This window comes from Brachycentrus maculatus, unplaced genomic scaffold, assembly GCF_059751285.1.
Source record: "Brachycentrus maculatus isolate JH-2025_06_01 unplaced genomic scaffold, ASM5975128v1 h1tg000468l, whole genome shotgun sequence".
Lineage (NCBI taxonomy): Eukaryota > Metazoa > Arthropoda > Insecta > Trichoptera > Brachycentridae > Brachycentrus > Brachycentrus maculatus.
This window is the reverse complement of record NW_028281215.1, coordinates 77269-149357: the sequence shown is the minus strand read 5'-3', so window position 1 is coordinate 149357 and position 72089 is coordinate 77269. Positions and strand designations below refer to the sequence as shown.

Genomic DNA, 72089 nt, shown 5'->3' with positions numbered 1-72089 from the left:
GTAAGACAGGGATGCATACTCTCCCCTGACCTGTTTAACATCTATGGAGAATACATTATGGCTCTCTACGAATGGAATGGAGGAGTGTCCATTGGTGGCGTAAAGCTGTCCAATATACGATATGCGGACGACACAACACTTTTGGCCAAAGACCCAAAAGAGATGGTAGATCTCCTTAAACGAGTAGAAATTGAGAGCAAGGCACTGGGACTAGAGATTAACCAGAGCAAGACCAAGATCATGATCATAGATCGATCTAAGAAGTTTGGTTATCTCGGGAACTCGCTCGAAGGTTTAGAGATAATAAACGAGTTCCAGTTCCTTGGATCTCAAATCAGCAATGAAGGAACTTGTGAAGGAGAGATTAGACGTAGTATTGCCATCGCCAAAAGTGCCATGCTAAGCTAGACAAAATCTGGAAAGACCGGGGTGTGAGTAACAACACCAAATGAAGCTTGTCAGGAGCTTGGTCCACTCCATTTTTCTCTACGCTGCTGAAACATGGACCATAAAAGCAGCAGAAAGGAGAAAAATTGATGCCTTCGATGTGTGGTGGAGGCGCATGCTCCGAATTCCATGGACAGCTAGACGCACCAATGAGTCCATTCGCCAGGAACTACGCTTGGACGGCTTGACTCTGGCCAATATCTGTACCCGACGGATTCTCCAGTTCTTTGGACACGTTGCGCGTGGCAACGAGGATAGCCTGGAACGACTAATTGTGATCGGTAGCCTGGAGGGAAAGAGAGGGAGAGGAAGATCCCCACACGATGGACCGATCAAATTAAGGCAGCAGCAGGCACCTCAGTGGTTGGAGCGCTACGTGCAGCGCAGTCAAGGGATAACTGGAGAAGAGTCATTGGTTCTGCAAGGGTCACAACCCTCAGCAATGAGGAATAAGACGGAGAAGAAGATGTATATTCAAGAAAATACGTATTTTTCACAGTTTTTATGCATTAACAAAAAGAATGTTGACAAAGAAAATAAGAGGAATAAATAATATAAATATAAAAATATAATGTTGTTTTATTATTTATAAAGAGTCAGCGGTCTTTAGTCTTTGCACATGACTCACCAGCCACCTGTTGTAGCCATATGCACCAAAATCGGGACATTTCGACGTCCCGAAACTTTACTTGGGGACAACGGGACAGGCTATCTAAAAACAGGACAGTCAGCGGGACGTAGTTTCAGCTATGAAACCCCCGAAAAGCTGTACACGGGTTTTTATCAGCGCAAGAGAACCCCAGAAACCAATAAGGGTTTCGGTAACAAATCAGTCGGCTGGGTCTAAAGGCATCAAAAACCAATAAAGTGTTTCAGATGTGGCAAGTCCGGTCATATTTAAAAAAAATGCAGCGGGCCGGGGACCAGTGCACCTGGAAATTTACACAAATGCCATGGTTGTGGAAAATTCGGCCATACTTTGGCCAAATGTTTGAAGAGAAAACGAGTGGAGAGAGAGGAGGAGCAAGTGCAGGTAATTAGGTCAACTGAGACCAATGCAGCATACAATAAAGATATTACTATTAATGGTTCCCGATTTAAAGGTTATATATGTAGATACCGGAAGCCAGTCCAATATCATCACCTTGCGGATTAAGGAGGCGATAAGTCTCGAGATGGGACAATCTTTTACAGTCCTCAAAGGTTTTGCCGGAAGAGCTGCACCACCTTTGGGAGTAGTATCATTTGTATTGGGAGTTGACAGCCTATTCCTAGTGACTTCAGCATTGGTAACAGACTGTAACATGGGAGATGTTGACATACTTATTGGTCAACCTATTGTTCATCAACTAGGAACAACATTGATAGTACGAGGAGCTACAGTGAGGATTGTCAAGGATAAAGAGGATGATCCTCTCAGCAGCATAGCGATTGAACAATCTGATTATATACAGTCGTGGTCCGTAGGACTTTCAGGCGATGTTGATATTGTACCGGGCACGGTTAAACATGTCAGGGCTTGTGCTTCAGGTGCAACCAGAGAATCACAATGCTTCACTTCAGCTGCTCGCTGTTACGAGCTCGGTAATACCAGTTATATGGTACCTAGTACTCTACTAGGCTTTGAAGAGTCTGAAATCTCTATCCACAATCTCGGTCGAGAGACTCTTAGCTGGAAGAAAGGACAACTTTTAACTAGAGCTTTAGAAAGTGTCAGCCTAATTTTCAACACGTAGGGAGTAACTCACTCTGCTTTAATATCGAGAGTTCGGAGGTGGATGTTGGAGACATCGGATCTCAGGAAAAAGACGAACTATACAAATTATTAAGCAATTTTAGTTCATGTTTTGCGAGTTCGACCAGTGAACTTGGATGTACGAGTTTTGGTCAAATGAAAATAAAGACGGTTAATGATAAACCCGTTTATACCCAGCCAAGGTAAGGTAGTTCAGGGGAAAGTTGAAGATCTTCTTGCTAATGGGATAATTCAAGAGTCGGAGTCTAATTATGCTAGTCCTGTTATCCTAGTTCGTAAAAAGACAGGCGACTAGGCTATGCGTGGACTATAGAGCTCTAAATTTAATTACTGTTAGAGATAGATTTCCTTTACCTCATATTGAAGATCAGATTAGTAAGTTGGCTAATTAAGTTTACTTTACCAGCTTAGACCTGACTCAGGGATACCATCAGATTCCCATGGAGGAGGAATCCATTCCAAAGACCGCATTTATCATACCGGATGGGCAGTATGAGTATTTACGTATGGGATATGGTTTAGCTAACGCACCTTCTGTGTTTATGAGAATAATAAAAAAGCTTTACATATGATACCTAGTGAGAATATATTAATTTATGTGGATGATATTTTAATACCCAGTATAACTTTAACTAAATATAAAAAAATAAAAAAAACTATAACTGAGGGGTTGAATTTATTGAGATCTGTATTTGAGCTTTCAGCGAAGGCAGATCTAAAATTGAACATAAAGAAATGTTCATTCTTAAAGACTCAAATTAATTACCTAGGACATGAGGTAACTGGAAATGGAGAAGCTCCAGGATTCAATAAAATCTCGGCAGTAGAGAAATTCAAAGCTCCATGCAATGTACATGAAATTCGACAATTTATTGGATTGACGAGTTATTTCTGCAAATTCATTCAAAATTTTGCTAGTATAGCACGACTACTTACTGAATTAACCAAAAAGAATGTTTCGTGGATATGGGAGACAACACAACAAAATGCATTTGAAACTTTGAAAGACAAGTTGGCCTCACCACCCGTTCTAGCCTTGTACGACAGCTAGAAACTGAGTTGCATACTGATGCAAGTAAATTGGGTTTGGGGGAATATTAATGCAAGTTCAGAAAAATGGAGAGTTAAATCCCGTGGCATACTTTAGTAGAGTCACTTCTAAGGAGGAAGGATTTTACCATAGTTACGAGTTAGAAACTTTAGCCGTTGTGGAATCCATCAAACGATTCCGTATTTATTTAGTTGGTATTCATTTTAAAGTCGTTACAGATTGCACCGCTGTTAGATCAACCTTTGTGAAAAAGGATATGATACCAAGGATAGCGAGATGGTGGCTGATCATCCAGGAGTATGATCTAGAGATAGAATACCAACTGGACACCGTATGAAACATGTAGACGCATTGAGCCGTAATCCAGACCTGTTAGTTGCGAATATTATAATGAATTATAATGACGATTGGCTGCTATCGTTACAATTACAAGATAGCAGCCAAGCTAATATCTATTGTACAACAACTTGATAGTGGAAACATTAATGCGGACATTGCCACTGATTTTTGTTTACTAGACAATAGATTGTATCGTAAGACTTTGGGTGGTAACCGTTTTGTTGTACCCAATATTGCCAAATGGATGTTAATAAGAAAATATCATGATGATGTAGGACATCCGCGCTTAGACAGATGTGAGAAGCTAATTAAAAGTGAATTTTGGTTTCCAAAGATGAGTCGCTTTATTAGAAAAATGTGTCAGCGTGCATTCATTGTGCATTTGTTAAGAGTCAGTATGGAAAGAAAGAAGGAAAGCTCAATGTGGTTCCTAAACCAGGGAAACCTATGCATATTCTCCATGTCTAAGGGACCATTTCCAAAGAGTAAACTTTGTTTTGTCCGCCTCCGTAGTGTAATGGTCAGCACGCTCGGCTACCGTTCTGGAGGTCCCGGGTTCGATTCCCAAGGGGGGTAAAATAAATATAGTGATTTTTTCACTGTAATATTTATTTCATATTACCCTGGACTGGTACCTGAAGCGGAGGGCTGATCACCTTTCCTTCATGTGTAAACGATCAAGATAACACTGCGTTTATATGACGCAGTGCCCTATGCACCATTGGGGTGCGGATAAGGGTTTTATTATTATTATTATTATTAAACTTTGTAATAATTACATACTTGTACTGACAGATGCGTTTTCAAAATTTGTGTTTGTCTATCCAACTTGTACTATGAGTTTGGTAGAAACTATTACAAAAATTAATGAGTTGATCAGTTCGTTTGGTATACATACTAGAGTAATCTCTGATTGAGGTTTGGCTTTTAATAGTAGGCATTTTAAAGAATTTTCCACGCAAAAGCAGTTCAGACATATTTTAAATGCGATAGTTACACCAAGAGCTAATGGTTAAGTTGAAAGGACAAACCGTACAATACTTGATGCTATGCATACCTCGGGCAGTGATTTTAGATTATAGGATACACATTTTCCAGAAATTCTTTGGGGCATAAACAATACTGTAAATGCTAGTACTAAGTTCACTCCTTATCAGTTAATGTTTGGACATGAAAGTAATATTTTGGGTGATTTAAGTGGTGAAGTGGAAGATGTCGAACCTGTTAATAGGGCGCAACAACTAAAAGCTATTCAGAAAGAGGCCCAGAGTAATATTGAGATAGTGGCTGGTTATAAAAAATTCAGTGCAACAGTAGCAGTTAATGCTTTGAGGCCTTATAAGGGAGCTCCAAAAGACTCAAGTGAGTTAGATACCCAAAGAAGTGAAGTAGATCAAGAAAGCTAGTGCTGTGGAAGCATTTGTATGGGTAGTACAGTGATGATAAACTCATCTACCGAGTTGGGTTTTATTCAAGAACTTATTGAGATTACATTTGTGTAATGTAATGTGTGTCCCGTGTGGACTGAATAAGCGGTGGCTTATTGCGAATACATTTGTGTGATGTAATGTGTGTCCTGTGTGAACTGAATAAGCGGTGGCTTTTTCGTGATTACATTTGTGTAATGTAATGTGTGTCCTGTGTCTACTGAATAAGCGGTGGCTCATTGCGATTACATTTGTGTAATGTAATGTGTGTCCTGTGTGAGGACTGAAAAAGCAGTGAGTTATTGTAATTACATTTGTGTAATGTAATGTGTGTCCGGTGTGCATTGAAAAAGCGGTGACTTATTGTGATTACATTTGTGGAATGTGATGTGTGTCCTGTGTGGACTGAATAAGCGGTGGCTTATTGTGATTACATTTGTGTAATGTAATGTGTGTCCTGTGTGGACTGAAAAAGCAGTGGCTTAAAGAGATTACATTTGTGTAATGCAATGTGTGTCTGAAAAAACGGTGGCTTATTTTGATTATATTTGTGTGATGTGATGTGTGTCCTGTGTGGACTGAAAAAGCAGTGGCTTAATGTGATTACATTTGTGTAATGTGATGTGTGTCCTGTGTGGACTGAATAAGCAGTGGCTTATTGTGATTACATTTGTGTGATGTGATGTGTGTCCTGTGTGGACTGAATAAGCGGTGGCTTAGCGTGATCACATTTGTATTATGTAATGTGTGTCCTGTTTGGACTGAAAAAGCAGTGGCTTATTGTGATTACATTTGTATGATGTAATGTGTGGACTGAAAAAGCGGTGGCTTATTTTGATTACATTTGTGTGATGTGATGTGTGTCCTGTGTGGACTGAAAAAGCAGTGGCTTAATGTGATTACATTTATGTAACGTAATGTGTGTCCTGTGTGAACTGAATAAGCGGTGGCTTATTGTGATTACATTTGTGTAATGTGATGTGAGTCCTGTGTGGACTGAATGAGCGGTGGCTTAGCGTGATCACATTTATATTATGTAATGTGTCTCCTGTTTGGACTGAAAAAGCAGTGGCTTAATGTGATTACATTTGTGTGATGTGATGTATGTCCTGTGTGGACTGAAAAAGCAGTGGCTTATTGTGATTACATTTGTGTGATTTAATGTGTGGACTGAAAAAAAGTGGGTTATTGTGATTACATTTTTGTAATGTAATGTGTATCCTGTGTCGACTGAATAAGCAGTGGATTATTGCAATTACATTTGTGTAATGTAATGTGTGTCATGTGTGGACTGAAAAAGCAATGGCTTTTTTTTATTACGTTTGTGTGATGTGATGTGTGTCCAGTGTGGACTGAAAAAGCAGTGGCTTAATGTGATTACATTTGTGTGATGTTATGTATGTCCTGTGTGGACTGAAAAAGCAGTGGCTTATTGTGATTTTATTTGTGTAATGTAATGTGTGTCGTGTGTGGACTGAATAAGCGGTGGCTTATTGTGATTACATTTGTGTAATGTAATGTGTGTCCTGAAAAAGCGGTGGCATATTGTGATTTCATTTGTGTGATGTGATGTGTGTCCTGTGTGGGCTTAAAAAGCGGTGGCTTAATGTGATTACATTTAAGTAATGTAATGTGTGTCCTATGTAGACAGAAAAAACGGTGGCTTATTTTTATTACATTTGTGTGATGTGATTGTGTCCTGTGTGGACTGAAAAAGCAGTGGCTTATTGTGATTACATTTGTGTGATGTAATGTGTGGACTGAAAAAGCGGTAGCTTATTGTGATTACACTAGTGAAATGTGATGTATGGACTGAATAAGCGGTGGCTTATCGTGATTACATTTGTATTATGTAATGTTTGTCCTGTGTGGACTGAATAAGCAGTGGCTTATTCTGATTACATTTGTGTGATGTGATGTGTGTCCAGTGTGGACTGAAAAAGCAGTGGCTTAATGTGATAACATTTATGTAACGTAATGTGTGTCCTGTGTGGACTGAAAAAGCGGTAGCTTATTGTGATTACATTTGTGTAATGTAATGTGTGGCCTGTGTGGACTGAATAAGCAGTGGCTTATTCTGATTACATTTGTGTGATGTGATGTGTGTCCAGTGTGGACTGAAAAAGCAGTGGCTTAATGTGATAACATTTATGTAACGTAATGTGTGTCCTGTGTGGACTGAAAAAGCGGTGGCTTATTGTGATTACATTTATGTAACGTAATGTGTGTCCTGTGTGGACTGAATAAGCGGTGGCTTAGCGTGATCACATTTGTATTATGTAATGTGCGTCCTGTTTGGACTGAAAAAGCAGTGGCTTATTGTGATTACATTTGTATGATGTAATGTGTGGACTGAAAAAGCGGTGGCTTATTGTGATTACATTTGTGTAATGTGATGTGTGTCCTGTGTGGACTAAATAAGCGGTGGCTTATTGTGATTACATTTGTGTAATGTGATGTGTGTCCTGTGTTGACTGAATAAGCGGTGGCTTAGCGTGATCACATTTGTATTATGTAATGTGTGTCCTGTTTGGACTGGAAAAGCAGTGGCTTAATGTGATTACATTTGTGCAATGTAATGTGTGTCATGTGTGGACCGAAAAAGCGATGTTTTTTTTTATTACGTTTGTGTGATGTGATGTGTGTCCAGTGTGGACTGAAAAAGCAGTGGCTTAATGTGATTACATTTGTGTGATGTTATGTATGTCCTGTGTGGACTGAAAAAGCAGTGGCTTATTGTGATTACATTTGTGTGATGTAATGTGTGGACTGAAAAAGCGGTAGGTTATTGTGATTACATTTGTGTAATGTGATGTGTGTCCTGTGTGGACTGAATAAGCGGTGGCTTATTGTGATTACATTTATGTAATGTGATGTGTGTCCTGTGTTGACTGAATAAGCGGTGGCATAGCGTAATTTTTTTTTTTTTTTTTTTATAAATTTTTTAATCAAAGATACATTGTATGGCAAAATAATTAACATTGTTACATATACATAGTTTTTTTTTTACGTGCTACCTCACTACGAGATTGCTCGTGTTTAGAGAGGGAGTTCGCTTACATTTGTATTATGTAATGTTTGTCCTGTGTGGACTGACTAAGCAGTGGCTTATTGTGATTACATTTGTGTGATGTAATGTATGTCCTGTGTGTACTGAAAAAGCTGTGGCTTATTCTGATTACATTTGTGTGATGTGATGTGTGTGTCCAGTGTGGACTAAAAAAGCAGTGGCTTATTGTGATTACATTTGTGTGATGTAATGTGTGTCCTGTGTGTACTGAATAAGCGGTGGCTTATTGTGATTACATTTGTGTAATGTAATATGTGTCCTGTGTGGACTGAAATAGCAGTGGCTTAATGTGATTACATTTGTGTAATGTAATGTGTGTCCTGTGTGGACTGAATAAGCGGTGGCTTATTGTGATTACATTTGTGTAATGTAATGTGTGTCCTGAAAAAACGGTGGCATATTGTGATTTCATTTGTGTGATGTGATGTGTGTCCTGTGTGGGCTAAAAAAGCGGTGGCTTATGGTGATCACATTTGTGTGTGTAGGGTCAGGATGGTCGAATGTCACATGACAACACACGCCATATTGCTTGGAGCACGTATACTCGTAAACAAACGTTGGCAACCCGCACTTCCTCCCCGTATCGAGACCGATGTAGATCATACATAAAATCGTATTGCGCTTCTGTTGTGAAATAAATCTTCTGTTACAAACCTTAAGTATTTTTACTAAAAAACACGAGGGCTGTTACAATATATAAAAAAATACAAGTGGACAAAACCCGGATTTGTGAAACAAAGATATTGGACACATTAAAAATATTGCAAATACTATAATAGTACGCACATCAATTCTTTTTGATTCTCCGATGACCGATTGTCTTACATTTTTGCCTACATTTTATTTTCCTATACTTACAAAGTCCCGAAAATAAAACGTAGACAACATGAACATCGATAGTGAAAACTCCGAGGACGAGCCAATTTCACATGACCTTGACACATTCTTGTGAATGAAAATCTTGTTTTTTTCTCAGATCGCATTTTTTAAAAATATATATAAATATGTATTCTCTTCTCTGTCTTAGTCTTTATTACTGAGGGTAGTGAGTGACCCTTGTGGAAGCAATGACTCTTCTCCAGTTAACCCTTGACTGCGCTGAACGTAGCGCTCCAACCACCTGAACTCCATCGGTCCATCGTTTGGGGAATCTTCCATATACCAATACCAGAAACAAATACTAAAATCGGTGAAATTAAAAATATTGTTGATGTTGCACAAATTTAATAAAAAGGATCATTTTTCCAAAAAGGTCTTCATACATATGGCGATTTCAGCATACATATAAGAATAAAATCTCAGCACCAAAAAATATATATATTGTACATACATATATTTATTTATATTTATTTATATGTTTGTTAATTTTTTGGCAGGATATGCCGGTAACGTACTAGTAGCCCAGTTTCTAGTTCTACTTGCGGCCGGATTCGAGACCAGCAGCACCGCCATGTCCCTCCTGCTGACAACTCTCGCCAGTTACCCTAAAATCCAAGTAGGTTGACCCGTCAACATTTCTATAAATGTGTCCTAACAATGTGTCCTGATGATGATAATGATGTGACAAGTGTTTTTGTCTTGAATTTTCACTCGTGAATTACATGAAATAAGAGTAAGATCAAACATATGGTACAGATTTAACACTGTACTCATGAAAAATTCAATGAAAACACTGTTATAGTGAATGAGGCAAGTTAAGAATCCTACGCAAAATTTACAGGGAGAAATCCAACTGAAATTTTAAATATTTCACAGTTAACACGTTTCATTATCACTAGCATCCATAATTTTTTAAACTTGTCTTGAAATTCCGAAAATACTGGTTCCACGTATGCATTGTTGAAGGCATTCTTGTGTATGCAAGAAAGGAGATATAGGAAGTGCTGAAGAAACTGCTATGACGCCATATTCTATTATAAGTCTTTTTGGTCCTACGTGAAAAGTAAACGCAACTCCAACGATATCCCATTAAACATGCAATACCAAAGTCAAGTATCTATTAATGCCCATGAAGTCGTTGACAATTTTTCTAAATACTTCAACTCTGTCTATACTCAAAGTGATTCAACTGAAGTATGTGAAATGCATATACCTTTACAACAAACATGTAATTCTTTTGAATCTTCTTTACTATTTCAAGTACTGACATGCTTGAAACATTAGATGTCAACAAGGGTGCTGGTCACGACAAATTACCTCCATTGTTTGTGGTTAAATGCGCTTAACAACTGGCTACTCCTCTCTCAATACAAGAAAGAACACATTTTTCCTGATGATTGAAAAAAAGGCACTAATTGACTATGACATTGGGAAATACTTTCTTAATTCTAAATACATTATGTACGCTGATGATATGAAGGTGTATTCGAATATAAGAAGTCCTCACGATCGTCTAAAAATGCAAGAATACCTCTCGAGACTGTCTGAGTACTGTAAAATTAATACGTTATCTCTAAATTTTTATAAATGTATGAAAATACCATTTAATAGAAAAGTCAACACTATTGATTACACATATAATCTCAATAACAGTAACATCAAGTCTGTACAAACGGTTCGCGATCTAGGCATCCTTCTTGAAAGTAAACTTAATTATACTAAACACATTGAAAGCATCACTGATAAATCATATAAAACACTTGGATTCTTACTTTGAACCTGTAAGCCTTTTCTAAATATTAACTCTTTGAAACTACTTTATTTTTCCTACGTGCGTAGTATTCTAGAATTTTCATCTCCTATTTGGTTACCCTATTATCAAATGCAAAATGAATATTGTACAAGTGTATGCACCGACAGCCGATGCTCCAGATGAAGTTATTGATCTTTTCTATTCTGCTCTCAAAGAAACGCTGGCTCGAATACCCAATAAAGAAATAACAATGGTCATTGGTGATCTCATTGCAAAAGTTGGATCAAACAGTTACCTTGAAGGTGCAGTTGGCCATTATGGAATTGGCACCCAAAATGATAGAGGTGAACGTTTGATCCAATTTGCTATTGAAGAAAAAATGACAATCATGAATACTTGGTTTAAACAGCGCATCAGACGCCCATACACATGGATATCACCGGGTGATAGATGTCGCAACCAGATTGATTACATCATGATAAATAGCCGCTGGAGGTCATCGGTAAGTAATGTTAAAACTTGTCCTGGTGCAGATTGCGGCTCTGATCATAATCTGTGGATTGCACAAATCAGAGCCAAGTTCAAAATTATAAAAAGGGATAAGTTTAAAACTTTAAACCTCAATGAGCTAGCAATTAAAAGTTTTGGCACAGATATCAGGAAATAAGACGCTGATTTCAACGTAAACTCTGAAAATGTCGAACAGCATTGGAACAGTCTCAAGACTGCAATGAAGTATCAAGAGTCGAGAAACAAAAAGAGGAAATCTTGGATATCAGACCCTATATGGGATATGATATCAAAGCAATGAGAGTAAAAGGAACCTCATCTGCAGAAGCGAGACAAGAATACTCTAGGCTCAATAAAGATATACATATAAAGACATTGTCGACGAGACAAAAATAAACAAATTTCGGATATCTGTGCTGAGATAGAAGATAAAGCGAATAGCGTCACTACAAAGGATCTTTTCCAAAAGGTTAAACTCTTGACCCGTGCTTTCAAACCTCACACATGGGCAATAGAGGACCACAATGGAAGCGTTCTGACGGACATTGGTAGCGTCTTGAGAGATGGCGAGGTTACTGCTCCGGACTATATGCCGAGACCTCAACAGCAGGAAGTCCTTCCTTTGAGAATCAAACCATGGAACCCGACATTTTGGAAGAAGAGATTCAAGATGCACTGAGAAAACTAAAATGCAACAAGTCCCCCGGCAATGACTGCATACAGGCCGAGCTTCTAAAAGAACTAGGGGATAAGGGCATAAAAACAGTGCTGGATCTCTGCAACCACATATGGAGAACGGGAACATGGCCTCAGGAATGGGCAGAATTTGTTTTCATTCCTCTTCACAAAAAAGGCTCATCCAAAAAGTGTGAAAACTATAGGACAATAGCACTTATTTCGCACACCAGCAAGATATTGCTATATGTTCTAAAAACACATTTACACAGTTACATTGGATGGCAAATACCAAAGGAACAAGCTGGTTTTGTAAAGGAAGAGGAACAAGAGAGCAGATCTTCAACATCCGCCAAGTGATGGAAAACAGCCGAGAGTTCCTGATGCCAAAAGTTTTATGCTTTATCAATTACAAGAAAGCTTTCGATTGCGTGAAGTGGGAATATCTATGGAAAGTTCTCATGGAGATGGGAGTCCCATCCCATTTGATAAAACTCATCCATGGACTTTATACCCAAAGTAAGGCAATCGTAAGAATCAATGGCATAAACACTGCAAGTTTCCCCACTGAGAAAGGTGTAAGACAGGGATGCATACTCTCCCCTGACCTGTTTAACATCTATGGGGAATACATCATGCGCAGGGCTCTCTACGAATGGAATGAAGGAGTGTCCATTAGTGGCGTAAAGCTGCCCAATATACGATATGCGGACGACACAACACTTTTGGCCAAAGACCCAAAAGAGATGGTAGATCTCCTTAAACGAGTAGAAATTGAGAGCAAGGCACTGGGACTAGAGATTAACCAGAGCAAGACCAAGATCATGATCATAGATCGATCTAAGAAGTTTGGTGATCTCGGAAACTCGCTCGAAGGTTTAGAGATAATAAACGAGTTCCAGTTCTTTGGATCTCAAATCAGCCATGAAGGAACTTGTGAAGGAGAGATTAGACGTCGTATCGCCATCGCCAAAAGTGCCATGCTAAGCTAGACAAAATCTGGAAAGACCGGGGTGTGAGTAACAACACCAAATGAAGCTTGTCAGGAGCTTGGTCCACTCCATTTTTCTCTACGCTGCTGAAACATGGACCATAAAAGCAGCAGAAAGGAGAAAAATTGATTCCTTCGAAATGTGGTGTTGGAGGCGCATGCTCCGAATTTCATGGACAGCTAACCAACAAAATTGATTCCCCTGACCTAGTAGCCTGTATTAATTTTAGAGTTCCTCAAAGACGTATGCGTTCTATTCACCTTCTTCATGTACCAAAGTGCAACACAGTCTTCTTACAAAATTCCACTCTAAACAGAATCATGGACACTTACAAGAAGACATTTAATGACACTGATATTTTTAGAAAAAGCATAGCTACAGTAAAAAAAGAGGTTAGTAGAAAGATGTCATACTCTGTTTACTCTCCACCAATAACATAGTTATGTTATGGGTGGGGGGTGAACGGAGCATTATTTTTTTTTTCTGTATATGTAATGTATATGTATGTATGTATATATATATATATATATATATATATATATATATATATATATATATATATATATATATATATATATATATATACATATATAAATATATATATGTGTATATTTATAAATATATTCTTATTTTTAAACTTCTTACCTAGAAAAAAAATCCTTTAACCACTCTCATTAATTCCTCTCCTTCCTGCAAAATCTATTTTTTTATACCATACCCTTTTTTTTTAAATCTCTGAATGGTTTTTAATAGTTATTAAAACATAAATGTGGAATTGTTTAGTTGGCTTTATTTTTATTAAAGGAACTATTTTTTTGTTAATGTAATGTAATGTTTATTATTGTTAATGTAACTATTGTTTATTATATACTTTTTTATATGTAAAGCTGTACAATTCCCGAACAAATAAAATAAAATAAAATATTGGAAATGCCCTCCTTGGGCATGGCTTATAACCGTAAACATTCTTCTTTTTCTAACTCTTATCCGCACCCAATGGCACTGCAACATATCGATGCAGTGTTCATTTGTTTGTAGGCAGACAAAACAGAACGGCACACTACTCTGTTTTTCCAAATATACTTTACCCCTTCCACATTCATGCACCTCCTCATACATACCCGCCGATTATTCTGACTCCTGAACTGATCAAGCCCATGTATTTAAAATACTTGATCATGACAAGTTTTCCTCGCTCTTACTCAGCTTCTATTTCCAACTGCGTTTGCCTCATCAATTTGTTTGACTGTACTTTCCTCACTCATTGGTTCCACATGCCCAAACCATCTTTCTTAATTTGATAGATAATACTAATATCAGCCTTGTATTGTGTGGTGGAAAAATACAGTTACTAAATAAAAATGTTTAATTTTGCTGAAATTCTCCGCCTCTATCCCACGCTTCCTTTTATTGACAGACTTTGCACCAAGACCGATACCTTTCCGGGAATCGGGAGGGTCATCGAAGGGAACCAAGCTGCACATCTCCCTGAGCGGCCTGCAGAGTGACCCCCGCTCCTGGGACAAGTCAGAGCTCTTCGATCCGTGAGGTTTTCCAGATACAATCTGAGCAAGATCACTCTGTACACCTGTCTTCCGTTTGGGGAGGGACCCAAAGTGCGCATCGGTGAGTCCATCTCCCACCGGACTTGCGAGGGAAGGCACATTCCCCACACATGCTGCACACTTATACCTGATGAGCAATTCGTCTGTTTGTTGCCTTTTGTATGCTGCGCTTCTTGCCGATAGTAGAGAAGACCTGCAGGAGCTGGTGACAAGGGTGTATAGTGTGTGCGAGGAAAGTGACTTGCTGATCAATAGGCAGCAACTCCAAAGTCGTGATATTCGAAAAAGATTAATGTATGTAGATCTGCGTATAAAATAGCAGTAAATGGGGAAACAGGTAGATGGTTTACTTTATCTGTCAATTATAGCAAATAAAACCCTAACAGTGAAAACTAAACTGCCAGTATAGAGCCTAATGTATGGGTATTAACCCTGATGTATGGAAGAAGGATGAAAGTAGACTGAATGCAGTCAAAATGCGATCACCCAGAAGAATGTGAAACAAAACGATGTACGATACATGTTAGAATGGTAAAATAAGGAAAGAATGCAAGGCTGAGGAACACTTGCCCAAACTGATCCTTGCAATGTTCAGCTAATAGTGATCAATAGTTGGGAGATAACGTATTAATATAAGATATGTATCACTCGACAATATGACGAGTGATAATCGTTCTTTGCAGGCGAAGGCATGGGACAAATCCAGTCAAAAGTTGGACTGGCGAGCATACTGAATCGCTTCAAGGTCGTGTCGTCTTCCCCTGTTGCTGTCGGGAAGAGGGTCCGAGTCCAGAGTCGAGGAATCATACTCGCTCCGGCCCGGATGCTCTTCATCCCTGACTAGACGGATCCGGAACATGACTCCGTGAAACTCACACCTTGCACCGCTTGCAAAACTCACACCTCAAATAACATCAACATCTCAACATAGCTGAAGTAGAATATGCAAGTCAGGAAGTCAACGTAGCTGAAGTAGAATATGGAAGTCAGTAACTATTTACAGGGCTTACGACCTCTGTCAAAGGCTGGTTTAAGCGGCCACTTTATACATGCGTAACATTCACTATTCTACTTATACTATTTGAATAAAATAACTGGTTAAATGAAAATTTCAAATCATGTTTTCAGGCGTCTCCTAGTATGTAAAATAATTCAGGCAGAATCTTACATGCATTTTGTGAAGGTCTCTGCTAAACAAATAGCTTTCTAAACTCAACCATAGATGATGCCAAAAACTCAGATGTGAAAGGAGTCAATCAAGGATATATGTACAACTTCCGAAATTTGAGTAGTGCATTTTAACAACCACACCTTTAAAAATGTTTTTGACCCATGATTGACATCATGAGTAGAAGGGTGAATGTTACACATTTATAAAGTGATCACTTAAACCAGCCTGCGATAGGTCGTAAGCCCTGGAAATACCCAGACTTCCATATTCTTCTTCATCTCTGTCGAGATGTTTATTCTCTCTGCTTACTCCTGCGGTAAGCGGAGAGATGGTTAGTTTTTCAATATACAGGTCAAATCTCTTTGTAGCGAATACCGAAGTAACGAAATTTCCAGTATAACGAATTTGCAATTCGTCCCCGCTAAATTTCCATATAAAATGTACTGAACCAAAACTCAATGTAGCGAAGCCGATCTCAGAATAACAAAGTTTTTTTTAATTTTTAAAATGTTACAATTTTACATAAAATTTCTCCGAATTCAGTTTGTTTTTGGCACTTAGTGACTTTGCACGTGTTCATAAGTGACGGCTGGTGAGCGTAACACGTGTCGTGAACGTGATAAATCTCAAATTTTTGTTTTTGTTCTTACGTACCTACTTACCTACTGCTGTATTCACCCTTTGTGTCTCCGGCGAACATGCAATCTGAAGAACTTTAAAAAATCGAAGTGAAAGAAGTCCGCGATATGATTTGTGCTGCATGGTGGTCTGTAAACGAGTCCACAATTTATAAATGTCGGGACAAATCGTCAAGTGATTGAAGGTACCTGCGTGGATACTATCGACGAATCACTGGAGATTGAAAATGAAGCAGAAGAAATTTATAGATCGGTGGTTCCTGTCTCTGCTTCCAAGATTATATCGAAGTAGACAAAAATGTGGTTGTTGCAGGCGAGCTGACGGAAAAGCAGATCGTTGGAAATGAATCTTCAGCGAATGAAGATGAGAATGAGAATGAAACTAATTTTTCCGCTTGAAGCGAAAGATTCCTTAGCGGAAGCATTAAATGGGCTGAAGAATGTCCATTTTTCAAGCCACCAAGGAAAATTCTGTCCAAAAAAAAATTTCTGATTTTTTTTATCAAAAAATAAAAACCTATTTGAGCTTGCTTTTTAATTCACTTTTCTTTTATTGCTTATAATTTAACAATTTTTCCAATAAAGTCTCACAGTTTGAAAATCATAGTTTCATTTCTCTCATGTCCTGTACTAGGTAGGTACCTACAATATATTGTATTGATCACTGGCCAGAAGATCGAGTGTAGTGTAACAGCAATTTAACTTGAGTGGGTATAATATGGCGATAAAATAAATTTAAAATGTGTCAAATACTATACATCCAATATAACGAATTTTCATTTATTTAATTAAACAAATTTCCAACACATTTCATAAACATATATTAAGTACACAAATGCGTCCTTCCCTAACAAATGCGGTCCAATTTTAGGTACTAGTTCTGTGGCATTTGCTTTAGACATTTTTCCATTTTTACAATCGCAAAATTCTATTCAATAAAAATATATATTTTCTTTCTGCACGTAGATGCCCAGAGCACCAGATTGGGGAGAGCTCGACGAGAGATGAGGACATCGGTCTTTGGACGCGGTGTGCGGAGGACAAAGCCGATAAAAAATAAATCAATGTAAAATTTTATATAAAAAAACAAAAAGTTATTTTGACTTGTTACAAAGGAATAATAATTTATTATTGCTGTTAATTATTTTGCCACAGTTAGGATGCTGTTTCATCGAAGCGCAGTAACAGCTCACCCGTGGATCATTGAAGTACAGTAACAGTTCACTCATGGCCTTCGAGGTTTTGACAGAATTCAGCCAGAAAATTTAAAAAAAAGTGTAATTTTTCACTCGTAAATTTTCTACCACCGGCTACTCTTCTGATGGTCGCCGAAAGGTTGTTCAGCGTATCCTGAAAACAAAGATTCAATTCAACAACTACCACTCACACAGTGTTATCTTGATCGTTAACACATGAAGGAAAGGTGTTCAGCCCTGCGGAGGGCTGAGCGGTTCAGGTACCAGTCCAAGGTAATATTGAATAAATATTCAATATTACCTTGGACTATTATATAGTGAAAAAATCACTTATATTTATTTGACCCCCTCCCCTGGGAATCGAACCAGGGATCTACAGAATGGTAGCCGAGCGTGCTGATTATTACACTACGAAGGCGGAAACACTAATGCATTGGAATAATGTTAAATTTGTAACAATATTTTAAATGTAAAATTTTGAATGCATTACCTGCTGCCAATCCTGTCTGTAGACGGCCAGGCACTGCTCCGTGAGACGATCTTCGCTCAGGAAGTTTTCCGCCAGTAAAAAGTTTAAATAATACTGGCAAGAATCCAAAAACCAATAATGCGAGTCCTCAGAGAGAACGAAGCGGGCTTTCTACCAGGCAGGGCGTGCGCTGACCATATACATACATAACTTACGTTGCCTGTTACAGCAAAGTAACGAATGGAACTGCGCCCTTGCCTGCTGTTTTGTAGACTACGAAAAAGCTTTTGACAGCCCGCATAGGTCTTCTCTTTGGAATATCATAGAAGCATATTGAGTTCCTGTCAAAATTGTGGCCATTATCAGGGCGCTTCACACTAACAGCGAATGCTGCGTTAGAATAGATGATGTGTGCAGTAAACCATTTGAGGTCTCTACTGGGGTGAAGCAAGGCTGCGTACTAGCCCCGTTTCTCTTCATCATCATGTTCGACTTCATCCTACGAATGTCAATCCCACCGGATCGAGGAATTGCAGTGAGTCCTGCTCAGAAATTATGCAATTTAGAATATGCCGACGATGCAGTTCTAATAGATACATCGATCGGAGCCCTGCAAGATATAATTGACTCCCTCCAAATAAACTCCGCTCGGTTAGGCCTAAGAGTGAATGCCAAAAAGACCAATGTCATGCGCAACTCAGCCTGTCTGGACCGAGATCAACATCTTACCTGTGAGGGACGAGCGCTCGTTCGAGTCGACACCTTCAGATACCTTGGAACACTCATGGTGGAGGATGGTAGTGTCCAGAAGGAACTGAATGTACGGCTCGGAATGGCAGGAGCTATATTCAATAAAATGCGCAATGTCTGGGACTCACTGCTTTACTCGACAAAAACCAAGTGTCGTCTCTTTAACGCCTGCATCCTAACAGTTTTGCTGTACGGATGTGAGTCGTGGCACCTCACCAAAGCTCAAAGCAAGGAACTAGCAAGTTTTGAAAATAGATGCCTGTGCGAATACTGGGTATAAAGTGGTATGACTTTGTCAGGAATGACGATGTGAGGAGAAGAACTTAACAGCCCCTCATACTGGATGTCCTGAAGAGAAGAAGGTGAACATGGTTGGGACATGTCATTAGAATACCACCTGAGGGCATCAACCCCTCGTGTCTCTTCTTCCAACCCCGAGGATTCCGGCGCCCCGGAAGGCTGCTGACGACCATTCACCGACTATACTCAGCGGAACTTCGAGACGCCGGACTGACCCGGGAGGAAGCCAAGGAGATGGCGCGTGACAGAGTGACTTGGAGACGTCTCGTGTTGGCCATATGCTCCACCTAGGGAGCGAACATGGAAAGAAGAAGAAGAAGAAAAAGTTAAAAAAATTCAGTCAACTTGTCCCAGACGTCCGCTCCCGACTGTCCCAGTTGTACCAGAAGACAAATGTTTCCGGAACAAAGTACGGAATTGAAGAACTCCATGCTCTGTCCCGAATCTTGGTCGTCATTATCTGTAGGCGGGTCGTCGAATCATTGAGGTCTTTAAATTGACAGTCTCGTAACATCAGCTTTGCTAAATCGTCTTTCTCGTCATCGCCAGCGTTGTCATCAATCTCCGATGTTGCCGGATTCAAAAATGGCATTTTGATAACGTAAATAGTGTCGCCATATTGTCGCCAACTTCTTCAAATTCTCAGCTGTCAATATGGAAGGTTGCAATGCCACTGTAAAAACAAAAAAAATCAACAATGAAATCCTGACCCTCATCCGCGCCCATGGTGCATAGGGCACTGCATCAGAATACAATGCCATACAAAAGATAATTTTAAGACTTAATAGGTGCTACTAGGTGGGTTGCTAGTGAGGCCGGCTTGACAAACTCACTAAAGTAAATCTTTGAAATAATCTAAAATATGGAACATGCAGAGACATCTACTGGGATACTGAATAAATACTACAATATTAGCAAATGTCACGTGGCTTCTCATGCAGGGGTAGGCAGAGATAATAGAACACTATAGTAATCTGTCTCTGCAAACAACTACTCTTCTTCCACATTGGTGCATCTCCTCATACACCGATTGTTCCCCGTCCTGACCTGACCACATTTAAGTATTTGAAATACTTGATGATGCCCAGCTTTCCTCAGTCGTGAAATGCAAGGCCGAGATAAGCCGAGCATTATGGGTAAAATTAAGAAAGGTATTTTGAGATGGTTTGGGCATGTCAATCCATTCAAAGAAAGAACAGTAAAACAAATTTGTGAGGTAAATGTAGTGGAGAAGGACTGAGGAAACTTGATATGATCGAGTGAGGAGTCCGCCTCAGTGGTGTAATGGTCGGCACGCTCCGCTACAGTACTGGATATCCCGGGTTCAGTTCCCAGGGGGGGTCAAATAAATATGAATGACTTTTTCACTCTAATATGTATTCAATACAGTAGAATCGCGATATAACGAAATCCAAGGGACCAAAAAATATTATTATTGTCTACCATTGAGTTAAGCAGGTGGACTGTAATTTGAGAATTTTTATGGCCTATGGAAATAATTTCATTGAAATAAGAAGAGAGATTATAACTATGTCGCCTATTTTCAAAATCCGCCAGATCCATATAAGTCGATTTTACAAAAAAATCCAAATTCTCCGGATAACATTTATGTTTCAAAGATTTGTCTATCTTTATATAAAATATTATAAAATAGAGAATTTTCCCATTTTTAAAAAAAATTTTCAGTACTCAAAAAAAAACACGAGACACAAACCGATAATGACGTCATCTTAATTTTTGACCTATCCCCGCTCTCTGATTGGCCGATATGGGTCAGAAGACAAGTTTCATGAATATATCGGAATTCGAAATACAACGCTGTTTTTAAGTATTTTTTAGCGGGGTTTTCAAGTATTTAAAATTTTCGAACAATAAAACCCACAACTGGCATTCCGATAGAGTATTTATTTTAAAATCTTATAAAATTGAATCTAGCGGGTTTTGAAAGTAGGCGACACAACTAAAGAATAATTTTTGATGAAGTAAATCATTTCACTGACTCATTGACTCTAATTACTAATTACTCAAGCTGATGGGATATTGTATTGAATTACTTTTAAAAATCGCCATAAAATGATTTTGCTACACATAATAACGGGATTTTGTTATATAAATGCATTTTTGTATGAAAAATTAGTTTTAGGGAATAAATTTGTTTTTTTTTTCGATATACGTCATTTTTCGATATATCGCGATTAGTTATACCGCGATTCTACTGTATTAGCCTGGACTGGTACCTGAAGCGCAGGGCTGATCACCTTTCCTTCATGTGTTAGCCATCGAGATAACCCTGCGTTTATATGATGCGGTACTCTAAGCACAATTGGGTGCGAATGAAGGTTTTAAATTTGAAATTGAAGGCATGAGATGTACACTCCCCCACATTGCACTGTACGGCCAACTCCCGGGCAGACCACCAAAGAGATGGATCGACAGCTGGGAATCCACATCCCAAGAGGCTAATCCCTCTAAAAAACAAGTCACAAGGTCTACACCAAGCGGGAGAAGAAGAATGAGAAGGGGTGAAGACAGGTCGGTGTGGTGTGTGATGGGAGGTCACCAGGAGGAGAGCGGCGTCCAGGGTGAGCTGCGCAAGGGTGCGCTCGGTGGCGGGGAGCACGTAGTCTCGCCTCGCGCGCAGCTGCAGCCCCTCCAGTGCCAGAGCTCACCAGCTCCACGCGCAGGTCCTGGGGAGACACAAACACTCGAGTCAACACTGTCCAGTAGTGAACAGAGACTTCCACAGACGAGACTCTGTAACTATCCTCATATACTGCAAACTATGTAATGTAGCGTAGAGCACCGCATTTCTTTTTGGTACTGGTGGAGAACATTTTGCAGCATTTTGTAATACACATACTTAGTAAATTACATTTCACAAAGGTCTCTATTAAATAAAGAACTGACTCAACTTGACCATATATGGCGCAGAGAGCTTGCATGTGACAAAAGGCTTCAATTGAAGGATATATACAACTTTTGAAATTTTAGTAGTGTGGTTGTTAATCATGAGTAGAATGGTGAATGCTACAAATGTATTAAGTAATTACTTAAACCAACCAATGATAGATTGTAAATACCTTTTCGTAGTGTAATGGTTAGCACGCAAGGCCACCATACTGGAGGTCCCGGGTTCGATTCCCAGGGGAGGCTGGCTGGCGGGCTGGCGGGGAGGCTCCCCGGGTGCTCCGCCCCGGGCGCCTGCAGATAGGCGCGCAGCTCCTCGCAATTGCCCCGAGCAACTGCAGGCGCTCCCCAGGGGTGGCCCTGCCTCAGCCTGGCCACGTCAGCATTCCGATCCGCCGCCATGGCGACTGGAAAGTTATAACGATGGAATGGAGAGCAACTAACATATGTATAGTGCCTCGAGTGCCACACGCATTGAGCTATTAACAATTCATTTTTCGCGAACCAACCATAGATGGCTCCAGTGAACAAATAGGGATTTTAAGAAATAGTGGTATTTACCAAGTAAAAATTAAAATTAAAATAGATAGATTTTACTACAAAGTGACAGCCGAATCAAACAAAAAAGTAAAGGTGTCTACTAAATTTACAAGATGGCTCTTGTAAACTCATATGTGTCATGAGATTGATATATGTAGGCGTTTAAAAATTTTTTTTAGAGTGGTTGTCAATCGTTGATATGTAGAATGGTGAATGCTACACATGTGTAAAGTCATCAATCACTCAATGAGCCTATGACAGGTCATAAACCCTATCAATACAGACCTCCATATTCTTTTCATCTATGTTGAGATGCCAAAATGTAAATATAACTCCTGAGTGGAGAAACCCTAATTTTTTAACAAGTAATTCGACATTCTCAAAATGTTGTAAATTTCATACATATACTGTAGGAAGAGTAGATTCCGTGTCGGGAGGAGTCTGATACCTACGTTTTAGACTCTTAGACCCTGACAGTGGCGTTCAGAAGCAAACAAGTGGACTACGGATAACATTCCAGTATTATACACGTCTATTCATTTTTCAAAACTTGCTAGTTTCTTGCTTTGAGCTTTGGTGAGGTGCCACGACTCACATCCGTACAGCAACACTGTTAGGATGCAGGCGTTAAAGAGACGACACTTGGTTTTTGTCGAGTAAAGCAGCGAGTCCCAGACATTGCGCATTTTATTGAATATAGCTCCTGCCATTCCGAGCCGTACATTCAGTTCCTTCTGGACACTACCATCCTCCGCCATGAGTGTTCCAAGGTATCTGAAGGTGTCGACTCGAACGAGCGCTCGTCCCTCACAGGTAAGATGTTGATCTCGGTCCAGACAGGCTGAGTTGCGCATGACATTGGTCTTTTTGGCATTCACTCTTAGGCCTAACCGAGCGGAGTTTATTTGGAGGGAGTTAATTATATCTTGCAGGGCTCCGATCGATGTTTCATAGGTTTAATGTTTGATTAATAGGTGCCTGAGGCGAATACTGGGTATAAAGTGGTATGACTTCGTCAGGAACGACGATGTAAGGAGAAGAACTCAACAGCCCCTCATACTGGAAGTCCTGAAGATGAGAAGGTGGACATGGTTGGGACATAATAATAATAATAAATTTGGATAACTTATATAGCGCCATTTTTGTAAAATAATACCTCAAGAGCGCTTCACTGTGAATGAATTGGGGAAAATATTATGGTGGAAATGATTTAGCAAACAAATGTGTTTTTAAGTCTTTTTCTAAAGATCATCTCACTCTCACTATTTCTAACCATTGGTGGAAGTGCATTCCACGCCGTCGGCCCTGCAACAGCAAAGGCATGCTCGCCAAATTTAGTGCGTTGGTTGCGAGCTGGTAAGATCACTTTACCCATTGCAGATGTTGTAGCCGATCGAAGCGTGAGACGTCTATCAACCAATTCATCTGGAATACACAGCTCCTTAAGATACTCTGGAGCCATATTGTGTATTGATTTATACATGAGTAGGCAGAATTTATACTCAACCCTTTCGGGAAAGTGTAACCAGTGGAGTTTGTGAAGTAGTGGGGTGATGTGACTGAATTTAGAAATTCCAAAAATTAGTCTCGCTGCTGCGTTTAACACTGATTGCAGTCGACTCATTTTATTGTTTGGTAGACCCGTGTATATACCGTTACAATAATCGACTCTAGATATTACAAACGCGTTTATTAATTGACGGGCAGCATCAACTGGCAGATTCTTGCGAATGCTTTTAATTTGCCTTAGCTGATAGAAACAAGTATTTGTTGTTTTGCTAATTTGAGTCTCAAGGAAGAGATCAGAATCTAAGAACACGCCGAGCAGTTTGACAGCCGGTGTAGTGGTACTCTTTGGATTGAGTGGTGTCGTGTTATCAATTAAATTCTGTCGTTTAGGTGTGGCTATCCAGAGATGTTCTGTTTTGGACGGGTTTAATGTTAATCTGTTTTCAGCCATCCATTCTCCTATTCTCTCAATGCACTTATTAATAGAGTCAACAAGTTTATATTTTCCTCCGGCCTACAGTAAAAATAAATTTGAGTGTCATCCGCATAGCAGTGAGACCACAATCCATGTGACTTTATAATATATTCTATGTCTTTCGTATAGAGAAGGTATAGAAGAGGACCTAGGACTGATCCTTGAGGTACACCAGTAGAGACGGAATGAAAAGGGGATTTAAAATTTTGAAAAATGACTGAATATTCACGTTCTCGAAGGTATGAGCAAAACCATGCAAGTGCTTTATCACAGATGCCGTATGTCTTTCTCAAGCGTTCCAGCAGAATATTGTGATCAACCGTATCGAAAGCAGCACTCATATCCAAAAAGGAAACCAAAACAAGGTCACCAGCATCCACAGCAGTTATTATATCAGACAGTACTCTCACTACGCCTGTCTCTGTAGAGTGGTATCGCCTGTATGCCGATTGCCTCTCTGAAAACAACTTGTTATTTTCAACATATGTTGTCAGTCTATGGGCAACAATTTTCTCTATTATTGTGACGGACCAGCTGAGCACACGGCCCTAAAATGGACCGTATTTATAAATTGCATATGTATAAATGAATGTCGCTCTGAAAAGGGCCTTTGAATAATGATTTGTATTTATCAAAGTAGTGCTACCCCTCCAATAAAGAAATGTTTCGCTTTCGGGGGTGGCCACCTTAATGTAATGTTGAAATACGTAAAAATATACATAAACATGTCATGGGGAAATCGGCAGTGCGCACTGAGAACCTCTCGCTTCAGGCATCAAACCCCGACTGCGCTACGTGACGTGAGTTTTTAATCAGGGTAAGCAGTAGCAGTAGGGTTGGGTAAGGACAAGGCGCAGTAGGCACTGGTTGTGTTTCTATATGGAACGCGGGTAATCCAGAGTAGGCACTGCTTTTCTGCCTGTATAGAATGCACGCCTCTGGCCCGAAGTGAACTCCGCTAGCTCGGTGTAAGTATAAATCACCATCATAAAGGAAATTTGCATTATTGAGGTATGCAGATTGAAATCACAGAAATGGAGAGGAAAATTCTGAGGCTGAATATTCATCCCACTGCATTTACTCAAACATGTCAAGAAATTCCTACCGGTTTCAGACAGATTGATGCTTATACAAATCGAAGGTCGACCATTTAACATGAATATTTAACAAGTGTACGCTCCGGCTTTAGAAACAAGGTATGATGACGATGTTGAAGAATTATACGAAAATATTGAAAGGATCTTCAGTTCATTGAAAAGCGATGATATCGTTCTGATCATCGGGCACTTTAATGCAAAAATAGGTGAAGGCCGTCGGTCCAACATAGTCAGCGAATGGGGATTAGGACAGGGCAATCAAAGAAGAGACAAGCTATTTGAGTTCTGTGAAGAACGCAACATGATCATTACATTGTAACTGTATGTGTGGGTCAGGACTTACGGAGTCCTGGAGGTTGCGCTCGGCCCGCGCAGGGCGGCCACCAGGCCGCGCCCGCTCCACCGCGCGGCTCAGCGTGCGCGACTGGCTGCGCAGGAACCACTCCCCCAGCTGCACCTGAAATCACCACCATACCACTCTAATCTGCAGCATAGGAAAGATATCGATTAAAGCAGACTGAATGCAGTTGGAATGTGATCTCTCAGTGTGGCAAAACCATGTATGGTACGTGTTCCAATGGTGATATACGGAAAGTGTGCAAGCCTGAGATAAGAATTATCCAGCAAACTAAGGAAAGTGTGTTGAGATGGTTTGGGCATGTGAAACGAATGAATGAAGAATGAAAGGTAAAAGAAATTTATGAAGCGAATGTAGTTGGAAATAGGAACAAAGACAAAGGAAGTCTTGGCATGATCAATGCTTGGTATGACAAATATATACTTGGGCGCAGTCAGGTTAGAAGTCAGGAACAATCGGTGTGTACCAGAATATTTGCAAATATAGAGTGAGGTGACATTTTATTCTCTCTGCCTACCTCTAAGGGAGGTGACGGGATGGTTATATAGTGTTAGTAAAGAATAAATTTAAAATACAATGTACCTGAATTTGCTTTTCCCGTATTTTAGTCTTGTCTTTGTTGAAACAGCTGGTGATGGGCGTGATGTGCCGGAAGGACTCGGCCTTGTCGGCGCATCCGGAGTCCATGGTCGCCAGGATGTTCCTGTAATAATACAAAAAATAAAGAGAATTTTCATTTTTTGAAGTTGAAAAATTTCTCAGTTCACAATGGGTTAATGCTAACCTCGTCGCGAACAAATATTTTATGAAAGCGCTCGACTAATCTCAGCGATTGAACAATTGCTCTCAAGAAATCAGGTTTTGGAAGCATGGGCGATCAGTTGCACCAAAGTAAGTTATATTTAAATAAATGGCAACATATTTTATTTATTGTTTCGGCATTAACTTTGTGGTAAGACATGTTACAATGATTAAAGAAAACACTTGTTTTTTACCACTTGTGTTTTATTATAGACTACATGTTTCAGAAGTTAAACTTCCAACATTCAGGTCTGTATAATAACTAAAATATAAAATATAAAATTGTTCTATAAATAAGGAGAGGGGAAAGTAAGGGGAAGGGGTTAGTCAAGGGGCGGAGTTTGAAAACAAAGGAAAAATGGAAAGCAAAGGCGAAGAATTTTGAAACAATATATTATTTAATAAATTATTATTGGAATTTAGGTTTTTTTGGATTTCTAAATTTTCAAGATAATTCATAATTTGGCCTCAAGTGGTAAAAAACAAGTGTTTTCTTTAATCATTGTAAATGGCAACATCATTGGCTCATCAGGATGTTACATCAGATGCAAGGGGCAGGCCAGGCGTACATCAGATCTGAAGAAACTGCACCAGCGTCGACTGTCGGGCGGACTATGTTGAGCGTCATCTTGAATTTGAGGTTATAATCAGCGGGTTTTCTTCTTGGTTTGAAATAACTATAATTTACGTCAATGTATAAGTTCTAGGCACTCTTTATCAACGATAACGTTACTTAATTATATAGATTACATGTTGTTAAACTGGGACCACGCGGCCGTTTACCGCCAAGGTACGCGTGTGAACGCTACCATGGTTAATTTTCGAATGATGGAAGCGAGCGTTGAAGTCCTCACCTGCGCAGGGAGGCGTGGAGGGGGAAGCTGCGCGCGCCGATACAGAGGGCAGCGCGGCCCGTGGCAACAGGCATTCCGTCTCCTGCCAAGGGCCCCGAGCCGGCAGCTGATCATGCGTTAAGCACATGTTTTAGTTAACCTGCATAAGCTAACACTACAACAAAAATGAATTTATTCAATTGTAATTAAATTTTAAAATGCTGGTGCGTAAAAATCGTACTATTACACTCCCACCTATGTTATGATTGCAAAAAAAAGAAAAGTAAGAAAAAAAAAATTCTATGTACGCGATTCTATTCCCTAATATTCTGGTATGCAAAGACTTTGTAAGCTTTGTAGCTACACTGTCAAATTGGCACCGCCGAAAAATACAAACATGACAAATTCGCTACGGAGATTCCCGAACAAAATCAACGATCGCGGCGAACCGAGGAGAGAGGGCGAGTGTCGCCTACACCGTTTGTCCACAGCGGACGTGTTTATCTAGCTTCACATTTTTACTTCCTTAGTTCATAAATTCATTAGATTAAGTATTTTTAGTAATTATCAATTTTGTAGTGTACGCGCTTAGAGAAAATAAACGATCTGTAAGTAAGAACAACATTCTTTAAATATCCTTTTCTGGCTTCCCTTTTTAAGAACCCACACGTGATCCGTTCACATGCTATTAAACACGGCAACATCTGCCAACAACACAGAATATAGTTAATTACACTATAACTTAACTGACTTAATACTAAAGGTCCTGACTATTATCATTATACTAAACAGAATTACATATAGAGTACAACAATGGTTAATCTTATCCTAGGTGACATACTTTTGGAACATACTGTATACAGTATACAATAGTTTTATATAATATAAACTATTGTTGACAACACAAAATTGTAGGTTTAAAGATTTACAATTGGCAAAACAGTGTGAATATTGAAGTAAAGAATTATTATACACAACGAAAGTTTGACAAACTCAGAAAGAATTGGACTTTAGAGGTTGCTCATTGTTTATATTCGAGGTGCAAACATAAGACAAGAAAGATTACATGAAGTATTAGTGAACTCCCTGATAATAAATTAACAAAAGAGATACACCCAATATACAATAGACTAGACTACGAAGTCGATTAACCGAAGTGACTGACAATTCAATATCCAGCACCTGGAGCGAAATCATAGACATCGTCGAGAATAACATACAATAGACTAGACTACAAAGTCGATTAACCGAAGTGGTTGACAATTCAATATCTAGCACCTGGGGCGAAATCATAGACATCGTCGAGAACAACATACAATAGACTAGACTACAAAGTCGATTAACCGAAGTGGCTGACAATTCAATATCCAGCTCCTGGAGCGAAATCATAGACATCGTCGAGAGTAACATACAATAGACTAGACTACAAAGTCGATTAACCGAAGTGACTGACAATTCAATATTCAGCACCTGGAGCGAAATCATAGACATCGTCGAGAACAACATACAATAGACTAGACTACAAAGTCGATTAACCGAAGTGACTGACAATTCAATATTCAGCACCTGGAGCAAAATCATAGACATCGTCGAGAACAACATACAATAGACTAGACTACAAAGTCGACTAACCGAAGTGGCTGACAATTCAATATCCAGCACCTGGAGCAAAATCATAGACATCGTCGAGAACAACATACAATAGACTAGACTACAAAGTCGATTAACCGAAGTGACTGACAATTCAATATCCAGCACCTGGAGCGAAATCATAGACATCGTCGAGAACAACATACAATAGACTAGACTACAAAGTCGATTAACCGAAGTGACTGATAATTCAATATTCAGCACCTGGAGCGAAATCATAGACATCGTCGGGAACAACATACAATTGAAAATAATTGACAATCTCATGTATAAAATTAATATAAATTTCTCTATATGAGTGGAGAGGACCAACGGTTTGACAACCCTAGGCAACATGACCTAGAATGTAAACAAAATGTGGGGAACTTTTGTCAACATGACAAAGATCTCAATTCCATGGGGAACATGTGTCAATATACACAAGCCATTGACGGAAGATTTAATTTTCTGCAACATCCAAAGGACAATTCACAAATAAATCTCATACAAAATTCTCATTCAATAATCCGGCATCTCTTGCAATAGGGCAGGCAATCAGTTGACGTGGCACATCCAGGTTTAGCCTCCCAGACCACCAACAGAGCTAGCGAAACAATCAATCGACAATAACTATTTAGGTCCATAATTTTTATTTCGCACAAATATGTATTTCCTTTTAAAACCTTTCTTTTCAATTACACATAATAAAACTAAAATTTACTAAAAGGTTTGGGTCATAAAAAAACTTTGTCGCCGGGATAGATTTTATGTGGCCTTTTGAAGGATTCAAAATTACCTTTTGCCGGTGCTTTTTAAAAAAAAAAAAATTTATGATGCATTTTATTGAAAGCTGTCCCACCGCATGCCCAGATCTGATACAGAAGCATCTAGGCTTCCTGACAGATCTGCTCTTGCTAAGCAATTTTTTTTTTGAACTAAGTTGCGAAATTTATTGAAAATGTAAAACAACATAAAATTGTATCCCGATTTTACTATGAATTTACATTTAAAAGCTTTCAATATACCTTCCCATTCCATTTAGGAAACAGTTTAATTTACCTGTTTTATGATGCAGTGTAAATTAAACTGTTTCCTAAATGGAATGGGAAGAACCAAAAGGCTAGGCTTCATTTTGGAGGTGTATACCTTGTCGTCGCCAGCCAATGAGAGATGGAATTGATTGCGTGATGTTCAGTATGAAAACTCAATAAAACCCGATACTTGGGCAAAATTTATTCATTCGAGTCGGGGGGATGATTTCGGACAGGAGATTGGGACAGGAGAGTTCATTCGTGTCGGGAGCAATCATCCGAACAATGTAATTCGGGTAGTCTCAAATCAAGTCGGGCCTCGCAATTACGGCCCACACACTCGGAACTTGAATTAGAAGTCATGTGCGGACTTCGCTATTCCGCAGTCGAGGAAAGCCATAACATGGGAAAAAGAAAAAAAGAGAAGAAGAGTAGAGAGAAGAAGAAAGAAGAAACCATGAGTCTGGATGGAGCGGAAAACGGAGGAAACAGAAAGCATACCTACACCAGGTTTTAAGCCTTAAGTAAGGAGAAGAGCGGGAGCTCTACACAGAGAGAAAGAAGAGAGAAGAAACAGGAGAACAGAAAGAGATGCGGGAAAAGCAAACCTACGCCAGGTTATAAGCCTTTAATTAAGAGCTGAAGCTCTACACAGAGAAGAAGAAGAGAAGAAACGGGAGTTACTCATCCGGAGTATCCCACGCAGAAAGCGCTGCGGGAAAGGCAAACCTACGCCGGGTTATAAGCCTTAAATTAAGAGCTGAAGCTCTACACAGAGAAGAAGAGAAGAAACTGAAGTGACTCATCCGGAGTATCCCATGCAGAAAGCGCTGCGGGAAAGGCAAACCTACGCCGGGTTATAAGCCTTAAATTAAGAGCTGAAGCTCTACACAGAGAAGAAGAAAAGAAGAAACGGGAGTTACTCATCCGGAGTATCCCACGCAGAAAGCGCTGCGGGAAAAGCAAACCTACGCCGGGTTATAAGCCTTAAATTAAGAGCTGAAGCTCTACAAAGAGAAGAAGAAGAGGAGAAACGGGAGTCGCGTTAAACAGAGAGAACGAAGAGAAGAAACGAGAGTCGCTCCACGCAGAGAAGAAGAAGGGGAGAAACTTATCCCTGGTGCGGTGCAGCGGTCATTGAAGAAAATCATCGCATGGCGGCCCGTCCGGAAGCCCGCCACCCTCAGATCTACAGCGGGTTTCCCAAAAAGGTTAGAATAAGTTTAATTTAAGTTAGAATAAGTTTAATTTAAGTTTAGATTAAGATAGATTAGTTTAAGTTAAACTCGATAATTATCTTTTTTTATTAAATCAATATATTTTTTGTTTCTTTCCGCTCACTACCCCCTTCTAACATCCGAAGATATATCAGCTTGATAAAGTGGGCGACGTCACAGTCATACATCATCTGTTTTGATTCTCACATTCAAGATAACAAAATCAACGGTGATTAAAATAACATGCAGGAATTTTAAAGAGATCAGATCAGAGGTTTCCAAAATGTTCATGGAAAATTCTTGACAATACAGAAGGTCTATCTGAAGGATTGTAGAGAGCGCCACTGAGTTTTCAACCCGAACTCAGAAACTTGGTTTTCTATACATGGCAAACAGCATTTTGAAGACAATGCTACGAACGGACGGGGAAAAACATGAGATTGGAAGAAGAAATAATACATATAAAATCAAGCGTACCTTTCTATCTGTTCCATGTGAAGAATAACGTAACAACATGTTACAACCACACTATTATGAGGCGTGTGAACCTTTCGTGTAAAAGCATTCTCAAAGGAGCTTTATCCTACAGCCCCAGGCATTATTCCAGGCCAACCTCGTTTTGGACGTCTCCAAAACACTTGGGAGGGACACACCACATACCCCAACGGTAATGATCAGCGACCAGCTATCGCGGATCAACGGTAATTATAAGCACCAGCGCTCACGATCTATAAATATACATACATACACATAAATACAAAACAAAGAAAGTGTAGCACAGCTCTACAATAATAAATTAATGCTGAGAATGTACATGACGACAATCTATACACACAAAATATAAAACACAATGACACAGAGGGAAACAGAAAATAAGTAGACAAAATAAAATACAAGTCGGGCATTGCATATTAAAATGAAATTGCTCGTCCAAGCCCTAGTCCAAGCGAAGATGTTCTGAAAATTTAGACCTGTACAAAGTAAAGTGATACAAGGATGTACTTGAAGTCAGTACATAAAGACAGAGGAAAATTTCATTGACTCGGAAGACTGAAAAAAGGTGGTAAAAGGCAACAAATCTTGTACCATAATCCGGAAATGTAAGATGAAATATAACCAGGTCTTTCCAAACGACTTTCTTCAAATCAAGATAGAAAGGAAGTCTCGCTTTTCCATTTAGGGGATTTTAACCATAAGGTCGAAAAGTCCTAATTACCTATCTCAGATCTTGAAAGCCTAACACACCAACAAGACATAGCTATCTTTTCTATTAAAAAAAAGGATTTTTACCTCCAGGTCGAAAGTTGCAAATAACCCATTCCAGATCCTGCTGCATGTAATACAAGCGAGACTTTATTCTATCGCCGCTGGAATACAGCTAGAAGTTCCAAGTTGAAACTTCTGAAGACCGGTGACAAGGCGACACTGAGATCGAGAGTAGCCTAGAATTCATACAACAACAAATGTAAAATGTGACAAAATAAAACAACAATTAATTAAAACATGGTAAAGTTACATTACACTAATTATAGTTATATAATATTATAAATAATCAATCATTTGGGGAGAATGAGTTCCTTTAAAGAAGTATGAAATTCTAATAGAAAGGCGCAATTAAAAGTGAGACCCGCGTTTAAGGGTGCCAGTGAAATAGTACAAAAAATAAAAAAATATAGAAGAAAAAGAAAGAAATGAGTTTTTGTTATTTTTGTTGGAAGTGAAAAAGTTTCGGTTCACAACGGGTTAATAATGACCTTGTCGCGAATAGCTTGGAATGTCGAACATTCGATTAGCGCTCGACTAATCTCAGCTTTTGAACAATTGCTCTCAAGAAATCAGGTTTTGTAAGCATGGGCGATAATTACACCAAAATTAGTTATATTTAATTAATGGGAACATCATTGGCTCATCTAGATGTTACATCAGATGGAAGGAGAGGCCAGGAGTACATCACATCAGAAGAAACTGTACCGCGTCGGCTGCCGGCAGACTATGTTGAGCGACTATGTTCATCTTGAATTTGAGGTTATAATCAGCGGGTTTTCTTCTTGGTTTGAAATAACTATAATTTACGTCATTGTATTAGTTCTAGGCACTCTTTGTCAATGATAACGTTACTTAATTATATAGATTACATGTTGTTCAACTGGGACCGCGCAGCCGTTTACCGCCAAAATTTACTTGAGAAGGTATGCGTGTGAACGCTACCATGGTTAATTTTCGAATGATGGAAGCGAGCGTCGAAGTCCTCACCTGCGCAGGGAGGCGTGGATGGGGAAGCTGCGCGCGCCGATACAGAGGGCAGCGCGGCCCGTGGCAACAGGCATTCCGTCTCCTGCCAAGGGCCCCGAGCCGGCAGCTGATCATGCGTTAAGCGCATGTTTTAATTAACCTGTATAAGCTAACACTACAACAAAAATGAATTTATTCAATTTTAAAATGCTGGTGAGTAATAGTCGTACTATTACAGTGCCACAATGGATTTAAGAAATAGTGCTAAAACTTAAATCAAAAATGGATAGATTTTACAACAAAGAGACTGCTGAATCAATTTATGATTTTTTTTATTTAGTAAAGAACTTCATAAAAAAATATGCAAGATTCTTCCCAAATTACTATACCATACTAAGATACGCCTGAAACATGATTCCCAATTTTTATTCAACTTAGCTTTGATTAAATTTAATAAAAATAACTGGCCAATCAAATAAAATAACTGGTCATACCAGAAAGGTATAAAGAAAGATTATTTTCAAATTATTTTGTATACTAAGAGATGCCTGAAAACATGATTCTCTATTTTTATCTCACTTTTATTTAACCAATTGTAATAAAATAAGTGGTCAAACAAGAAAGATAAGATCGGTGGGATCCAGTCGATGACTGACTGATGAAGGCCTGTTGATTCTGAGAAGTGGGAACCATCGCGTGGGCATCTTCCTCTCCCTCTCTTCCCCTCCAGGCTACCCATCACAACCAGACGTCCCAGGTTATCCTCAACATGTCCAAAGAACTGGAGAATCCGCCAGGTACAAACATCGGGGATACGTTTACACGTTCCAAACTAGTGATGATCTCCCAGTGTGGGAAGGAGAGAGTGAGAGAACAACGCACCTGTGTCCTCAGTCTCCGAGGAGAGGAAGGCGGTTTGGTCGAGGCGGCATATCTCCTGCGTCAAGGAGTCCGCTAAGTGCTGCCGCAAGGCACCGCTGTCGGCCAGTATCAAAAAGTCTCTGCAACAGAAAATATCACAAATTACATTTATATAATATAACTCATCACACAGAAATCACATATAAAAAACATATCCTTCATATCCAAAAGTTGCACATAGACAACTACAAATCTACAAATTTCCTTGTTCTTCTTCAAATCTTTATCCGCACGCAATGGTGCATAGGGACTGCATCGTATAAACGCAGTGTTATCTTGATGGTTAGTTAACACATGAAGGCAAGGTGAGCAGCCCTCCGTTTTAGGTACTAGTGCAAGGTAAAACTTAATCAATGTTGAGTGAAAAATCACAATTATTTGCCCCCCCTGGGAATGCTGACTATTGCACTTCGGAGGCGACAAATTTAGTAGTCGAAACATATATTTTTTAAAAACCAATTTGATATGCCGTATGGAAAATGTAAGTACCGAGAAAAATTATTGACGATGAGGAAACGCATCTTCGGACGACACACTCTTCGTAGTCAACCTTTCTGCCAACTTGCCGAGTCGGTTGGCGTTCACCTTCCCCAGGTCCGACTCCGCCAGAGACTCCGGCAGCTTGGTCTGGAAACACACCCAGTTGTGGTCTATCCGCTTCTTGCGAGAGAACACTTCATTCTTCAATGAGCCGTCTGAGCAGCCAGACTTTGGAATGAGTGACTAACTAATGCGCTATTATTTTTTGACATCTCAATATAGATGAAGAAGAATACGGAAGTCTAGGCAAATGCCCAGACTTCCATATTTTTCTTCTTTATTCTTCATATGGGACTTATGAACGTCGTAGGCAGGTTTAAGTGATCTTCTAGCGTTTCTCATGTATATGATTATAATCCAGGATTCAGACCTCACATACAAATGAAAGAGTTTCTTCTCGTTGTGAGTACATTTGGCGATGGCGAATGGGGGGCGCACTCGAATATGGCTCCTTGTTGTCGGAAGAATGTGGAGAAATGTCGTTGGACTGCGACGTGTTGAACTGCACAATACTGCAAGTAAATTGCAATACGGGTAAGCCAGCTCGGTTGTTGAAGAACGTGGAAGAGATCTAAGTAAATATATAATGACATAAAAATCATGGGGCCATCCTCATTCTCTTCTCCCGTACATGTTTGCTAAACATATTTTCTTAGTCATTCACACGTTATCCGTTCGCTCCATATGTCCATACCACCTTAAAGAAATTTTCTTAGTCTTCTCAGTTATCTCTAGTTCAACCTTAGATTCCTTATTTATATCTTCATTTTTAATACTGTCATACAATGATTTTCCACACATCTTATCAACGCACAAGCGGGCGGCTGTGAAGAAACTTTCATGATAAGGAATATATGACGCCAACTCGTCGCTACATTGCGCCTGCTCGCATCATTACATATAAAAACATCCTTGCATTGCGTCTCTGCGCTAGGCCGCAAATTAGCCAAAATATAACATAAATAATATCGAGATAACGCATCAGTAACTTTGATAACTTACCTTTGATTTCTGAGAAGAGAAATGAAATAAATCGTAAAGTCCGCTTTGAAACAAGGAAAGGCGTCTTTCTAAAAACATAAAATAATTTAAAAAGATTTCCTTCCTATTTCCACAAACCGCACATCCTGCAACGTAACCTCGCAAATATCTCGATACAAAATACGAAAGCCAACCTGCTCGACACCGTATTGCAACCACGTTTTTTTTTACATTTTTCTAGGTCAATCTTGCTTTTTTGACATCTATCGCTATTTATTTTTCTTTTGTGCAAAATTTATCGCTTTTTTTCGAACAATATTTATTTTTACAATTGACAGCATAGAGCGGGAAAAATGGCTATATATTTTTGACAATAATAAAGTTGCCAGATATACAAGTATTAATCCAGGAGCCTACTTAAATATTTTAGTACTTACCTGCAAATAAAAAAATGGGGTGTATATGATCAAAAATAGGTTTAGAAAAAAAAAATAAAGTCAGCAGTTTTCTGAAGTTGTTTAGATTATTTCGCAGTTGGAAAGCTCGAGATGAGATCCGCCCGAGCGCTCGCTACTCGCTACTCGCTACTCGCTACTCGCTACTCGCTACTCGCTACTCGCTACTCGCTACTCGCTACTCGCTACTCGCTACTCGCTACTCGCTACTCGCTACTCGCCCGCCAGCCGGTTCGCTGCGCTGCCTCGCGCTGCGTCACGGAGCAGCCGGCGTTTCGTCAATTTTTCACAATTATCGGAGAGCGGGAAATTTTTACTTATAAATTGTAGATGCTCTCGAGTACTCGCTTACCAGTGCTCGTTTTCAAATCAGTATCATTATAACGCACGAGTTTATTTTGTACATTTTTAAAAAAAAAGCTCACATTAAATGTAAGTTTTAAAGTTTATTCGAATAGTATGATATTATTATTTTTTGGTTCTTTGAAAAAAAGTATTCTTACTCCTACTGCTTTATATGAATGCAAGGAATTCATATTAACCTCTAAGCTGCTCGATTTCGAGTGTCAAACTTTTCGTCCCCTGCTGGATTATTTTACATTACAATATTTTTGACAAAAAAAGCATATTTTTTGTGGTGAAACTTTCGGAAGTCACTCGGATATCGATTATAGATGTTCACAGTACACAATTCAGTTTACTTATGTTTTTATAGTGTATTTACACCAAAATATTATCATCAATTAACATTTCTGCCGCGAGTCCGCGGCAGAAAATTTGGCGGTTGTATAGAAGACGCGGCTGTTGTATAGTCCATTCGTTGCGTGCGCGCAGTTTTTTTAAATGCGTTATTTAAAAAAATTAATTTAAATTAATATGAAATTTTGAAAATAATTTAAATTAAAGTTTATATTAAAAAGCGGAAATGATTAATATATCGAAATTTTGTGAAAATCTTCAAAACAGGGATTAGAACAAAAATGCATTTTGTATGTGGGACATCAAAATTATGTGACTTTATGCCTTTTCTCGCGTATTGGTAATGGTCGCTTTCACCATTTTTGTTTTCAGAATCGTTGTTTCTTATAAAAACATTATGACGATAAAAGTTATAACATTAAAAAAAATGCTTCCAGTATTCGAAGCATTGCACGATAATAAACAAACAAAAAAAATGTACAAAAATATCACAAAACACCGTGTTACACAATCACTTGTTTGTTAATTATAATATCCTTCTCGTTCCACACAGTTAATAAATATAATAATTATGAAAAAACTTATTGATAATTTAGATCACCTAAACTGATTGAACAGACTAAACGATACTGAGACCACGCGCCGAGCACGAGCCGACCGGAAGTATTCACGATAAAGTTGACACCAAACAAAAATAATTTTGATATTTTATGACACCAAATCAAAGAGAACTAATTCATCTATGCCTCAAACCAAATTTAAGTGCAAAAAATTATCCATATGTGTTGATATAAGTACGTAAAGTTGAAAAACGACTATGCATGCGATCCGCAGTCAACGGTACCTTTAAAAAAAACGACAATAGATGCGATCCGCAGCTTACGGGTTAAGAGCAGTAGAAGTAAGAATACTTTGCTGGATACTTTGATGAAAACAATCTTCATATTCTAAATTCGGGTAACGAGCCTACATTCCAGGTGCGTAGAGGTCTATTTCAAAGTATAATAGATATAAATTTAATTTATATCTTTAGGATTAAAACCTTAACAAAATAGAATGATGGAGGGTGGATCCGGATATGACCAGTTCGGACCATAATATGTATATATAATGCCATCCGCTTCAAATTTATTGATGACAGAAATAATGAGAGAGGATACATAACATTTACATTAACATTGGGAAAGATTTGAAAATGAACTGAATAAACACCTATCAAAAAATGATGTCAATACAGAGAGGATGACAAAATTGAACAGCCAAGACGAAGTGGACACGGTGGTCAAATTGTAGATTGATTCGGTTATGTGTGGATGTAATGTGGCAATACCTAAGATAAAAGGAAATAATAGAGTGAATCTGCCATGGTGGTCATCGGAACTGGACAAATTGAAATGTGAGACGATTAGAAGGAAGAGGCGCATTAGGTGTGCAGCAGTGGAAAGAAGAAGTTACGTTATTAAGACATACATCGAGGCCAAGGAAATGTTTGAGACAGCGGCAAAGATAGCACAAACTACAAGTTGGAAAGAATTCTGTAAAACCCAAACAAAGGAGAGCCTCTGGGATGGGATTTACAGGATCATACGCCAAACATCTAAAAGGAAAGAAGATATACATAAGAAAGAAAAGATGGTCCCCTTCGAACCCTCCCCAATCCGCGGAACACCTCACGAAAACCTTCTTCCCAGAGGATGACCCAGAAGAAGACACTCCGAAACATCATCGGTCAGGAGAATGGTGGAGGTTGCAAATGCGTCATTGACAGCAGACGTAACAGATGATCCATCTTTTACAATAGTGGAATTGAGGGAGGCGATTGGTTCGTTTAGCTCAAAGAAGGCTCCAAGACCTGACAGCTTCACCTCAGATATAGTTGTTGGAAGAGCCGTTCGATTCAATGAGGACCTGTTTTTGGGAATAATGAATGGGTGCCTCTCTGTGGGGCGATTCCCGGCTGACTGGAAGAAGGCGGCGGTGGTAATACTGCGTAAACCCGGAGAATCAGACTATACTCTTCTCAAGGCCTATCGCCCGATTGGACTATTGTTTGTGATGGGGAAGGTCTTGGAGAAGGTGATGATTTCCCGGGTTAAATGGCACATACTACCGTCTCTTAGTCTGAGGGAATACGGATTTGTACCGCAGAGGAGTACGGAAGATGCTCTCAAAACTTGGTCGAGCATATTAAGGCGGTGTCGGAAGATGCAATTCTGGCGTTGAGCACCATCCCGCTGATCGCCCTCTGCTAGCCTTCGAAAGACAGGCGATCTATGGCGGGTAAGACAAGCGCTCCGAAACTTGCTCACGAAGAATTTCCAGACGCTTGTCCAGAAGTTCTTCGAACTCACGGACGTCAATAGCAACAATAGGATTGACTCTCCCTCAGTCAGGTGGAGAGTCAAACAGCTCCAGTTGGACGCTCTGCGCGAGGCCATCACGGAAAGCGCCGAACCGCTTCCGGACGACTCCGCGGAAGAGACGGTGGCCAAAGTTATAGAGGCTATAACCAGAGGCTGCGATGCCTCCATGCCAAGACGGAAAGGGGGCTCTCGTGGGAGGCAGGTGTATTGGCGGAATGACACCATAGCCGCTTCCGACGGGAGTGCCTCGCCGCTAGCAGGAGATCGCAGCGAAGACCTGAAGACGAAGGCAGGAGAGCCCTGTACAAGGCGGCCAAGAGCGCCCTCAAGAAGGTCATTAAGGGCAGTAAAGAGCGGTGCTGGCTGGAGCTGTGCGGGTTAATAGACGAGGACCCGTGGGGACTTTCTAAATGAAAAGGTTGAATTTCTAAATGAAGAAATTAAACAGGTGAATATTTTTGATAACTTTTTTTCAGACTCGTAAAATAAATGATTCTAAATCGGATACAAGAAAGAGTAAAATTTTACAAGTAATTAGGTACTTATTAGTCAAAATTGTTTTATATCCAAAATTCACTAATTTAGAAAATATTTATGCTCCCTTGAATTTGTTTGAATAACTGTTGCGCGGGCGTATTACAAAGGAGGGCGAGGTGCTTGGAAAAGCGGGTGAAGAGTGATGACGGGTGACGGGGTGGCCGGTGCCGGGCGCCGGAAACGGGCGCCGCGACGCTCTGCCAGTTGGCCGTGAGCTGTGCGTCCGAAAGCTCGTGGCGCGCCGGCCATTCCCCTACTGGCACCGATACACTCTCGCGAAGTTATTACGACCAAGTAATCGGCGCATTTCCACACGAGACTATGATTGTGGCTTATAGCAACTATTATCGCCGAGTCTTTATAATATTTTCATCTAGAAGATTATGTATGAACGACGTTGTTTTTTAAGAGTGTGGAGCATGAGCGTGTTTCGACTGTTTCTGTGTTTATTAGTGTTTCGATCGTCATCGGGTCACGATCTACTCGGACAATGTGAAATTAGGGGTCCCGCTTTAAAATGTAAACTTAGAACTCTCGATGCAGCGAAGTTTCCCAAATATTCGTCATCCGATATTTTTAATTATTCGAAGATCTACCTTATCTGCAGCGAAGTACTTTTCTTCGAAAGTACATTGGAACGTTCCAACGAAGGCAATCAGTCTTCCGGATTTCTTACAAATATTCAAAGTTTGACGGAATTAGTGATCGAGTATTGCAAGATTCGTCACGTACCACCGAACACTTTTGCCAATTTATCGGAGCTCAAGTACCTCACTCTGAAGACCCATAATAGCGATTGGTCATCTATGACATTAGAATTATCCAATGATAGTTTTTGTGGATTGAATGATCTTAAAGATTTAGATATCTCTAACAACAATATCTGGACTTTACCGACTGAAGTATTTTGTCCGCTTCGAAGTTTAAAAAGTTTAAATTTAAGCAGAAACCACATACAAGATATAGTACATTGTGGATTTACGGATCACGGGAATAACAATGTACGAGTGTGTAACGCAGCGATGGAAGAATTGGACCTTTCGCAGAATGATATAATTACTATGCGAGATAACAGTTTATCCAGTTTGCGGTCCCTTACAGCATTGTACCTGCAAGAGAACGCGATATCTACGGTCAGTGAGAGAGCTCTCGGAGGTCTCTCGGCATTACAGGTGTTAAATTTATCCAGTAATTTCATATCGTCTTTTCCTCGTATGTTATTTAAAAGTTGTAAAGATATTAAGCAAATTTATTTAAAAAATAATTCTTTGAGTACTTTATCGCCCGGATCATTCGAAGATCTCGATCAGTTACAGGTGTTGGATTTGTCAAAAAATGATCTTAGTAATAAATATTTACCAAAAGGTATTTTTTCTGGCCTTGTGAGGATGATTGTGTTTAATTTAGCTTATAATTCTTTTACGTCGTTAGATTCGCTAACTTTCAAAAATTTATATAGTTTACAAATTTTAAATTTAGACCATAATAAAATCGAGACAATAGCCGAAGATGCGTTTGATGATTTGAAAAATATTCACGCCATAACTTTATCTCAAAATTATATAATTCGTTTAGAGGCCAACCATTTCTCTAAATTATACGTTTTAAACCAGCTCTCCCTTGATCATAATAATATTTCTTTTATTCATTCGAAGACTTTTGACAACGTTTCAAACTTAGAAGACTTGGTTATCAATGGTAACAAATTAGAGGACATTCCAGAGGCGATTAAAAATTTAAGGAATTTAAAATCTCTCGATTTGGGAGAAAACCACATTACTATTTTAGATAATTCGTCATTTGGAAAACTCGAGCGCTTATATGGATTACGTCTAGCAGGTAACAGAATATCCGATATATTTGAAAGAAATTTTGTTAACTTACCGGAACTGCAAGTTTTGAATTTGGCATCTAATAAAATTAATTATATTCATAGAGATTCATTCCAATCAAATCCTTCGTTGAAAGCTATTCGGTTAGATGATAATTACATTCGTGAAATATTTGGATTATTTAAAAACCTACAATCTCTCGTTTGGTTGAATGTGTCGAATAATGAAATAGAAAAGTTCAGCTATGAAGATTTGCCCTCTAATATTCAATGGTTTAACATAAATAGCAATCACCTCAAATATCTCCCAAGCTGTAAAAATATTTGTCCAAGTCGTTTAAAAATATTTGACGCGAGTTATAACAAAATTAACGCTATTGAACCTAACATCATACCGCATGCAATAGAGCACTTATATTTGGATAATAATTTGATAAAGTCGGTCCAAGCAGCCACATTTCTCGGTAAGAATAATATTATAAAAGTAACTTTATTCGATAACCTTATTGAAACAATGGATATTGGTGCTTTAACATTGAGTCTTGTAGAAATCGGAAAAGATGTTCCCGAATTTTATATCAGCGGTAATCCCTTTAAGTGCGAATGTTCTATGGAGTGGCTACAGAGAATAAATCAATTATCTCACACACGCCAGTATCCGAGAGTTAGTGATCTGGAGACTGTATCTTGTTCTTCGGCACACTTTAGAGGGACAACTACGAAGCCAGTATTAGAACTCGAGTCCGCGCACTTTCTGTGCCAATATGAAGCCCACTGTTTCGCATTGTGTCACTGTTGCGAATTCGACGCTTGTGACTGTGAAATGACCTGTCCGAAAAATTGCTCCTGTTATCACGACCTCACGTGGACCTCTAACGTCGTAGATTGCTCCGACGCCGGCTATACTTCTGTTCCTTCTAGAATCCCGATGGATGCCACTGAAATATATTTAGATGGAAACAATTTGAAAACTTTGGGCAGTCATGTTTTCATAGGAAAAAAGAAACTTCGAGTTTTACTTTTAAACAACACTAATCTTCAAAGTGTTCATAATCGAACATTCAAGGGCGTCGACTCGTTAAAAATCTTACATTTAGAAAACAATGACATACAAGAACTTAGAGGTGATGAGTTCGATCAGCTTTATAATTTGAACGAACTTTATCTTGACCATAACCGAATAACACGCGTCGGTAATGAAACATTTAAATCGATGGTAAATTTAGAAGTATTAACATTAGATGAAAATAACATATTAAACTTTGCTCCGTGGCAACTTCTCGCATCTTCTTCGGGAAGTCTGGCTCACGTTTCGTTAGAAGGAAACAAGTGGTCTTGCGACTGCCATAATATCGCGCGATTAGATTCTTGGTTAAGAAAAAATCCTGGAGATCCCGAAAAGATGTACTGTTTTGACAATATTCGCGAGAAAGAGACTATCGCTTCCGTACTAAACCGTTGCGCTACTTTCATGGAAGATTCTCTCGCAACTTCTATCAAACACAGAGATCTCTTATTAGAATCTCCTTTCATTGGGCAAAATATTGTATCGATCTTAGCCGCTATTTTTGTTTTGTTAATATTAGTTTCCGTAGTTGGAGCTTTATTTTATGCATTTCGGCAAGACGTCCGTTTGTGGGCCCATTCTCGGTACGGAGTTCGATTATTCAAAGACAACACAATGTCGAATGTAGCCGATATAAATTCGGAGAGAGTGTATGATGCATATCTCATTTACAGTATTAAAGATGAAGATTTTGTTACAAAGGAAATACCACCCGGAATGAAGCAAACTGGATATTCGTTATGTTTGCACTATAGGGATATTCATATGCTGACGGGAAACTCTTATTTATCAGATACTATTTTGAGAAGCTCCGAAGCATCGAAACGAATTGTAATAATTTTAACAGTTAACTTTTTGTCCTTAGAGTGGCTAAATCTTGATCTAAGAACATCGTTGCTGTCTACTCTTAAAACAATGAAATTATCTTCCAAAGGTAATAAAATCATTTTTATCCTGACGACTGATATTAGCGCTATTAACTTGGATGCGGATCTTCAAATATATTTACGATCTCACGGTGTATTTTACTGGGGCGAAAAGAGATTTTGGGAGAAATTTCGTTTTGCTATGCCAGACTTAGTTCGGGTTAGGTCACCCGCGATTCATTCAACACACTCCCTCAAGGACTCCGACTCGAGGTACTCTGCTCCGGGACTGGCGGACGGCGAGGGTTTCAGTAGCCACTGCTACAGGTATCACGCGTCTCTTCCTGCTCGCGGAATCAAGCACTGTACATTGCCACCTCCAGGTGATAGACTCGATATCGACAATGCGGAATGTTCCACCACTACCAACATTAGAGATTTGGCTCGACCTACCCGTGTTTCGAGAGACCGTACTTATTTCGTTTGACAAAAAAGTGAAATGTTTTTTAATATTATTATTTAGTCATTTTCTCCAGGCTGTGAAATGAAAAAGTACTTTTCGACATATTTATACGTACGGAGATCGTTATTTATTACAATTTTGAATTAAGATTTTCAGTCATCTTAAGCCCTGTAACTGATACATTTTACTGTGGTCCCAGTTGGCATGAGTTTTCAGTTAAGTGGTGATTTTAAATAATTCAATGTAATATATATTTTCAATAATGTATAGATATTTAATAATATAATACATGTACGTCTTCTTAAATTAACTGTCGTTTTTATTTAACTAATAACATAACTGTAATAAATAAGATTTTATTAAACCATATGTATCATTAAAAGTGTGTATTATTTCTTTAAATTTAATTATATATATATATATATATATATATATATATATATATATATATATACACATGTACATATCCCAAGATTATGAGAGCTGCAGCCGGAGACTCTTCGATATGTACTAAACACGATTGTACCATAAATACATAAGTACATATATCTTAAAAAGAGCAGAATTTTCGTGTTTTGAAAAGGGTTTTTGCTTAAAATGCACATTTTAATGTCAGAAGTTAGGTTAATGAAATGTTTTAGTGCTTATGTATTTGAATATTAAATGATTACTAAAGAAAATATGTATTTTAGACATTGATATAGGTACATAATACTAATATTTTAATACTGTGTAGTTAACAATATTTATTAACACTGATGGTATTGCGTTTGTGATAATAGATGAAATAAATGAAAATGGTATTGTATTTTTCTTGCTACTTTAAGGCCATTTTGTAGATTTTTATAGGGATATGATATTATATTGTCATTGGGTTAAAAATTGTTTTCTTTACTCGAGCGTTTTTTCTGGAATATCGTACGGTGCGCAGTGTAGTGATAATATCTGTACCCGACGGATTCTCCAGTTCTTTGGACACGTTGCGCGTGGCAACGAGGATAGCCTGAAACGACTAGTTGTGATCGGAAGCCTGGAGGGAAAGAGAGGGAGAGGAAGATCCCCACACGGTGGACCGATCAAATTAAGGTAGCAGCAGGCACCTCAGTGGTTGGAGCGCTACGTGTAGCGCAGTCAAGGGATAACTGGAGAAGAGTCATTGCTTATGCAAGGGTCACAACCCTCAGCAATGAGGAATAAGACGGAGAAGTAGTGATAATACTTCTTGTTGCCGACGTTTCGGTTTGCATTTTACCGGCAAATATAACTATGAATAATATTCTATTAACTAAAAAATAACATTTGATTTTGCATTGCCAAAAATCGTATTTCTTTTATTAAATTTGCTCTTTGATGTTTCCACAAATTGTGCACAATTGTTATTTTTTTATTTAATCAAACTAATAATAGATAAATTAAATATTTTTATCTCTGGAAAAAAAACATTTCGTCAAATACAGTTTTTACTAGGGAAAACAGGGTTTAATTTAGTTTGAGTTTAAAAGATTACACATACTACTAAATTCTTTATGGAAATTCCGATGCAAATTATAATTATGAAATTAAAAATATAAATATTCAATTTTATGAAGACAAAAATTATATACCGATATGTTATAAAATACTTAAGTCATTCAGGTTATGGTACATCCAAATAATTGGAGACGATAAAACAATTTAGGACTGGTAACGAGACGTTGTTTATCTTGTACTTATAAGTTTATTCGGGATCATAATAATAGGTTTCTTCGACGGAAATTGTTCAATGTAGCCCGGAGCCGTAATTCTGTTGGCGTATCGAGCTACGGGATCTTCTCATTCTTAATAGGTACTTACCTATACGTCATCGGACGTACGTATTCTGGTCACTGGGCACTGTTGTGGTCCCGTGATTAGTGTCCCGGACTCTCAAGTCAGAGTTTCTCGGTTCAAACCCACTCTACCACAATTTGATACCTATTTCTAATAATGAGCCGCTTAGGCTCACGGAAATAGTATGAAATTGAAATATTTGTGTAAATAATAAAAACACAAATATTTCTCTTTTAAAAAAATCACTTATTTAATACTTTGTATTCAATACTTTCTATTATCCGAGAAAAGATAAAGTTTATAAAGTACATTAGGTATTCGATGTTTATCAGGTGATTTTGAAGTATTCGTTACTTTTTTGGGTACCCGGGTAGAAAATCGGTCCATGGAATTTGTTGCTACCTTTATCGTCAATTAGATTATGGAATTTGTTACTTCGTTACTAATTTGCACGGGTTTTAGTAAATAATTCGTCTCACCAATAAAAAAAATCATTATTTTTGCAGAGAAAAATATTTTGATGACCTCTTACGATTTCCAAGTAAATTCTCCCCTACCAAAGTCATTCATTTTATGGGTATTTTGTGTATTTTTATTCAATTTAAAACACACCACATTAAATTAAAGGTATTCTTAGGTTAAAAAATATCCATATTTAAATACGAAGGTAATTTTATTATGGAATCACCTTCACTTGTTAAATATGTATATGTGATTCTTTTTTAAATCTTATATTTTACTGATCACACTATTTTTACACTTTTAGCAAGTTATTTTATCACTTTAATTAACACTTTAAATAATGGATTTTTATTTATTATATTTTGTAAGTTATTACTTTTAAGCGTGCGGTGGTTTAACTTTGTGAGGAATGAAGAGATAAGGCGTAGGACGCAGCAAATTTTGGTCACAACTGTCGTCAAGAAAAGGCGATTCATGCCTCCTGAGAGCCTTAATCGAGCTTGCCTCTTTTACAAGGCATCAGGTTCGCGCCCGGGCGCGCCCGGGACGACCACTGCTGACAATTCGTCGACAGTTCTCGTCAGAACTTCGGGACGCGGATCTAACTTGGGAGGATGCGAGGGAGCTGGCAGCTGACAGAAAAGCCTGGAGACAGTTTGTGGACTCCATATGCTCCACCTAGGGAGCGGATATGGTTTAATTATTTATTTAAAATTAATTTTACAAATAAAAAATATTAGATCGAAAGTTAATAAATATATAAATAAAGTGTGGACTTGTAATGGACAATTTGAACAATAATAGAGAGCAACCCAACCCTCACCCCCAAACCATAACTGTCAAATTGACGTATTTAGGTTGTCTATTGATGATTTTAATTTAATAATTTAATCGTTACTGAAGGTGCCAAAAACTAATCACAAGAGTTCAGAGTCTCGTTGAAAAAATGTTTGTATGAGTAATTATTATATCATTGATAATATTTCAATAAATAATTGGCTTCTTTTTATATTCAAGATTAGTTCGCATTTTTCATTTTAACATGAGCCAAAAAAATATTTATTTGAAGTAATGAAGTTAGTATTTTATGAAATACCTTAATTTATACCTTGTGAAGACCACGAATGCATATTGAATTTGGTGATTCAACTAAGATAACTTTTACTACCATGGGGTGTACGTGTACAGTGAACAGTATGTGGAGAGTAATTCTTGTTACAAACACTGACATAGAAAAATCCCCGATCACCGATTCCCGACTCCGATTCCTGAGCCCATTTTAAAGTACATGAGTACTTATTTTTAAAGCTAATCAATAGCGCTCCGTATAATGTAGTACTCGGGGTTAGCTCGTATAATACAATCCCCGCCGATGGTAATTTAAATATTTATCATGCAGTTTTGATAGTAAGTGCCGCCCTCTGGCGGTGCTCTCAAAGAGATATAAGGGGTTAGGGGAGAAATAATGTTAACGAGAGCCGATACACAAAGGAGTTGGCAAACAATATGCAATAAAGCTAATTAGGTTTAATTTTTGACGGTAATTGGTGGAGCCATTGCGCACGTCTCCCGTGTTTACTATGTAATGCAAACTCGCGTCTAGTGCGATACTCTGTGAATTCTACCTCTACACTCTATACGATACAGTGTAGAGGAGCCTTCTAGGCTCGTCAATTTTAGACAGTATACATGCCGTAAATTTTGAGTCATCTATATAACGCTGCGATGATATAATACCACGAAATTGCAAAACATCTCATTTTAGAGATTAAGATTTTTGGGTATTTTTCAATCGAAATCAGAAAAATTTTCATCGTATCGCGTCATATTATGATACCTTATGGCATATTTGAAAAAAGCCTTAGCGATCAAAGCTTATCTTCTAAAATGATTTTTTTAAAATTCCATTTAATACTTCTGATGGGGGTAAAACACGATTCTTGTCTTATTTTTTTATTTACATTTTACGGTACCAATGCGTAGATATACAATCATTTCCTAACCTCATCATTTTAATGTTATTTTTTCGTTTAACTTATGTAAAAAAAGGCTACTAATTTTCAAACAAATATTTAAGGTAAATATATAACAAATATACAAACCTTGATTTGTATTAATAGTCGATTATTGGTTGTTTAAAAGATATTTCTCTTACCAGTTAGATCACCATTTTACATTTATTCTATCCAAGTAGTTTAATCTTAACATTCCGACAACAATTGAGAAAAGAAATGTGTTTAAAAGTCTCATCCATTTCTAAATATTCAAACAAACAATATTAATAAGCTCTCAAAATAAATTTGAAATGCAGTAGGTATGTTTTTTGAACCATGTTGATGGTAAAATTTAACATACAAATGTTCTTATTTTTCCGTTTTCTAATTTAAGTCTAGCAATGTTATATGTATCTTTAATACAGAACTGTTACAATTTTTATCAGCTCCTACGAGAGTAAAAATATATTATATATGTTAACTTTACGAAAAACTAAAATTGATTAAAGCTCATCCTAGAATTGATTTATTAATCCTTTAAAAATATGTTCTCAAATACTACAAATTCCACTGAAATTAAAATACCGAATAAGAATTGGTTTCCACAAGGCTCCTTATGTAAAAATGAGATTTATTTTTAGTTTTATATAAGGCCTTTTTGAAGGTTTTAAGATTTTCTATATATGTAAAAGAAGGGAATTTCAAACGATTTACTTGGTTTATATTTATTTATTTACTTAATTTAGAAATTATTTTATTATTTCTGCAATTAACTTCTCCGATTCATTATACTACTTACCGTAAAAGCCGACGAGAAGTATACAGAACGAGTCTATCATACTCAATTATATCATACTATTCATTACCTTACAAAAAATACTTAATGTATTAAGTGCTTAATTTGCATGTTGACATTTTATGGTCACATAACATAAGATAATCATACCCAAATACAAATGCACATAAATAAAGGGTTTTTGCTTAATAAAAGGTTTCACAATCAAACATACATAGATGACGTTGTGAACTCATATGTAATGTGCCATGAGATTAATTATATATTTTAAGTATTGTGGTCGTCAATCATGGGTAGAATGGTGAATGTTGCACGTGTGTAAAGTGATCACTTAATCAGCTAACGACAGGTCATGAGCCCTGTAAATACCTAGATATCTATATTATTCTTCATCTATATTGAGATGTCAAAAAATGTGTATTACATAAGTGATTCCAATTGTAAATTTTCAGATAAATTTCAGTTGTAATAGAAACGCTTAATTTTGATTCTATTGTATTAGTTATCCTAAAGTTTACTCGTATGTACATACCTACTTAAGCTTAATTCACTTTGTGATAAATGAAAAACCATATTTACGGTTTAAAATCATATTTATGTTTCCACACATTTGTGTAAAACCAAAACTAATCACTCCTGAACATACATACATTCTTACTCGGCCCAGAGGGAAATCTAATTCAAGACCACATGCGTGCAATCAAACTTTTAAAATATACAATATTACAATGGCGAATAAATTATTTTAAAAACAAAATACGTATAAAACCTAACTAATTTGAAGTAGATTTGCTTTCTTAGCGACAATGCAGGGCTTGGAGCATGTGTTCGAGACCGAATAATTATTACTCAAAGACAAATTGACATTTCCGTCGGAAAGGAGGGGTGGCGCGTTTCGTCCGCGGGGAACGCAATGCTGCGCATCCCAGTTTCTTGACATGTTGTGTACCTACCTAGCCATAACTTACGTCTTTTTTGTAACAATTTTGTATCCAATCCAGATGATGTGTCGGTTCCTAGACAAATATGCTTCTGTTTGCAAACATTCTTAACTTTAGATTACCGAACACCAAATACACGTGATGAAGATTAGGTAACTAATTTTTTGTATGCATTCGGAAATATGTGGGATTTTCTCACATCTGGCTTTGATCATTTTAAAAATATTTTTGTACCGAATACTGTATTTCGTACAAAGCCCAAATTCCAATTAACAATAAAAATATATATACATTTATGTTGTTTCAGATCTGTAAAATTAATTGTGTTTTTTTGAAAGTGAGGAACTATAAATTAAAAAATATCAAGGAACCGATGTCGCACTTCAAGCAAATTTCACGCATTTTCAAGTAAAAATAAATAAAACAAATAAATCGCGAGTACAAAGATCATAGGCAATATGGGAAATAAGTACCCAGAACACCAGGCACTATAGTTTTGACTTAGTATAGTTACTCGGCATTCGCCAGAGGCAACTTCTAATCGAAAAAAGGCGGCTGATGAATGATCAGAGTATAAAAAAATCCGATGTTTCTTCTCGCACTGGTACCTGCCGACAGCGTTTGATAAATTATGTTTGTTAAATCATTAGTTTTAACTAGTTGACGACCCAATTTGGGATCACTCGTGAAACTTATTTAAATATTTTGGGCGTAGAATTAATCAAACAAATTACTTCCACTTAATAATCTTTCAGCTGATCAGAGACGGGCAGCTCACAGATGCTAGTTACACAAAAGTACCCGTAACATCTCTTCAGGTTATTACCTATAATACCTATTTACGTTTGCATGGTACAAAATACAAAAATCAGTCAATTCTGTTATTTAAAGTGCACGAATAGATGGTAGCGTAGCTAACCAAACACAAAATATTGTGAAGTAGAAAATACTTAATATAATCAAGTTATTATAACGAGTAAAGGAGAACGGGCCTATTCGTTTTTTTAAATAATACACACCATATACGTACACACACAATTTATTCAACGCCATTTTCGTTAAATACTTACTCAAGGGCGATTCCCTAAAATAATTAAATAAATCGATTAATTCGTTAAAATTGAGAATAAATGAAATTTTTAACATTAATATAATGAGAATATTCACCCTACTTTAAATCATATATAAACTTTTTTTTTTTATTTAAACTAACCAACTATCATAAAGAGGGAAGCAGAGGTAATATACAATAATTGCAAAACTACGTATTTTTTCAAAACGGTTTTCGCTTTTTTATATTTACACAACTTCTCATATATGTACGTACATTGATTGTTCTAACTTTTAAATTCTCCGGTTTTGGGTGTGGTTTATTAAACTTTATAAATAAAGTTACTAATATTTTAGTTCCTTTAAAGAATTATAAACATACCTGTGTAATTATAAACATAATTATAAGAAAAAAAATATCCAAAATACCCCATCCTTGTATTCGCTGTAAATATTTTAATCAGAAATACATAAGTAAAAGCGTTTAAAAAGAAAGTAGGGGAGTACCTCGAACGCTCTACCTACATACTACGTCAACTGGACTACGGCCGCTAGGGGAGCTCTTTGGCCGAGTACGGATGCAAATGTGCCGGAGACTGCAGACCTCTGGAGGGGAATAGAAGAAGCTTGGACTCTTAAAATTAAAATTTGTTTCTCGGTCCCTTAGGAACATGGGATTTCCAGTTTAAATCGTGCAATTTTAATCTTTGAAACAGTGCAATTTTTTTACTTTTCATTTAAACCGTCATTATTTTATATTAAAATGCCAAAAAAGCGTGATTTGAGTGAAACTGAGCGGTCTCAAATAATTTTATTGAATATTTAATGTGCGTGCGTGTGTGCGTGTATATATATATATATATATATATATATATATATATATATATATATATATATATATATAAATATATATATATATATATATATATTATATATATATATTATATATATATATATATATATATATATATATATATATATATATATATATATATATATATATATATATATATATATATATATTATATTTATATAAAACAAATCATAAATACTGAAGGTACGTGACGCCCAGTGCTACTGATATTCAAATACGATTTTTCAGCAAAAATAAATAAGTGCTTCAGTAAATAGCTATTACTATTAGGAAAAATGTGGCTATCCACGCAGGTACTAGGCTAATAAGTTGCGCTATAATCATCCAGAGAGGGAAGCGGTGTGAGTTTATTTGCTCGTACACCCGCTGCTTCGTGACGTAAACGATTTAATTTAGATCGTTTTAATGATATTTTATGATTTTCACGAGGGCCGGGAATCAAAGTTCACCCTTGGCCAGGTGTAAAGATCTTAACTTCTTTTAATCAACAAACCGGCTTTCTGTGTTCATAATATTTATCCACAATTAAACCCTTGCGTTAACACTTATTCTTATTATGAAAAAAAAGAGAGAAATATTATCGAAAATATTTCACACTGTAGCACAAAACACGCTTCCACTTGCTAATACAAATTCACAAGCGGGTTTCAAAATGCCAAAGCCATTAGGAGTAAAGCTCAGAAGTTAAGTCGAAATTATCTGCACCACAGAATTGCATCAGTAACATTCGTATTACGATAATTTCCTGAACAGATTGATACCACCATCTCTCTCGATTGAGGTTAGTACCTAATCGATGAGTTTCCCAAATCTATCTACATAGTGCCTTTTCATTCGATCCTCGGTCTGTTTAACATATACCCGATATCCTAGTACGTACGGTGGAACCATGTTTCTACAGCCTCTACATATCTTTTAATAAGTTGTAAATAAAATTAAAACAATGATTGTTTACATAGACTAGGGTAGTTACTCTTCTGTTAGTTGATTTTCACCCCTAATTATATTAATGATATAATTATAAGGAAATGGTAAATCAGGAGTCGAACAAAATGTCATTCGAAAAATTGAATTAGTAGCTAACAAAATAAAAAGTGATTTGAGATTGAATTAATCCGGTTGATTTTGGGGAGTCGCGATGTTTCGCTTCACACATCTCATTTCCGCATCAGGGGCAGGTCCCTTCTCCCCCACCCTCTGCCTTTGTCCATTTACAGATGAAATTTATCATTGTTAGGGAAGATTTACATTCTCGGGAGCTGAAGTCGAGAGAGCTTATCTGATCTGGAAAGGTGAAAGATTCAATGTCGGTAATTGATTACCGGTGACTCGAGGGACATCACCACTCGCACATCGTACAAAGAAGCAGATGAGCCGATAGCAGGTAGGAGCTTGGACACGGATATTAGGCACCACAGCAACCCGCTTCGTTGGGAAGGCGTGATCCGGACAGTAATGGTAATAAATTATTAAAAAGGGTTCAATCGATGAGTATTGATGATTCTTAGCAGTTAGAATTTATAAGGAGAATTCCGTCACCAGGATGCTATGTTAAATTTACAATGAAAGAGGCATAAACCAAGAAAGAGGGAAAACATCAATAAAATTGAAGTTACGTAATGTGTTACGTAAAGTAACTCCTCTTCTAAACAATGATTGGTTTCCTTTTCTACAATATTTTTAATTAAAAATGTTTCAGACTATTTAGTCGATTTATTTTATACCTATTTTAATTTAGCTGAACAAGGTGTTCTCAAAAACAATGTAACTTATTAAAATCTATAAGCATATAATTTTTACTTTAAGTATATTTTCTAGCACTATGTATAATATAATACATAGTTGTGTGTTGTATATAAAATAAATACAAAATACTTTATTCTGTAAAATAAATAGCGAAAATTCTAAAATTAATACATTAATTATTTTATCAATAAATAAAATAGACGCAGTGTGAACAATTAGAAATAAATAAAATATATTTATTTTCATACAATACAAATATGATGTTGTTTTTGTATTGCAAAATTGCATAATGGTGGTTTCAATAAAGACAGGTCTCGTGTATCTGAATTATTTAGAAATGAATCCAACAAAATGTCGTCCCATATTTTTAGATGATGTAGAAAGTAACCCTTTCTTATTAGCATTGTTATCCTTATCTCCACTTCTGCTGCTAAAAGGTTCTATTGAGTTCAGCATTTCTCCCTAAACCCTAGTCCCAAACTCTGTTTTGATAAAGGATATAAATAATCAAATTTATTTAGAGTACCTACTTTTATCCGTGTTTTTTTTTATTCATTAAAACTATTATTTTTCCGATCGCCATAAAATGAAATTCATTTGAAATAAAAAAAAAACAGTTGTTTGAATTATTATTGATATTACATAGTTTGTTAGTTAGATATCGTACATATTCGTAGTGAACTGCCTCCCGAGAGAGGTTAATGTTTACCACCAAGGATTACCTACTAATCCTAGATTTTTCTCCCACTACGTCTACGTATCTTAATTAATGTAATTATTTTATTTCACTTTTACGTATATACATATATTCTAATTGATAGAAATAAAAGTTTATATTAAGATTGTATTAAAATTTCACAGTAAAATAAAAAAAATATATTGGACCTTGATGTTACAAGTGAATGATGATCAAGATATTGATTAAGTGGAAATAGGAAACAGAGAGCTTAAGGCAACATTAATTTATTTAAAAAATATATTCATTATATGAGACGTAGGTGCAGCTAACCTTGCGCCCTTGAGGTAGTATTCTAAGAAAAAAATCCAAAGCTATAATTATAATTACTAACCTTATATTACAAATCAATCAGGATTGGTTGTTTTCTCGAAGAGATTTGAAATCCCACAGTGAGTCTAACAATATTTTTTATTATTAATCACGCCGCTTCCCTGCAGGGGTAGGCAGAGAGAATAGAACGCCACACCACTTTGTCTTTGCAAACATTCCTCGCCTCTTCCACGTTCATGCATCTCCTCATAAACACTCGCATATATATACATATATTTATATGAGCTCTAAAATATTGATGTCATCTTGAAAAAAAAAAACATATTTCCAACAAAATTATTATTTAAAAAATTTCAAGTCCCAAATATAGAATCCATTTATAAAAAAACCGCAGTTTTTCAAATACTAAAGGGTGACAACTATTTAAATTTAACAAAGAATTTATCATCGAGATTATCAAACGATTTTTCTATTCCAAAATGCAACACCAAGCAATTTCAGCAAAACTTCAAATATTTGGCAATCAAACATTTCAATAAACTCCCTAAAGAAATAAAAAAAATAGATGATATAAAAATCCTCAAGAAAAAAATTAAAGCTCTATACATTTAAATCTTTAAAAAAATATATTAAAAAAACTATTATATCTTTTATTATATAACATTAAACCACGAGTGTAAGTCCCTTTCCAAGCACAAGAGCACAGACTCTTTTATGGAGAGGCACAGCGAATCGAAATATAAAAGTTCTACATATGTATAAATGATTCAAATGTTATTATGTTATAAATAAAAATGTAAATATATTAAATGAATAAAAAAAAAAAAAAAAAAAAATGTTATAAATACACGTACGTACTACAATACACACCAATGTATATTGGTATTTTTCAAATCACAATAAATACAATAAAAAATAATATCTCGCATAATATTTATTTAATATGTAATTTATGCCTTAGTTCATAGTTCCAGAAAATTAAATATTAAAAATAACATGTGGTTATTTCATTCTAATCTTTACTTTAAAATATCTACACACATTATACCACGAAAGCTCTAGCTGGTGGGAGAGAAATTGGAGACGAAGCAAAGAAATCATGATTAACCGCAGATGTCAGCGAGGTGACATAAAATATGTTTCCACTTTGTTGCCCATTAAAAGAAACACAATTTTCAGTTTGGGTCGGGTTTTGTCACTTCGCAGAGGTGGGAGATTAAAGATGCGCTCCGAAATAGGCAGATGCTGAAACGGATGCTGCTACCGCAGAATGCATATTTCAATTAGTAAAATTAAAACAGATTTGTCAATTCTTAATAATAAATAAACGTTAAAAGATGCTGATTCAGCGTCTTTTTCTAAGCCACTTTTTTTAAAGAAAACTGCACTAAATAACTTATATTTTATTGTAAATACAATAAGTATCTTTAATCCCATTTCACCATCAAATAAAGATAGCTCGTTATTGATCGAAATACATAGCCTATTCAGCTTCCAGTAAAATAAGGCAGCACACCTGCAATGATAATTATAATACAAATGGTTAAAAGCTCCATAAATATATTTCATTATATTTTGTCGACGTACTGAACCAAAAAAATTACACTCAAAATCCCCTCGATATATTTGAAATACATTTTTAAGAAGATAATGATAATCGGTCCTGAAGTTCACCGAAAGGCTGGCGGCACCTTCGAACATTGTTGATTTGTATTATATTGATAAGGAGCATATCTTTCTCGTATACTTATTAGTGAGATCTATCAAGTACTTGTGGTGATTCTCAAAATGAAAACATTGAAAGAAGAAGAAAGACATGGCATTGGTAGAATGTAACTGTTCAGGCCTGGAAATGTACCCGAGTCGACCAGTATTGAAGATGTCCAGGAGCTAATCTGAATGAGGTAGGACAGAAAGGCCTTCGCCATAGTGCTTGCCTTCGCCAGGGAAATGTTATATTATATGTGACTAAGGTACGAAGGAAAATAATGAGAATATTTAAAAACCGAAACCATTTCGTGACAAATTGTAAAATAAAGACCTCCGTAAAGCGAAGTTGGTACATGATACCAACATGGTGCCTAATAAATGTAATCGTTATGCCACACGTTATATTTTCTGATTGGGTGGAATTCGTACTTTTCTCGGTTTATATTTCCTTTTAGATTAAGGGTTCAATTCGCAACCAATATGTGTATTAATTAAAGTGATTAGCGACGAGCGATCGAATTCAAAATTAAAATTAAAATATTTATTATTGAAACGAATATTCAACCTATTCGTTAGCGAGTATTGCATAATATTTGTAGTAATTTGTAGAAAAGTCTATTTCATTTTGCTATAATAACACAGGCCAACAAAAAAAATTGGTGCCGGAAATCCAACAACTGATTTTAAATGTTTCAAATGTGCTAATTTCAAAAACGCCACCAGATTTTTTCTATCCGCTCTAGTTTTTGAGATACGGGTTAATTGATGTTTGTTCTGATACTAGCCAAAAATTAAGAATTAATATATCTTTAACGGCCAAAATAGAAATTCCTACTCCAAATTAGAATTGAACTAGCCAAATATACACCTGGAATTATTCTTGAATTAACCTGAACAATCAACACTGGATTAACAGAAATAGGCCATCAAGAGATGTCACGATTCAAGGACAACAAAACGTAATTAATGAAGCTTTGGTTACGAGAGAAAAGATATTACTTTCGCTTTTGCATATTAAGTTGGGGCTGACAAAGCAATTTGTGAATGCTTTAAATTGAGTTGGAAATTGTTTTAGTTACTTGTCAGATTAATTTCCTGGAATTAGCACAAAAAAACTGAAAGCCGGTGTATTTGATGGTCCTCAAAAAAACTTGTTAATGATCCACAATGAATGTGGTGAACCACATCAATGAACGAGACTGAATCTTGGTGTTCATTTGTTCAAGTAGTAATTTCTAGGGAATTATAAACTAGAATACGTCGAATTAGTGGAGAATATGCATTAAAATTTTAAAATTCTCAGTTGTAACTTGAGCATAAAAGTTCACTACCTCCACAGCGACCGAGATCCCTTTCCAAAAAACTTGGGAGATTTTAGTGAAGAACGAGGGATAAATATTCCATCAGGACTAAATAATAAACTACGGAAGTTCGATATCAAGGATGGTGGGATATCCATTGATGGTCGACTACTGTGGAAGCCTTCAGAAAAACTAGCCTACTGAACTCCATGCTAGAAAATTATATAAAAAGAAATCTTTAAGTGATAATTGGCTAATGTGTCAATTTTGTAATAAACACTTGAATCCATGTTTTTTTTCTGTTTATAAATATTTAAATTCCTTTTTTTTTATAATCTAGCAATAGTTATAGTTATAAAGTGAAATACACAGATTTTGAAAATATTTTTTTAAGTGTAGCATATCTCAAAAAATATATCTGACAAATTCTGAGAGCCATTTCGGAATTTACACACAAAAATTAACCAGGAACAGTTGAAAAATTGCTGGCACCAAATTCTTTTGGCTTGCGTAATACATAAACTTTAACATAATTCTCTTAAGAATGTTAAAATACGTAACCGATTTTTTAAAATACATAAATAATCGTAAAGCTTGTTTATGTCATTCAAAAGGCGATCAGGCTACTGTCTCATCTCTACTAATCTCACTTCTAACTTAAAAAATATATATGTTCGTTTTTCAACCTCCAGTCTACTGGTAATAAAAAGAATAGTAAATAAGTAACCGTTTGTTGGGTGTTTATTTGAATTCCAGTATTATATGTTTTTTCGCTAATAAAAATAAAAGCTAGTCGAAGCTTTTAGTTTGATCTTCCTCTGTCATTCGGAAGCCGAATTCGACAAAGGGTCGTGTTAGCAAACATCCATTAACTTTCGATTCAACACTGAAATTTGTTTCGTGGGCTCAAATGCTCCACAAATATTTGATAAACAGCCTAAGTGCTCTTCAGAGTGTTTTGTTTCCTGAAGCTGACGCCGGGTGGCGCCTGTTCCTGTTGCACGGCGATGCGGCTCACCGTCGCGCGTCGCCAGAACCCATCTCCGTCGCTAGTACCTCCCGTACTTGCTACATTTGTGCTCCGGGGATTCGGAATTATGGAACAGTAATTGAAATATTGAATCACTACATGACCAATCTGTCCGTTAAGGACTGAACAGAGACATTTAGATATTTGTTTAATGTTTTGTTACTATGGAGACTAGTATATTAGTAATAAAAAATATATTTGTATTAATAAATAAATAACTGCATGATTGACCACCTTGCCTGCACTTAAGTAACGATGATTTCACTGCGTCAATACGATGCAGTGTCCTGTTGTCCCTTCCAACCCTTATCCGTACCATAGGGTACGGATAAGGGTTGGAAGTAGAAGGATAAATAAATAGGTGGCTTACAATAAAGTGTTTTATAATATTCGGAAGTCATTTGTTGTTAGTCAATCATTTCTAATTCACCCAGCCTACATTGAAGACAATTTGCCGTTAGGTGTATATATTAATAAAATAACTTAAAAGTGATATTACACGATTGTTTAATTTTATTCAAATCATCATGTTATTTCTAGGAATTAATACCATATCGAAAAAATTAAGAAATTTATTAAACATCTATTTTATAAAGTTTCCTATCATTTTGTTGATGATTCAATCATTAGAACCATAAATATGCTACCAATATTAATGAGGAGCCTACTAACTAAAATTAAAAAAAAAAAACTAAATCACTCGTTGCTACCCTTCCGGTGCTAAAATAAAAACGAGCGTCCCGGTGTTGGGTAGTCACTACACAATAAAAAATAAGCGATTTTAATTCGGAAAATATGGACATTCATAGCTCATCCCCTTAATTAATTATAAATAAAGTCAAAAATTATTATAAATTAGATTTATTTCCTGAAAACATAAAAAACACCTGGTAACGCTCACGGAACAAGCAAAAGTCCACTCTAGTTGGAAGCTCAAGAGCTACTGCCGTGTGCCGCAAGCGGAGCTAGCCTGAGAACATTGAGCTTTGAGCTCCTCGCACTTGCACAGTGCAAGTATGTAAGAGTGTGATGCGAATAGTGTCGCGCTTTCCGCACACTCTTCACGCGCTGTTTATACGCGAGTTTGTTTCCGATTTTCACAAAATACCTCCGATGTACCTACCCGATAAATTCTGATTATTATTAATATTATTTTTAAAATAAATGCGTAAATATGTTATGGAGGAATACCTAAAATCTTGGCCTTGTATTTATTATATTTATAGAGATATTGATGGTTATTAGAAGCAACGTGTACTAGGTAGGTACACAACACCGGGAAGGGAGGGTTAAATCAAGCAGCAAACTCAAGTGGCCAAAAAAAGATTTTTTAACTCCCTGAATAATAATGTAACTAAAAAGAGTCAATAATATTATGAATGCCTATTATCTATATTTGAATGAATAAACATTTTTCTATTTGAAACCTGTTCCCAATTGTTTTATTTGGGAATATTCAGTGTAATTTCATTTATATTAAATTTTTACTACCATTAACACTGAAACATCTTGCATAGTTTTTTTTTTTTTTTTTATAAAATTACACGACTATAGATATATAATAAGGAATTTGTTGATATGAATACTGAAAGAAATTGCAGAAAAATTCACAAAAATATGTTTTTAACTCTTAAAAATGTGAAACGTATACACTTTTTACCCAATAATTTGTATGATAATTACTTTTCAATAAAATAAAAAAAAGTCTACTAAATAAAAGCTTTCTCAAACTAATAATAGATGCTGCCATAAACTCAAACATGAAACGAGATGAGATTTACTAGTTCAAGATTTTTAGTAGTGTGCTTATCAATCATGGGTAGAATGGTGAATTTTACACGTGTGTGAAGAGTTCACTTAACCGTCCAATGACCGATCATATACCCTGTAAATACCAAGATTTCCATATTCGTCTTCAACTATGTTGATATGTCAAAATGTAATAATTTTTGGAATAAATACTTGTATGTACCTACACAAAAAGTTCATGGCTACCCCATTTAGTAGTTGAATATCGTCTGTTGGCATACATTAGTTGACATATGATATTTTCTCTACTTTAACAACGTTTTTCTTCCTAAAAGTGTATGGGTAGGTTTATGTAAATATGTGTGTTATTTGTAGATGTATACATAGGCACTAACCTACTAAAGTGCAGTAAGGTTTTAAATCATTAATCTTTCAGCAGTAATCAAGTACCTACTTCAGAATACAATGGATATACATATGTATATGTACGTTTATATTGGTACCTACATATGCATACAAAAAATACAAACATAATGTCAAACACTAAATTTTAATCCCAAGAACGATATATCAAACCATGTTACAAAAGGGCATATATGACAAGATGAACGGAAGTTTGGGAATCTTTTAGTGTATGTAACAGCCTAGCAGCCTACCCCTGCAGAGAAACGGCGTGATGGTGGTAGTACCAGTTAATTAACCGTGATACATCGACAATCTACCGAGTTCAAGAGTGATTGGCTGTTTGTTTTATGAGTATGCCACTACACAGATGCTAGATACTGGAAGCAAATTGACTACAAGCATTTTTATTGTATTTAAATATATTATGGTAACATATTGTCCTCAAACTATAATAGACTCTCAAACGCAATTAATAAGGTAAGTAGCTGAAAATAATATGTTATACCATAAATTATCATATAAATAGCTCGAAACGAAGGGCACTGTCTGCATTTATCTATTTGAGAAGATAATTCACCAAGTTTTATGTTCCCAATTGTTTTGGTATTTAGTCTCGCTATTTTTATTGCTTTCAAGAAGGGAAGCATTCGTCACTCAGTTGTACGTCTTGATTGTTTGGTCAGAAACTACCTAACTGAATGTTGTACGCCAGTATTTACAATTTACAACAGAAGTAAAATTACATTTGTATTATGTTTTATTTGGGAGTACGGAGATATTGTTGTCGCCAGACAGAAAACGTTTCCAAACTCTCGTAGTGAAAAAACATAAATTTATTAGGATTTATTTTTAACATTATTTACTCGATGTTTTGATTTTAACATAGGCACCAGGATAATAAAGCGGCAATGCAATAGGTGTCATATTTTTAGTCTGAGAGATGCGTTTAATATAAAAACGTAGTCAGTATAAGTACAGAGTCAGGGCAAAGGAACATTTAAACAAAATATTTGAATTTATACGTTATATAAACATCATAAAAAGGACCAACTATCAATAGTAAATTTAGAAACAAATATAAAACAGTAAGAAATAATGAAGTAAAACTAACAAAAAAAATAACAATGAGAAAAATGTATAAAAAATATGAATAGTGAAAATAAAACGTAATAAAAATAATAAAGTATAAAAAAGTAAGGAAATGTGAATAAAAGCATATGGCGCATATGCAGTAAATGAAGCGAAAATATGGCAGTAAGAAATAATGAATTTCAAAAGTATTTATTGATTGATTTTTAACACATACCTATATAAAACAACAACAATTTAAAATATTAACTACACATCACAATCCGACGTGTCATTACTTTCGTCATCAGACGCGTTAAAAAAACAAATCACTGTTTTCGGTGAATCATCCAATGCAACATTCCGTTTCCAAAAATATTTTTCTGTATATTTTAACATATAGATTTATCTCCGGAAAAAGGAATATATCAGGATTTCCTGCTTTAATATATACTATATTATTTAAATGGTTCAATATATCATTTTAGTTTCAGCATAATCAAAAACGAATTGAAATTTTTTCCCGATAAAAATAAACAACAAAAAATTAAAACTGTAACATTAGCCATTCTACACAAAATTTTAAAAGTTGTAAATGTTTCAAGTGACAGCGCACATCCAATTTTCAATGAAAACTCCATAGGGGCCTTAGTGGAAAATTGGACGTTTACATCTCTTATATTTAGAATATCGAAATGCTTTTTGTGACCTTTTGTAAGTTATTTTCGCTCGAAAAAAAAACTTTTTTTCTGTGTACCAATGTAGTAATTTTCTTTCTTCATAAAACAGCAATTAGTAGTTATTTCTTATTTTATTACTTGGACCCAAACAACAAAATTATTTTAATATATTTTTTAATAAACGTAGAATGTATATTATTTGTTAGTCATTTGTTCAATAAAATTCAATAAAATTCAAAGCGGTAAAATAAGTTGGAACAAATTAGTAAAATGTGGTGTATGAATAAGGGATAATTATTTCTCTTAGCGGTACCGTTAAAACTAAACCTAGTGCACATCTGGAAATAAATTATTTATTTATGTTTTTTTGTTGTTTACATTTCACTTCTCATTATTTCGTGACACGTACATTTATTTAAAAACTAACTAACTAACCATTACGTCGCAGGGGTAGGCAGAGAGATTTGAACGCCACACCACTCTGTCTTTGCAAACATTCTTCGCCTCATTCAAACATTCTACATTCATGCATCTCCTTATACATACCCGACGATTATTACGACTCCCGACCCGGCCGCTTTCAATTTACATTTATTTATGTATATTTAAAACTTAAATACAAACATCCTACAAAGGCATGGCTTGAATATGGGTATTCGTATATTACGATATTAAAAAGTTTTGTAGCATTTACTTTGAAAATCGAATAGTTAAATAATTATGATGGCCTCCCTTTAGAAATTAACAATTTAAAAAACACAAACACTCTAAAGAGAAAGAAGAAAAAGAAGCTTAACGATCACTAAACATATACAGACTATACAATAAAAAAAACTAACAAATATAACTCCCTCACACTGCATAAAAATATATGTTCCCCAGTAATATATTTTTTTAATACACACCATGTGTCTATCAAAAGAAAGAAGAAAAAAGTCCCTCTCCAAGCACAAGAGCTCAGTCTCTTTTTTGGAGAAGCTCAACGCAACTAAAATTGTAATATTGTATTTGGCAGAAATGTGTAGAAATTGTATTAAATTGTATAAAAATGGAACTATATTAAATAATAATAAAAACACAATAATAGAGGTCCATTAATTTTGACTTGTTCGTTTTTATATACTTACTAGCTGTACCCGGTCACGCGTTGCTATGGCTTAATTTGGTCAAAAGAAAAAAATGAAAGCACACAATTCTTTCATTTTACAATACTTGTGAAGCAATGAATATAGTAATAACCTATGAAACAATAATGCATTCCAAAACATAGAAAATGCTAACCGTCAATATCTGTCAAGAAGCACGCTCTCGGCCATGAGTAACATGTTGTATGAGTGTGTTGCTATTACGTCCTACACATGACGCTTTACTCGTGGCAGAATTAAATTTTGCACGAACGAACTGTTTTTAATAAACATTACGGCAGGTTTTTATGTATATGCTGATATACATGAAGAGATAAGTGGCAAAGAATATTTGCAAAAACAGAGTGGCGTTCTATTCTCTATGCCTATACCTGAGGCGAAACGGCGTGATAGTTTGTTAGTGAATATTTCTCTTTTTATTTTCAGATCCCTAAAATTACTCCTTAGTGTGATTATACAATTCATCGTTTCATGGTACATCTTCTTCTGCGTCTTGTTCCTCATCACTGAGGGTTGTGACCCTTGTGGAAGCAATGACTTATAAATAATAGAGGTATCGGGTCAATAAATTTTAGCAATCCAAAGTAGACGTGAAGGGCAAACCTAGCATCCAATATTTGAAGTCAGCCGACTTAAGTACTCTTTAATATGTATTTATGGTAGGTATGTAGTAAACTGGGTTTACAGATCGAGAAGTGTCGTTTCCGATCCAAGATGGTGAGAGTCAAGCCCGTTCCCTTGTGTATCTCACTTATCTAAAGACATTCTAATTGGAATGTTGTGACGAACTCCTAGTATGTCTGGAACATTACATTATATGCATCTCCCCTACACGTAAACACATAGCATAGTACAGCACATACGAGAGTAGTCCCCAAAAGAAGCGAACCTTACAAAGAAAACACAAAAAATTGGATTTCTTTTATTATTTTTCAATATAGTCTCATTTTAGTCCCATTTTCTTAACGACGCCGATGTTCGGCTAATACTGTGTAATAAGTTTGCATAATACTGGCCGTTTATTACTTTTCCTTCTAAAGATAATCAATTAAAAGTTATCCCACGATCTAACGAACTAAAAATAACTGACGCTATATCCTTGCCAGCAGATAGAATTGTCTTCACCTTCTTTGGAGCTGATTCTCCCCTTACAACACATTGTTTGACTATTCCTTCACCTTAAGCTGCAAAATTCAGCTTTATTGCCGTAAAAAATTGTCAATCACTACATTGTAACAACCTTTGACGCCTATGAGCAAATATGGCACCCGTTGCACGTACAGTTTTCTCATGTCCAAATTTTTGAAGATTGTTTAGTTTAATATTCAACATAACTAAAGTGTTAATTATAAATACAACACTTGTTTTTCACCACTTGAGTATTAGTTTCGGAAGCTATAGATGCTTCCAACTACGGGTTTGAATATAAACATTGTTTAAATTTAAAATTAAAGTTAAAAAAAACTTACATTTATATTCAAATCCGTAGAGGAATACCGGACCAATAAAAAATGTATATTTTTGTTATATAATATTATGCTCCTACACAAAACTAGAATAATTAAATATAAACATAAAAATAGGGAAGTAAATTACTAAGTTATTAAAACACTCTCATTATCATCCATTGTTTACTTTGTGTAATACCACTTTTATAAACAGTTATTCGTGACTACCGGTTTAGGAAAATCATTTCATTGTCAGGTGTTTAAAATAAAATTATTATGATTTGACATTTCTATAAAAATTAAATTTTGAAAGAGACAAAGAAGACAAATGAATCACAATGAGAATATTTTCAAAGTGGACTCGAAGTTAAATTTAGTTGGTTATTTATTATGGGTAAGTGTTTATTGATTGCTTTAATTATTTCTGATTTTCCTAGATTATCTAAGCAAAGACCAGTTTTATTTACATGTAAAATTTCTATACCCGTTGATTTATTAAAATTATAGTTTTCAGATATAAGGTGATTGGCAAATTCCGAAATATTATTATTATTAAGGCACCTTAGATGTTCTTTAACTCTGATATTGAATTTACGTGATGTTTTTCCTATGTGAAAGACTGGACACTTGGAACAATTTAATTTAAAAACATATAAATAAGAATATATAAATAAACAAATGAATAAGTGTTTTTAAAGTGGTATTCAACAAAGTAAACAATGGATGATAATGCGAGTATTTATTACCATACCACGAAGTTATCAATGCTTTTAATATACAAAACATCCTTAGTTATTTTTTATCGCCTATAAAATTCATAATTTAACGATTTATTGTCTGATTTGATCAGTACATGTAAAGCACGAGTTTGTAGACAGTTGATTAAAAAAATTGATTGGCTTATCTGGCATTTAAAAAAGATAATTCAGTCAAACCCATATCAACCCGCCCGTCACTCAGCTAAGGGTAGCTGCCCATTTAGCGATCTCTTGAAAATAAAATGAGAGTTTTATAGTCCTATATTTTAAAACCAGATTTTCAATGCATTGAATGAAATTTAAATATCACTATACTTTCGCTGTTTCTCTTCTCAAAATGCGGTCGAAATGCGGTTTCAGAAAAGCTGACATAAACATTATCGATAAAATTAGAAAGAGGCTTGTCTGTAGGTAGGATAGTAGGGATAGAGAAGGGAAATATGAGAAATATATCACAAACGCTAAGACGAATTGGAAATAAATATTTCTTGAATTCATGTTGCAACGTGCGGGAATCGAACCCGTGACGCTAGTTTCGCAGTCAAACGTCTGTCCAAACATCGCCACGGTGCAAAATAGTTAAAGCTATATTTTTAAAGATAATTATATAGTTATTGTTTACTTCATATAAAAATCAACCTTTTTTCGAGTAGTACTTACATAATTAAGATACATAATTTTATACACTTATATGTTTTTGCAGTGATCAGAATCCTAACTATTTATTTATTTCATATAATATATAAAATAATAAGAGTTTTTAGAATTTTAAAATATAGTGTGTAATAATACATATCTTGGCAATTTATCTGTCAGGCTCTCAAAATGAAAAGCTCTGCAGCGGAGTATTTGTGAGGCGTTCCGGGTAGTTCAGAGGTTGACGTTCGACATGACAGAGACTTAATACAAATAAACTTTTGATGGATCTGTTTTTCTGTAAATAATATTGAATTAGAGGTACTGAAAAAGTCGGGAGGAATTCCGAAGATGAATATTGAAAAGGTTATAGGGTTATCGGCCAACCACAAGACATATTAAACTATTTAATATCTATTTATCCCACATAACATCATATTATTTAGGAAATCAATTCTTATATATATTTATATAAATATAATGTGTGTGTATTATGGAAACAAGTGATATGCATAAATATACATATATTAAGGCTTAAACTCTAATAGTTCACAAAAAAGCCATGGTTGGCTGTAAATACTCAAATATGCTTTGTCACTTATCTCATATAATATGACGAAGTTTCAATCGTCAATAATAAAAATAGAATATCAATGTTTACTAAAAAATAATGGTGTATGTTACATAGCGTAAAAAGTGATCACTTGAACCAGCCATCGACATATTGTAAGCTTATTGTAATGAAATAACATATTTATGATCGAAAATTTCGTCACCTCTTTTGATATGTAATAACGTAACGAGTCATTTACATTTGAATTAACATAATGTTGAATCCACGAAATAAACAAAGCGGAATTTAGAAATTGAAAAAATATATCATCGTTACATAAAATACAAACAATCACAAGGTAGCCATTGCAGTAAAACATTTTCATTGCATGTATTTATCCCATTACAACTACTACATATGAAAAACTGTTAATTTTGTTAGATACCCGAGATGTGCCTATATGGTATTTTTAGAGTAAACAAGACGAACGCGAACGGTGAGAAACTGCGAATTTAAGGAAATCGGGATTAGGGTTAACCAAAGGTCTCACTCAATTTTATAGAATTACAATACGGCAAGGATGCAAAGTTTTATTAGTCTGGAGTCAATAATACCTCCAGGGTTGTTTATGGAACGACATTAATGTTATCTAGGGAACGCACAATATACATTTTGTGTAAACTCCGTTAATTTGTATTACAAGAATCGTTGTATACTTATAAGAGTAAAGGTATAGTGAAGAAGGTAAATAGGTGTTTATATTACGATTTCAGTAGAGGGATACTCATAGTTCGGGAAGACTGTGAAAAATAATTACTCTCTGGATCATAAACAGTACTAGCAGCGCCGCAACCATCTACTGCTACAAAACACCGACCACCAGGCGTAGTTTAATAACACCCTCGTGCAAAATAACACAATCCTGCAAATTAAATAACTTTTTTAAAGCTGGGGGACAAGTTACTTCCCGTTTTCTTTGAAAAGTTCTTCTTTTAGTATAGGTGTGAAATTATTCAGCTTCATAATTCTCTACTTTACATCGCTATTTGTGAATAATACATCGTTTGCCCACGCATTATATACGCAAATAAATTTGCATCTGTATTGAAAGAGGTGTTTTCCCGATATTGTCAATCTCTCGTGATAAACATGTGAAAGTGCATCAATTAATCATTTTAGATTTTAGAAATCAGTTGCTTTCTGATGCTTTTTATAGACAATTTTAGTTACAATATCTATCTATCTTTGGCTTCATTTTGTCCTTTTACAGCTTAATCGATATTTATCGCAATATTCATATTTCTACTGATTTTTAAATAAGAATGCACTATTTATTATATTGCCCTAGATAGCTGCGTTAACTTGCCACATTGATATGTGTGGGTGTGTATACTGTCCGTGGTAGTTACATGGCTAACGTTATTTTTATTAAATTTGACAATGCATTGCTTACGTATTACAGATTATGTTACGCGTGTTTACAGTGACGCATTTTTATAGGTTTTTATTTGCTATAACTTATTGCAGTGAGTCATTCACTCTGTTCCCAGCATTTAATATCTTTTCTACATACATCTTTATAAATTTTTCCATCTATAGAAAACATACTTCCCAAATATACCTGATTCAAAATTTCTCAATTTACTACTAATTTGAACAATCTACATTAATCTCTTTCACAATCCACGACTTTGGATTTGTCAACATTCGCTAGCAAATCACTATACTTACACATTTTATACACTATTGTCATCAACGCCTGCGGGTCTTCTCTACTATCACCATTTTAACTTGTTGACAGGCGCCGTAGCGTAGTTAAGTAGACGCTCGACTGCAAAAATAGCAAGGCGGATTCGATTTCCGCCAGGTTCAAAATTAATTCAAGAATGATTTATTATCAATTGGTCTGGTGTTTGTAATGTATTTTTCACATTAACCTTCCCTATCCTTACTGTCCTACCCGCAGTTAAGCATCTAAAATAGAAGCTTTGCGAGTTATTCCTTTATAAAAAACTCCAAATATTTCAACTTCTCAGCTAATTCATCCAATTATACAAACATGTGTACAGATTAAACAGCTACGGTGACATTACACATCTCTGTTTAACACTTTTGGAGATGATAAATCAAGCTAAAAATGAACCACTTACCTTAATGCGCAAAACTATCGAATTTAACAGCCTTTCATTTTTCAAAGTACTGTATTTCGTTTTTAAACACCAACTTGTAAAATAAAAAATAAAATGTGTACTAAATATCATTTATACGGTTACTAAAATAGTTTATTATCGCATAATATATTATCCTGTTACGAGAGCTTTTAATTTTAAAATGAAAATTACTACGTACATGCACATATAATATTCATCACACACATTCATCACACATATTCATCACACACATTGAACATCTAGCTGGAGACAATCTCGAGTAATTTTTGGGATTTACTTGCATTTACAATACTTAAGTAAATGAAGGCGCAAATAACGTAAGTTGCCGTATCGTAGCGGTAACTGTATTTTCCAACGCAGTGGATGCGCAGACATGTTTTTACCTCTACCCTTTTCCTCCACTAAAATAACACGGATAAATTAGCTGCTAAAAGAAGCACTTTGTATGCCTCTCGCTCTGCGGCATAATGAATTATAAATGAATTAGTCATATAAGGAGGGTAGTATGAACGGTACATCCAATACCTACACGTGTAACGCATATGGAAATATTAAATACATAAATGTACATATTTCTCCTGAAGCTCAATTCATTTTCTTACTCCTATTATATACAATAAACGAACACCATATTATGAAAACATTTTTTAAAAACTAATTTTCCTCCAGATTTATCGAAATTAACACGTTTGTCACATTCGTAACTATGTATTAAGGACAATGATATCTTATATATAATTAATGTGCCGTTACTTGATACTGGATGTGTGTATGTGTGTAATGTAACTTATTAAAAAGACATATTGCAAGTACCTACTGCCATTGTGAGTATAGAAGGTCGCGGCTCGAGAAGGCCGTTTTAAAATTTAATTTCGCTAGCGGGGAACCGCGAGCGGGTTACCTTCTTTACTCCCTAACTCCCTCCCTTCCCTACCCCCGCACCCCGCTCTATATCGCCACCCTTTATACACCTTTCCATATCTCATCCCAATAACCCCAGTAAAGGGATCTCCCATTCATTAAGTCCGACTACAGCTGCGGAGGATCCCGATCCCAAAGTCAACAAGGAATGTCTCTATCTCTTGTTGATACACGTGCGGGTATTCTGTAATATGTGCGTGTTATTATTTTTTTTAAATAAAAACATTGTGTTTAATTTCGTATTGAAATATTATTCAGTTTGAAGAGATAATTTAAATTTTCCTAAATGATTACCTATATGTATGATAAGTTAAAAGAAATGGGAGTAACCGATAGTAATTAATAAAAACAATTGACATATCACAAATTATATTAATCATACATACATATACGAGTATGTACTCAAAATCACTGTTTGATTTTTACTAGTCATATTTAAGGAAAAATGAGAGAAACGTAAAAAAAAAATAGGGATGGATCAGAAAAGGAGTTGTATGGTGAAATATAAGGTGACGGTTGTACGAATATATCGCAGATTTGAAGGTGAAAGTATTTTTTTAGTATTTAAAGACAAGAAACAAATAAATTTTTTGATGCTATAGTATTAAGCTATTAGTAAAGTTTGAAGATGAACGTGTTGTCCCATTCTCTCCTTCAATGTTTGTGATTTGACAAAATCCACCTCTTCAACCTTCAACGTCCCAAGGACCCAACTCTAAAATTTAGAATTAGCTTCACATACGGTGTTTGAAAATGATGCGGAATGCATCGAAACACGTGTCACAGTAGATTTTAAGAAATAGTGGTATTTACTAAGTAAAACGTTAGTTAAAAATGGATAGATTTTACCACAAAGTGACTGCCGAATCAATTAATGAAAGAAAACATTCCATTTATCCAGATCCGCCCTCTATGTTGAGTATATCGAGTCCACAGACAGCTTTTAGGGTCCAATGGGTCTTTATGTTCTCGCAAGTCAGGTCTGCGTCCCGAAGATCAGACTAAAACTGTGAACGGATTGTATGCAGTCGACGTCCTGGGCGGTAGGAACCTGATACCTTATAAAAGGGGCAACCTTGATAAATGAAGACTCTGAAGACATGCGAACAATATTATGGACAGGATAGAACGCCACTCTAATTTGCCTTTACAAACATTCTTCGCCTTTTCTTCGTTCATGCCTATTCTCGTGCATAGCTGTCGATTAATTCGACTCTCCGACCAATCCGTCAACATTTTCAAATATTCGATGATGATAACTTGACCATGCCAAGTTTTTCTCGGTTGTTAAGTATGTATATATTGTTTTACATAATTGTAATGAATTATTAATTTGTATATCAACGAGAGAATTAATCATTTTTCAAATCTTTACTATTATTATCCCCGTTTATTTCCTCTCGTCTATTAAAAATACATTGATGGATAGAGTGGTCAAACTGTGTGATTATTATTTCCCAGACTTTTGTCCCTATGTTGTCTGCACTTTTAGTC

General features: G+C 36.3%; 1 protein-coding gene and 1 pseudogene across 8 annotated transcripts; one reads left to right on the top strand and one right to left on the bottom strand.

Annotated features, from left to right (window-relative positions):
• Nucleotides 1-17037: 17037 nt before the first annotated feature.
• LOC148302285 (uncharacterized) lies at nucleotides 17038-36420 on the bottom strand. Of its 8 annotated transcripts, XM_088271847.1 has the most exons (10): nucleotides 36254-36420; nucleotides 36081-36148; nucleotides 35454-35649; nucleotides 34500-34618; nucleotides 33639-33792; nucleotides 32676-32827; nucleotides 27530-27683; nucleotides 26457-26577; nucleotides 25860-25973; nucleotides 22111-22302 (listed from the first exon to the last, which is right to left on the bottom strand). In XM_088271847.1, exons 7-10 carry the CDS (start codon nucleotides 27601-27603, stop codon nucleotides 22261-22263), a joined length of 351 nt encoding a protein of 116 aa, XP_088127973.1. In that variant the 5' UTR covers nucleotides 27604-27683; nucleotides 32676-32827; nucleotides 33639-33792; nucleotides 34500-34618; nucleotides 35454-35649; nucleotides 36081-36148; nucleotides 36254-36420; the 3' UTR covers nucleotides 22111-22260. The 8 variants fall into 8 exon arrangements, 2 of the variants coding, with proteins under 2 accessions (XP_088127973.1, XP_088127974.1); XM_088271848.1 differs by lacking the exon at nucleotides 35454-35649 and having other exon boundaries at nucleotides 36254-36399; XR_015838675.1 differs by lacking the exons at nucleotides 22111-22302; nucleotides 25860-25973; nucleotides 27530-27683; nucleotides 35454-35649 and adding an exon at nucleotides 35028-35165 and having other exon boundaries at nucleotides 26485-26577; nucleotides 33639-33744; nucleotides 36254-36399.
• Nucleotides 36421-40340: 3920 nt separating this feature from the next.
• LOC148302284 (toll-like receptor 6 pseudogene) lies at nucleotides 40341-71682 on the top strand (annotated as a pseudogene).
• Nucleotides 71683-72089: the final 407 nt, after the last annotated feature.

What these genes read in the sequence shown, in the direction of transcription:
- LOC148302285 (XM_088271847.1), bottom strand. Translation starts at nt 27,603, where the DNA reads ATGCCTGTTGCCACGGGCCGCGCTGCCCTCTGTATCGGCGCGCGCAGC. An exon ending in TACGGGAAAAGCAAATTCAG is followed by an intron (nt 25,974 to 26,456) that starts GTACATTGTATT and finishes TGGTGATTTCAG; the next exon opens with GTGCAGCTGGGGGAGTGGTT. An exon ending in AGCGCAACCTCCAGGACTCC is followed by an intron (nt 22,303 to 25,859) that starts GTAAGTCCTGAC and finishes ATAACTTTCCAG; the next exon opens with TCGCCATGGCGGCGGATCGG.